This window comes from Bidens hawaiensis, unplaced genomic scaffold (assembly GCF_021521415.1).
Source record: "Bidens hawaiensis isolate Kalapana, Puna unplaced genomic scaffold, B.hawaiensis_p1.1 tig00016190_1, whole genome shotgun sequence".
NCBI classification, from domain to species: Eukaryota; Viridiplantae; Streptophyta; class Magnoliopsida; order Asterales; family Asteraceae; genus Bidens; species Bidens hawaiensis.
In genome coordinates, this window is record NW_027492474.1 from 367,860 (window position 1) to 439,948 (window position 72,089).

At 34.1% G+C, this 72,089-nt stretch overlaps 5 protein-coding genes and 1 pseudogene across 5 annotated transcripts in view; 4 read left to right on the top strand and 2 right to left on the bottom strand.

Moving 5' to 3' along the window:
- Positions 1 to 281, top strand: part of LOC143550885 (alpha-mannosidase 2-like) — a 4,675-nt gene extending 4,394 nt beyond the window's left edge. Inside the window, exon 4 of the mRNA XM_077041448.1 lies at positions 1 to 281. This exon is cut by the window's left edge and continues 2,862 nt beyond it. The gene's annotated coding sequence lies outside the window, so the exon portion shown is untranslated.
- A 986-nt stretch (positions 282 to 1,267) lies between these two features.
- Positions 1,268 to 3,856, top strand: LOC143550863 (cyclin-B1-2-like). Its single transcript, XM_077041432.1, has 4 exons — positions 1,268 to 1,425; positions 1,508 to 1,608; positions 3,520 to 3,617; positions 3,696 to 3,856. Exons 1-4 carry the CDS (start codon positions 1,294 to 1,296, stop codon positions 3,794 to 3,796), a joined length of 432 nt encoding a protein of 143 aa, XP_076897547.1. The 5' UTR covers positions 1,268 to 1,293; the 3' UTR covers positions 3,797 to 3,856.
- Positions 3,857 to 4,001: 145 nt separating this feature from the next.
- LOC143550864 (BRCA1-associated RING domain protein 1-like) lies at positions 4,002 to 6,124 on the bottom strand. Its single transcript, XM_077041433.1, has 8 exons — positions 5,903 to 6,124; positions 5,731 to 5,831; positions 5,453 to 5,636; positions 5,282 to 5,373; positions 5,108 to 5,198; positions 4,862 to 5,027; positions 4,504 to 4,622; positions 4,002 to 4,433 (listed from the first exon to the last, which is right to left on the bottom strand). Exons 1-8 carry the CDS (start codon positions 5,990 to 5,992, stop codon positions 4,074 to 4,076), a joined length of 1,203 nt encoding a protein of 400 aa, XP_076897548.1. The 5' UTR covers positions 5,993 to 6,124; the 3' UTR covers positions 4,002 to 4,073.
- Positions 6,125 to 22,412: 16,288 nt separating this feature from the next.
- On the bottom strand, positions 22,413 to 26,269 carry LOC143550865 (BRCA1-associated RING domain protein 1-like). The gene is made up of 13 exons (XM_077041434.1): positions 26,181 to 26,269; positions 26,023 to 26,076; positions 25,876 to 25,931; positions 25,339 to 25,434; positions 24,916 to 25,232; positions 24,302 to 24,577; positions 24,082 to 24,182; positions 23,792 to 23,978; positions 23,600 to 23,691; positions 23,426 to 23,516; positions 23,165 to 23,330; positions 22,960 to 23,078; positions 22,413 to 22,887 (listed from the first exon to the last, which is right to left on the bottom strand). Exons 1-13 carry the CDS (start codon positions 26,258 to 26,260, stop codon positions 22,534 to 22,536), a joined length of 1,989 nt encoding a protein of 662 aa, XP_076897549.1. The 5' UTR covers positions 26,261 to 26,269; the 3' UTR covers positions 22,413 to 22,533.
- A 2,824-nt stretch (positions 26,270 to 29,093) lies between these two features.
- LOC143550871 (SUPPRESSOR OF GAMMA RESPONSE 1-like) lies at positions 29,094 to 37,155 on the top strand (annotated as a pseudogene).
- Positions 37,156 to 60,736: 23,581 nt separating this feature from the next.
- Positions 60,737 to 63,801, top strand: LOC143550886 (protein NRT1/ PTR FAMILY 5.9-like). Its single transcript, XM_077041449.1, has 4 exons — positions 60,737 to 61,010; positions 61,095 to 61,312; positions 61,419 to 61,909; positions 62,910 to 63,801. The coding sequence occupies exons 1-4, from the start codon at positions 60,773 to 60,775 to the stop codon at positions 63,703 to 63,705; spliced, it is 1,743 nt and encodes a 580-aa protein (XP_076897564.1). The 5' UTR covers positions 60,737 to 60,772; the 3' UTR covers positions 63,706 to 63,801.
- The last annotated feature ends 8,288 nt before the right edge of the window (positions 63,802 to 72,089 follow it).

A 72,089-nucleotide genomic window follows, 5' to 3' on the forward strand; every position in this document is an offset into this window, starting at 1 on the left:
TATTGGAAGGATTGTAGCTTGAGAAATGATAGGTATGATAAACAGGTTAGTAGATTACTTTTGTAGCAATTTTGCTTTTTGTTATCTAGTCGATTTTGTTTTATGTATTACAGAAAACTATTAATGTTGTTTATGCACACTTCAAATGATAACATACCGAATGATAATCGATTGGAAGGTTAGATGGTCTTCTGGTTTACGGATATAAGTAGATTACTTTTGTAGCGTTGTAGCAGTTTTGTCATTTGTCATCCAAGGGTATTGTGTATGGCGATGTGTTGTGTTGTGTTGTGTTGTGATGGCAAAACAATCAGGAATTCACAAAGATTTTGGGTCGAACAGCTAACTAAGCTTGTCGACAAACCAAGCAACCACGGATGGGTTGGTCGGTCAGATCAGCTTGTTTTTTGATCTCTTTAATTGAAAATTAAACCGTTAAAAATTAATCACAACTTTTAGTAAAACTTGCATGATTCTTTACTTGGAATAGATAGTGTGTATTATAAAGGGAATGTCATAATTTTTTTGTTTTTTCTATAATATACTCTTGTAAAATTAGTTTATTAAAACATGTGAGGGAAGAAAATGGCCTAGGAATGTACGTACATTAATTCAAACTGGGCTTGAGCAATATATGCAAGAAATTAGTAGAGTTATCATCACATGCAATTTATTTTGAACAATCTATAATATCCATATACATGTGTGAACGAGACAAGCCGAGCTCAACTCGTTTAGCTTACATAGAGCTCGAGCCTGACTCGTTTCGATCTTTATTTTTAAAGCTCCATCTTGGCTCGTGAGTACTTTCTTAAGCTTGAGCTTGGCTCGACTCATTTACTATTTATTAATAATTATATATACCTATGATTTTACTTTATATAATTTTTCATTTATATATTTATTAAAAAAATATATTATTATACATTATAAAAATTAAATAAATGGCACGCTTGTTTAGACTCGTGAGCCAGCTCGAGCTGTATAAGCTTGGGCTCATGCTCATTTATTAAACGAGGTTACTTTTAGACTCGAGATGATGCTCAGACTCATTAAATCTTGGCTCAATCGAGCTTTTACACAAGCCGATTTCAAATAGCTGACGAGCAGCTCGGCTAGTTTGCACGTCACACACTTGTTCACCTAGTTGGGCCGTTGAGTATCAGGCGTTTAGGCCCATATCAGTACAAGGCCCAATATATTTAAACACATCAGGTGTCTTGCTTCCAAAGTTTTCTTTTACATAGCACCATTCTCTCTTGGAAGAAAGAAAACACTTTAACAATAATAAGAATGGAAGCATCATCAAAGACAACAATCGAACACGAGATCGGAGGTCTGAAGAACGATGCACTTCGCTTTGGTCTCCAAGGCGTCAAGAGTGACATCGTCGGATCTCATCCCCTCGAATCCGCCTTTCAATCGGTACCTAATTGCTTGCTTAATTTCAATAATAATAATTATTATATATGTTATGGTTAATAATAATATATTTGTGTTGGTTCAGGCGGTTGTGAGAGAAGAACAGATGAAGAGGAAAATACTTGCGAATACTTACGGATCCGCCTTTCCTTTGAAGCAGGAATTTGATCGCAAAATCCTTTCTAGGTATTCTATCTGTTTATTATATAGCTTTTGTTTTTCGATACCGAGTAGTTAGGTACACCGCACACCTAATTATGCCTTTGATAGCTGATGCATTTTCATTATTGCCAAATTGTAGAAACCTAGGGTTTTACCTCAGTACTGTGAACAATTGACTTTAAGATGTAGTTTAGTTTGTCTTACTCATCAATATACCTAGGGCTGTGTTCATGAGCTGAGCTGAGCCAAGTCAGGGCAGGCTCGGCTCGACTCGACTATAAACCCAGCCATATCAAGCGATCTCCGAGTCGCTGGCTTTTTGAAGAGGAGCCCTAAATATATCCTGGTTTGTTCCAGCTGCAACTTCTTGACAGGATGCATATCCATTTACATTAGTCTCCACCAAATTGAACTTCTGATAGGATGGATGCTTACTGTTAAGAGATTCGAGAGTGATAGGACAGTGCTGGTCCTTCTAGATAATTTACTATTATCTTTAAATTTTAAGGATTAAACACAGTTAATCTAGTTGATGACTTGATTCAATGTTGTTTTTGTGGATTATTTGATTTCTCTGCGAGAGATATCGATCTTTCTAAACATATAAGCTTTTAGATTGTTAGGAGAGGTGTAAGTCCTTCTAGATCAACTAGAGGTGGCAATTTGTATGGGTTGGGTTGGATTGAGGTGATGGGTCAGGATGGATTTGGGCAAGGTTGGGTATAGGTTAGGATGTATTTTTTTAAACAAAGGTTAGGATGGATAAAGGTCAAGATGGGCTAAGTTAATCCATCATGACCCATGTAAAAGTTAAAATACAAAGGGTTTAAAAAACCCCTCAAAATATTTATAAAAAAATTAATAAAAAAATAATAACTCAAAATATAAATAAAAAACGAAAAATATAAAACAACTAAAATGTTTCCTCCGTCATCCTGGCTCATAAAAAAAACCAAGAAATTTCGGTTTAGCTTTAAGGTTTAGCTTAGCTCTTAGGTTTCGGTCTTTTCAGTTACTTTGTTTTGTTTTGGTCGGTTTTTTCCTTTTTCATTTCAGTTCAAGTTCGGTTAATATTTTTAGTATTGATCGGTTTTTGGTTTCAGTGTTGTCTCGGTCTAGTCAGTTTTTTCGGTTTCATTTCGTTTTTTTTTTGTTTCGTTTTGATTCATTTTGTTTTGTTTTGGTCGGCTACGTTTAAGCTTTTTGGTTTCGTTTTGGTAAGCTTTTCGATTGCACTTAACTTTTTTTTTGTTTCGTTTTGGTCAGTTTTCCGGTTTCATATCTCGGTTTTTTGTATCGTTTTTCTATTTCGGTTCAGTTTCGTATTAATTTTTTTGTTTTGTTTTGGTCGGTTCGGTGTTTTTGATTCGTTTTGGTCAGCTTTTCGATTGCATTTTGCTTTTTTTTTGTTTCCTTTTGGTCATTTTTCAGTTTCACTTCGGTGTTTTTGCTTCGTATTGGTCATTTTTCTATTTTGGTTCAGTTTCGTTTCGTTTTTTTTTTTGGTTTCGTTTTGGTCAGCTTTTCGGTTTCATATCGTTTTTTTGTTTCGTTTTGGTCGTTTTTCTATTTCGGTTCAGTTTCATTTTGGTTTTTTGTTTCGTTTTGGTCGTTTTTTTGTGTTTCGGATGAGTTATGCTTCGCACGTGATAGTTTGGATATTTTGAATTAGATAAATTTTGGATAACTTGGGTATTTTGTTTTGACCCATTTTAACCTATAAATGAAACTCACCTGTATATTTTCAACCCATCCTGACTTTACCCTTAAGATCAACTCTCAAGATGTGAAAAAAAATTCAGCATTTATGTTAGTCGTTTCTTCTAAATTTACACGGTTAATGTAGTCGATCCAACAGTTCTCCATATTGTTTTTTTGTGGATGATTGGGTTTCCTTGTGAGAGATGTTAATCCTTCTAAACATTTGAGCTTCAGATTTCAAAGGCCTCCAGGGCTGATACCGTCATCCATGCTTGGATTAGAGTCATTCACAGGAGCTTTGGAAGATTTTGGTGTTGAAGATTACCTTCAAGGTACGAAAGTCAAATTATTTTCAAGTTTATTTGTGTCTTTTCTTGGTATTAATTAATGTGTTGATGATTTTGTTGCAGGTGTCCATGACACTGAAACAATGCGCGCCCCAGACTTGCATCATGGAATGGAGGTTCGTGTTGGGCTCTCAAAAGGACCGGTTCATCCTAGTTTCATGTGATCAATGTTGCAGGCATTTGTATTTTTATTTGGTCAATGAACTTGAATACCTTTTCATTCTGATAGCTACCATTTTTAGTTGTATGTTGTACATGTTTTTGTTTGTTATTTGTGACCTCCTATTACAAGTTATAACAAAGTAACAAACCAATTCCGCAGGTGTATGTGAAACCAAAAAACAATAAAAACTGGATTATGCTGAATATAAACCAAAATTCGTACGGCTTGCTAGTTATGTGCAGCAGTACTATTACATATAGTTATGGCCTTAGTATAGATTACAGAAGGTTGTAAACCAGTAAACCACAAGCAATTGACTCCAAAATCCAAATATGTGGGACAACCCGACACCTGATTTCTTGAGCCACGTCCTCTGCTGCTTCTAATCTTGAAGCTTCAACAGAGCTTTCATCCTCAAACTCAGAATTATATGTGAAGTCAGCATTGTAAACAACCAAAGTAACTTGCTTCACATTTACTTTTGTATCTGCATCATTACTTCTTGATGTTAATAACTGATCCTTGGTTTCCGTAATTGTGCCTCCACCAGTTGTAACCAAGTTTACAAGATCAGCTTTATAAGCTTGTTCATATTCGCCAATAAAGTAAAAATTCAAGTTGTTGAAAAGTTTCGGGGCCTGCACTTGCATCACATCAGGAGCTCTAAACATAAACTAATGAAGTAAACTAATTTATTATTAACCTTACTTTATTTTGAACTCTTAGCCTCCCCGCTTTAGGGCCACCACGAGAACCATGGTTATCAAGAACGACTTCGTATGGTTCTTCTTTCACAAGATGTCCGGCTTTCACACAAGCTTTTACCCCTGAAAACAACAAATATGTTTTCAATAATATCTGGGGCTAATAAGGCTTGGTGCTATTTGGTAGCCTCTGAATCGGTCAGAGGTAGAGTGTGTTTGTTCACTTAAAAGACATCTCCTAATTGTTCATGGTCTCTTAATGGTTAGAAACATGCTGACCGTTTCAGAGGCTACCTCTTAATCGGTTAGGCCTCTCAAGCCAACACAAAGTTGCAAAACAGCCCCTTAGACATAAACCTTACATTCCATCGTAAGAATCCATCTCCCATGCAAAATAGCCATTAAAACATTTAGTGTCCGTGTGCATGCCCCATTTGAATCTGTGCCAGCAATCACATGAGTGACATTATCTCTCCAGTTTTTGAACACTATTGACCCACTGCTACTTGCAAAATTTACAAGAGTAAACTGCAATTTAATGTTATTGATTAGGAAAGAGCCATGAAAACATTGATGAAAGTAAGCATAAAAACTCAAACATAACCGACCTTATCACCTGCAGAAAGACCTGAACCGCAAAACACCAAATCCTTCCCAACGTTCAACAATGGTGAGCTCAGATTCAGATGTTCAGATATGCTGCAAAAACCGATAAATCAACTGATTCAAAGCTCATAAAAGCTCATATAAACAGTGCATAAATTATAATTTACGGATGATACCTTTTCTGAGTGATTTTTTTCTCAGACTTTGCATTCTGTTCACTTGGAAACTTGTGATGTGCATGATTTGGACACAGTATCAAAAAACCATCCTAAAGTGGTACAAAATCAAAACATAATGAATATAATTAGAACAGCAGAATCTTAAAGTGCGCATAAAAAGCTGCTTACATCCCATCTGCAATCAGGGATGCCATACGCACAAGGCACATGGTAAGTTTTTTGACATGCTTTCACACAGCAGCCAAGACCAGCTCCCTTTTTACCACAACTGCTGCATTTTAGCTTGTTTGCCCTTACAATTTCTGATTCTAGGTTTTGGATCAAATCATCCTCAAAATATATCCTAGGAGACCTGTAAATATAAAATATCATCACTTCTAGTGTTCCCACACCAAAGAGTTCTACGGTAATCGATACATTTTCTCCGACAAAAGTCAAAAGCGTACCAGGCTAAACATTTTAAATGAACATGTATGACTTTAGAGAAGTCATCCACATTTCCAGTTACTTCTTTCCCTTGAGCATAGGCCACAAATGATCCAGTTCCCTACACAAAATTGATAAAACAAACACAATCTGAGATTTAAAAACTACACAAAGTTTGGTTTTAAGCCTCACCTCTGACTGCTTAGAAGAATGGCAAAAGGCACAAGGAGCCTGATCCAAAACAACAGATGATTTCCCACCAGAAGGAGCATTTATTTCCATATTTGCATCATTTAGTTCTTCAATTGTTTTCTTTTGCCTTTTTCGATCAATGGTTCGATGTTTAACACCAGGAGCATCTTGTCTCTTTGATGAATAATTAACTGAATTCTGGAAATTTTTCAGGTTTGTTGAAATATTATGAAAAGTGCACAAAAACATAAAACAAAAATAAAGTATCCAAGCAAAAGAGCATATACATGAAATATTTCAAATCAAGTTCATGTATCTAGCAAAAGAGCATATACATGAAAGATCACAACAACCATACCTAATAAAAACCCACGAATAACAAAGCTATTGGTAGGGTCTGGTGAGGGTGAGAGGTAGACAAACCATACTTCTATCCCAGAGAATAGAGAGGTTGCATCCATGGAGACCCCCGACTCCAAAAACGATATATAGACAAAAAATGTATATTTTAGAAAAATAGAGCGCATGTATCTAGCAAGAATCCGAATAGTAAAGACGATATTCGCTTGAAAAGTACTAACAATATAGCATTAGTAGGCCACCAATAACCGAAACATGGCAAGAAAAAGTATAATAGCAACAGATAAAACATTATAAGAAAACGATAAGAAGAGGAAGGTAACATGCAAAGGCCATCAGCGGTCCGAAAGAAGACAAGTCCTTAAGGAAAATTAAGACAAATTTGTACCCTCCCCTTAAAGGTCCACAACCATCCCCTAGAGATCCAAAACCCTAATCCTACGTCTCCACGAACTCCTATCATTGACCTTATCCTGAGAGAGGTGAAAATCTCTCAAATCCAGCATAATCCACACATCCCAAGCCAGTTTGGGTGAGGATTACTACAGCTCTAACCAGCGTTGTCAGTAGTCTCCTCTTCACATGCCCAGACCATCTCAACATCACAACCTCCCCTCCCTTGTCTATCTGAAATACTAGCGACGACTATTTTCCAAAAAGAGCTCATTTCTTATCTGGTCCAATCTCGTGAGCCCACACATCCACCTCATCATCCTCATCTCTGCTACCTCCATCTTACGCGCTTGTGTCTTCTTGATGGCTCAACAATTTGTTCCGTATATCATAACCGGTCGAACTACAACCCTATAAAACTAGTGAACGTGATAGCATTCAATTTTGTTTTAACAACTTTTTTTCCGAGTCTACCTATGATTTTATTTGACGCTTCAGGTCCAACTCAACAATCCGCCTTGGGTGGAAACCCCAACCGAGGCTCGAACTGGCGACCTCTAGTAGGAGAACTGCTAAAGTTAAAGCGGAAAAATACCGGATATGGTCGAGGACCGAGATATCGGTTATCACGGTGAGATATCAGTAATTTAAATATCATGCAGAATTTTTTTATTTTTTTTATAAAAATATAATGTATACCATAGAAACATTCAAACGATTTACAATGAAGTGGTAGGTAAGCGGGAAACAAGTTGCGCCGCAACCCCCCTTTTGGATAGCAAACCCAATCCTACTAAAAACAAAGTTTCGGTTCTTATGGGCCGATACGTTACTATGCACAACTTTCTGAACCCTATTCAAAAGGTCCACGGCATCCGGAGCTAAGAAACCAAAAGTGTCAAAGGCAAAGGGGATAAACACGTGTTGATTCTCCAAACAAGCTCTCTCGTGTTTAGAAACCTTGCCCGATGCCGTCTGGCCTGCTACAAACCCATTGTCCCTAAGCCCAACAAGAGGGGACACTCCTGTGAGGTCGACACAAGCGTGTTTTCCCCCTACCCACCCAAAAACAAGAATATCGGCCGGTCGTAATGTAGATCTTCCTTCTTGAGGATCTGTAAGAAAGTTTACGGGGGCTTCCTTTTTAGCTGAAATTCCGGCTCGTTTAAGAACATCGCATAGAGCATCCCTCACCAAAATTTTTATATATATATGCAGAATGTATATATATATATATAGCGCTTTAAGTCTTTAACACTAACAATTCAGTATACACTCCTGCTATTAACAAATTATCCTTTTACAACTTGCAAAACACTAACAATTGTAATTGTAGCAAGCATGACCTAATTAAGACTTAAAACACCAACATTAATCACTAAAAATTGAAAATTAAGACTTAAAACACTAATATCGGGAATATCGGTAAAATATCGGTACCGATATTTCATATGAGGACCGATAATGGAGATACTACTGAGATTGACTGCATAGAGGAGAAGTAACGGGGCATTGAATACATACCACAATTTGCTCTTCTCCAAATTAATCACTAACATGCATACAAAGTAAAATGCACTCAAATGAAACAAAATAAATCACATAAAAAGAAGGAGATTACTCAAATTGTAACATTAATTTATTAAAAAAAAAAAAAAAACTGTTAGTTGCTTACCCTAGGGTTGGTGGTGGTGCAGTTATGATTATTAGTAGCCATTGAAGAAGTATTTTATTGATTACACGAGATTGGAGGTCTAATCAACGATCGGAGGCGTCAATAAATGTTATTCGGACAACAAGCTATCAAAACTGTAACTGTAATTGTATATTACAGGCGATACGAACTACCAATAGAATTATTATTATTATTATTTCTAGGTATTTATTTGGTTGCCTTTTATACCGATCTCGTTTTCTAACACCAGTAGTAGTAGTTGTTGTAACTCGTATCTTGCTGCTTAGTTCGAACAGATGAAATAGTTTTGTTTTTTCTTTTTTATTATTTTTAAGAGGCGCTGACCCACTTAATCATCTCCATTCATCTTTAAAAAAAACTTTAGGAACCTTTGGCTCAACCTATAAGTCTCATATTTGTTACAATTAATAGAGTTAAACCTATGACTTGTCCCTTTTATGAAATGAAATGATTAGAGCATTCATATCTCATCCCCTAAATTTATGTAAGGAGAGTATGTAAATTATAGGGTGAGATTTTGAGTGGTTGTGAGTGTAAATTATAGGGTGGGGAGAAAAATGTAGTGATTTTTTGTAAATTTGGGAAAACATTTGGGGAACATTGTTTGCCCATATTTATCTTTTAATATTTCTTGGATTGGTTGTGAGTAGAGGAGAAAGAAAACTGTAATGATAAAGGTATAAAAAATATTATTTAATTGAATAGGAGAGAGAAATTTAGTGTTTTTTAGTGTAATTATAGAGATAAAGATAAGAAATATGATTAGAATGATATTGCTTTTAGATGTTTCACCTCCAACACTAAAAACAAAATTAATAATAATAATAATAATAATAATAATAATAATAATTTTGTATTCTTATTTCATTTCCTTAATTGCACTAAAGTTGATATTGTTGGAAGAAACTACATGATATTTAGAAATACCAAAAAAGAGGAAGTGAGGATAACAAAAGGTAATGCATACATTTTTATAAACAAAAATAAGATAAACATGAATTGCCCTAGTAAAGTTTGAGATTTTTCCATTTACGAAAAATAGAAAACTTTGGTTTTGCCACTAATACCAGCACTTAAAGAAAAAAGAATAGAAGACAAAAATAAATTTTGGTAAAGGGTCACATATTCACATGGCTAAAAGAGAAAAAAAAATGTATTAAAAAAAGTAAATAAAGAATTGATATGATGTAAAAACAATATTGTTGATATGAAGTCTTAATGTAAAAACAACATGGGTTGATAATTTGTCACACCCCATCTTAGGGTTAGGCGTGTAACCAATATTTAGTACCGGTTTTATAAATATATCAGAGTTTATTTTCGCGAAAGACTTTTTATTATTTAAAATTAAATGTTTTATATACTTTGAAACCGTTATGAATAAAATATTCTTTTGTTTGAAAAGCTTCTCGATTAATAAATACCCAAGTATTTTATAAATCTTTGTTATTTATTTTAATGATTTAAACAATGAGTCATCTCTACCTTGCGAACATTCACTTTATGAATGGCTCTAATTCTTGATACTGTATTTTCCTGAAATGTTAGAAAAATACGTCATCTATATACTGGTGAACACGCTGACGTGGAAATATTTTTATTTACTTAATTACCCCTCGGGATATAACTTAGGTCCGGCCCATCGTGGCTTAGGAATAATTAAGTTAAAACATAAATTATAAACTTTAAGTTCAACTCGACCCGCTCAGCAAACACTGCAGCGTTCGACATTACTTAGGTACCATAGTATACACATGGTCAGTCTCACTCGGACATACTTGGGTCCGGCCCATCGTGGCGGGGTTGTGACCAGGCATGGTGCGGTGTGCCCACTGACTTTTTACCACATATGTAAGGATCCAAACAACGTATACAACAGCCTGAGGACCAACATTTACTTATTATTTATAACGTTTTAGGGATGTAAAATCCCATGTAATCAATTTAAATCATTTGACTCGATTTATCAAGTTATAAAAGTTTTGGGCGTATTCATCTTTGTGATTTGGATCGGCTTCAATACATCGTCCGAGGGTCTTTCCCATTGCTATCTCGCACCTATAGTACGAGTATAACCTTTTTTTATTTGGATCAGCTTCAATACACTTTCCGGGGGTCTTTGTGACATTCTTCAATTTCATGTCACTTTTGTATTTGTTTTATTATGTAAACCGACCCGTTTTGTAAACCGAAGCTTATGTTATAATCAAAATGATGGATTTTATGTTACAATGTTGTTTTACACTTGTTGGGTCTTGAAAACATTCATTTCGGTCCTTAAAACGCGTAAAAATCACTTAAAACGAACTTCATGGGCCATTTATGCCAATTTTGAAACATTAAAAAAATTTGTCAGCACCCCGTCGAGCTAGGCGATGGGGAAGAGGGTTTATGGTCGCGCGGCGCGAGCTGTGTCAGATCAGCAAACTCGTTTTTGTTGTTTTGTGTTTGTTTTTTATCCTTTTTGCATGAAACTTCTTGTGTTTAACACCCATATTTGACCACCAACATTACCATATATATATACACCACCATTTCACCTCATTTTCCCCTGCTACAACTTCAATTTCTCTCTCAAACTCCATAGAAAGGTTGTTTATTATTGTGTTCTTAAATGTTTGACTTCTAAAAGTCAAACTGAGTTTAATCTTTCATTCTAATTAACTTATATAGTCTTATTAATACTTGTTTATGATGGCACGACATATGTATAATATAATACCCCTTGTTACCTTTGATAGTTGCTTCTCCGATTCCGGTCGGTGAGGTTTCGGACCTTGTAAGGCAAGGCTTCATGGAGAACTTCGTGTTCTTGATATATATATATATATATATATATATATATATATATATACACACACACATACTTATATAACTTGTTTATACATACTAACCATGCTTAAATTCTGCTCATTTTAGTTTATTTACAAGTTCCATGGTTACAGTGGTTATGGGTTTGAGGGTCTATGCTTCGGTCTAATCGTAAATAGCTCTAAACCGTAAACCGAACTTTGCTTACTAGTTTTAGCTAAATACTTGTTTTAAACATGTTTTATGTTAGATCTCAGTTTATAAAACCATTTTTATGAGTTCCATGGTTATGGGATAGTAGATTCTAAACTCGGTCTTAACTCGAAACTAGATCCGAACCGTAAACGAACTTTTGTTTAAAGACTTTATTGCTAACTTTTTTGTTGTAAAACTTAAGTATTTTCATTTGTACATTATTATACAAGATCTTGGATATATGAGCATGTGAAAACCATCCATGAACTTATTGTGAGATGGAAACCGAACCAAACCGAACTAAACCGGTTTTCACTCGCTTAAGACACACAAGTGTGTTTTTAGCTATCAAGACTTGTATATTTATTTAAAAATAGTTTACAAACTAATTTTAATCATTTTCTTAAGTACTTGGAAATGTTGGATCCAACTTGATCTCATAACAAAGTTTGGATCGACAAAACCGAACACTCGCTTAACTTACGTTGTTAGTTCTAAAACAATAGATCTACATACTTGGTTAAGTATTAATGGATTTTTATGAGTATCTCATAACATTTAATATTTTGGAAGTTGACTTTGGGTTTGACCAATCGTCAAGACCCGAACCAACAACCCGAACACTCGTTAAAACCCGTTTAGTATCTTTGTCCCAAGGGACTTGCATTCTTGCATTTTACCCACCTTATTACTTAACATAGGTTGAGTAAATATTAAGGTTAGATTATAACATCCTAAATATTCTAATAATAAATAGAGAATGTTGCGTTAAATTGTCGTGCGTTTAATGTTACTAATTAACGTCTAATGAGGAAAAGATCATGGACTTGGACTAATTAAGATGGATTAAAGGAAATGGGCCTTAGGTCCATGGGCTTTAAGGGATATAAATATCCCCTAAACCAACCTTAAACCCTAAACCATCATTCATTTCCATCTTATTCTCTAACACACTCCAAAACACACACACACCACACACCGCCATACACGGCCGCGCGAGAGAGAGAACGGGACTCGAGTCCAAAATCAAGCCAACCATTATTAGACCTTCGATATACGAGCTAGATACGAGATAACCAAGCAAACCGCGACCACACCGAACGTATAAAAGGTATGTTTTGATCCTAAAGATTTCGTTTTAATAAACGTTTAGTCTTGAAACTTAGAACGAGAGTAGATCGGGTATAAACGAAACATAAAGTTGTAAACTTGATGATAAATACGAGTGTAATGAACTCGAAAATGGAAACGGCTCGATTAATGAACCCATAAACAGATACGGTTCGTATAGGATAAACCGTAAATCTTGTATTGAACGTTTTTGAACTTAAAGGTCCAAACTTTACGTGTTTTCGGGTCAAACCTTATCCAAAAACGACCATAGGAATGATCGCGGGTTAGTCAAATACCATACCCATGGATTTCTCGGTAAAACGATGAGGATTTTGGGGATTAAAGATGAACAGCGGCGGCTGCTGACAACTTCGCCTACAAGCGAACTTCGCCTGCAAGCAAGTTCGCTTGCACGCAAGTTCGCTTGCACGCAAGTTCGCCTAGCTGATAACTTCGCCTAAGGCCAAGTTCGCCTAGCTGATAACTTCGCCTAAGGCCAAGTTCGCCTAGCTGATAACTTCGCCTAAGGCCAAGTTCGCCTAACTGATAACTTCGCTTAGTGATAAGTTCGCCCATGATAACTTCGCCTGGCATATGTTCGCCTAGGGTTAACTTCGCCGATCACTAACTTCGCAAATGCTTAAGTTCGCTTAATGTTAAGTTCTCTTATTGTTAAGTTCGCTTAATGATAAGTTCGCTGGAGTTAGCAAATTAGAAAATAAATTAAAAACCTAATGAAAAATGTGTTAAGACAGTTAATGGAAATGAAATTTTTCCAAGCTGACCTGGCAGCTCGACCCCAGCCAGGGGCTCTGCCCCTTGGACCCTGCTAGGGGCTGCCGCCCCTAGACCCCGCTGCCAGGGGCGCTGCCCCCGGACCCCCGTTCGTTGTGGGTTATATAAAGATAGAAATACAATGTGAGTAGTAGTAGTTAATTGATACGTGTAAATATTATACAGTTAGCCGTGCACAGCTCAAGAAGGGGATAACGATTAACGGAGAGCGTAACAGGATTCAGGTGAGTTTCTAGCCCCACTTCTGTGTTATGTTTTCGGGGCTGTGTGCATACTCGATATGTTTGTTAATACACTTATCCTAAGTGATAAGTGTATGCCTTATATGAATGATGTGGAATGTATGAATGAATGCTTGTAGTACGTGAACGATATTCGGATATTGCACGTACTGTCAGGTTGTAGTGTTACGTATAAGGTAAGTATAATGTATTTGCTTATACGTATGAATGCGATAGAGTTAACAAACGAAGGAAAGATATGGTTGTATGGTAACGAAGAGGGACCAGACCCTTATAATATTTGTGATGTTAGGGACCAGACCCTTATAATATCTGTGATGTTAGGGACCAGACCCTTATAATATCTGTGATGTTAGGGACCAGTCCCTTATAATATCTGTGATGTTAGGGACCAGACCCTTATATTATCTGTGAGGTTAGGGACCAGACCCTTATAATATCTGTGAGGTTATAGGGCGAAAGGCTCTTTAAAACGTATGATTATGCATGTAAAGAAAGTATGAAGGTAAGAATGAAAGTATACGCACTTATGTGTGTATAAAAGAAAGTTAAGAGATTAAGTATGAAATGTAAGAAGGTATTGTATGATTATGTGATTAACTAGAACTCACTCAGCGTAGCTGACTTTTAGTATGCACGCAGGTGAGTAAAATGAGGCAGGTAGCTTGAGGAGGACACATGGCAGAGTTAGACGAAGCTGGCATATGAAGATTTTGCTATGATGTTTTATGTTAAAAGACTATGTTTTGTTTTTAAATGACTATGAATGCTCGATAAGACAAGAATTATGGTTATGGAATGTAATGGTTTGAATGTTTTTAATGTTCCACGAATGTTTTAATTAACTCTGATATTTAGAACTGCGTTTATGAGTAAATCCAACACGAAAGTAGGGCTACCGGTAACGGGGCCTTACATAGATACTTCAACCCAGTTTAGAGCAAACTTACATCTTTAAAGGGTTATTATTATAAATTGTAAATAGTTACATAATTAAACCTTGAAACTTTAATTGTTTACAATTCTCAACATTTATCTTACTTAAAGACTTTCAAGACAACATTTCTAAATCCGAGACTTCTTTGCTTTTAGGCTTTGTTCGTTAAACCCGTCGTTCCGGCAAATCTTCAAATTATCATCTTTCAAGTTTATTACTTGAAGGTGAGTATTTTCATACCCCGTTTTCTATCTTTTGTTTTGGGGGTGATATTTCATACTTATTCAAATTAAATGCTTCATACTTGATTTTTAAACCACAACCGTTATTGTATACTTTACTTAAATAAATGCTCGATTTGGTGTTCTATGCTTATAGGTCTATATGCTTATGTGTTTTATCGCTTTTGGAAGGTTGATTCATAAATCCGTGAATTATATGGTATTCTCTTATAGCACGGTGCCGTTAATGTATTCTTATTAACGACCTCGAGAAATCCGAATCTATTTGGTATTCTCTCATAGACGGTGCCGCTAATGTATTGATGTGCTAAAAGTAGTCAAATAATTATTAACTAAAAATAAGCTAATCTAGACAATAAGTAATAATTCTAGACTCTTAACTTAACTAAAACTACTAACCGGCAAGTGTACCGGTCGTCTCTAGTACAGCTAAGTAAGTCCGGATATCGAACCCACGAGACTCTATAAATTACGTAAACTAGCTAATTAGACTCAACTACAAGACATGACTATTTAATAATAATGTTTGAAGGGGGGTTTTAAACTAATTATTAATTAACTAAACCTAACCCTAATTGATTAAAATATAATAAAACATAATCATTACTTAAACCTAATTAATTAAATATTATAAACTTAACCCAAATTAAATAAAATATAATAAACTATTAAAACACTTAGATTAACTCAGATGATGAAAATAACTACCTAGGCTAGAATCCCCAATGTCACAGCAATCAATCAAATGGAAAACTTAAGTTATGGAACTGGGATCGTAAGATAGACCCTTGACAGAAAACCCGACCAGGACCCCTGACCTTCAAGAAGACACCTATGGATTTCTAACAAGTTTTAAGACTCACCAGTTTTATGAATTAAACTTCCTTACGGTTATTTAATAATTTATGTCTAAGTATCTTTATGACGAAATCCTACCTTACAGCGCGGAAATCAAATATAGTTAAGAAGACTGAATTGACTTAATAGACTAAGCTGACAATCAAACCTAGACGGACTCCTTACGAAGAACTAAATCTAGCAATCCTGACCAACAAAGATCTATCAATAACCTATCACCTTACAGCTTTCTAGGCTAACAGCTCACTTTTATCTATTTAATTAGTTTTATTGTTTCAATGATCTTAATGCATATCAATCATAAACTAGTCAAGAACACACAGTAAATGACCTAACAAAACCATATTCTATGAAACAATCACCAAGGATAATGTGAAACAATAAATCCAAGTAAATAAAACCAAGCAATCATACACATCAATTAATTCAAACTTAACAGTTTACTTAAAACATAAAATCCATAACGAAAAGAAATCCCAAACAAAATCAAACCGAACAAAGGTTCATCACGACCTAGGTAGTTTATGAAGTTTAGCCTAGCATCATATATATAAATCAAACAAAGCAAATAGAACTGAAAACATGGTGAATGAATGAGAAACGAAAGATTAAAGGCGATAAAACCCGCAGTCTTCGATCTTGAACGTAAAGCACTTCACATTATGTTCTCGTGCCTTCCAAACCTCCACGAAACTCGAATGATAGCTCTCAAAAATTCCAAATTCGTCTGCGGGCAGCAGGTTATGTTCAGGTTTAAGTTAAAGATGTTTAAATACCAAAAACAAGGCCCAACTTAAAGCAAAAACGAATTAAAAATCCACCAGCAGCTTCCCTAGACGCCGCGCGACGGGCTTTGGCCTCCCCGGTCGCGCGGCGCGGCGTGCTCCACCAAGGGGACCGGTCAGACCGGCCCGGTCTGACCGGTTCTCTGTTCTGACCCTTCCTGACGCGTTCCGGGTCTCCGTTTCGGCTCTTTTTAGCTAGTTTTTCGTCCTTTTTTATCACGATCAACTCCCGGAAACCTACGAAACATAAAAGTGTTAGTAGTATACAAATCTCTATTAAAAACGAACAAAAACTATTAAAATATTAAATAAAATATACACGGGAAATATAAATATTTAGCATTATATCAGTATTCTTATTAGCGACCTCATATTATCCAAATTATTGATATTTATTTGTTGTTTCGTATAAAAGATTGTGGCTTTTCCTATTTTATACTTATATGCTCAAACTTATGACTTGCTCACGAACCTTTGTGTTGATAAATTTTACTTTATGAAATGTTACATGTTTGCATTTAGGTTGATTATGGAGCTTGTGGAGAAAACGTCACAAATACCTTTAGGTTATTAGCAAAATGAACGATATATGATTTGCTATGTTTTGTTGTATTTGTCTTATGAATATTATTATGTGACATTTTCGATGTTGTAAAATGAAAAGAGTTTGTTAAATATTGTCGCTTTAATTAGTGTCATGTGATTATGGGCAATCGTTACATCTCGACATGTTCCGCCGCCTTTGGTCGGGGTGTGACAGTCTTTCCCTTTTCTTTGTTATCTCGCACCTATAGTACGAGTATAACTTTTTGTTAGTCAGATATACAATCCGGCTTAAGACCTCTACTCTCTTTTGTAAAATCTTTACTTCGATTCTATTTTCTTTATGAACCTTTAGTTCAAAACATCTTTTCTTTATTTTAAACCTTTAGTTTAAAATATCATTTTTTTTTCAAGTTAAAACTCTTTCTTTTAACTTATTTACTTTTATTTTCTTTTACAAGATAAACCTCTAGTTTAACTTGTTTTCTTTTTCTTAAACCCTACGTTTCTTCTTCATTAAGAAACGTATATTTTTCTTTTACTTATTATTTAATAATATTAAACTTAAATAATATTATCAACTATAACTATTTTTTACTTTATCTTTTCCTTTCTTTTATAATATGTTTGAACCAATAGTTCAAATTATATATTCTTTATTCTCATATTCGGACCTTTAGTCCGTCATGTTTTCTTTTCTAAAATCTACGTTTCCAAAACGTATATATACATACATACATGTATATATATACACACATTATTTAGTTTACATGAATCATATAAACAATATATATATATATCTCCATTTACTCATTATTCAAAATACTTTTAAATAATATTTTTATCTTTATTTATTGATAAAGATTATTCCATTTACTTTTCTTTTATTTCTTTTCTTTTATTATTATCTAAAATCATTTAAATAATAATTTCGCTTTATCTATAACCAATATTTATATCTTTCTCTTTATATAATTTCTTTGTTTTTCTATTCTTTATTTTCGAGGTATTGACTATACCCTTGACTAAGGTCTAAGCCTTTATTATTTTATTAATATTTTATTCGGGCATTATGTCTACCTTGTTCGGCTTATTATTTTCTAAACTAATGGGCAACACTTCGACGTTGGCACGTATATCGAGGATCTTGATCAACACCTCCTTGGCACGCAAATCGAGGCACGCCTGTATTCAAGTCTCGTCGGCACGCACTTCAAGGCAGGTCATCTCGGGTTGGCACGTACTTCGAGGCCGAACGTTGGGTCGTCTCGGGTCGGCACGTACTGTAAGGCCCCGTTACCGGTAGCCCTACTTTCGTGTTGGATTTACTCATAAACACAGTTCTAAATATCAGAGTTAATTTAAAACTTTACACGAAATATAAAACTTTCATAAAACATTACATAATTCATAACCTGTCTCAAAACATCCTTTGTCTTTCAACATTAAAGCATTAAAATTAAAACATCATAAGTCTTCAGATGCCAGGCTCTTATTCTTCTGCCATGTGTCCCCACTCAAGCCAGCTGTCTCATCCTACTCACCTGCGTGCATACTAAAAGTCAGCTACGCTGAGTGAGTTCTAGTTAATCATACGTTATACAATACACAATAAATTATATTCTTTCATTCACACTTTCATACTTTCTTACTTTCATACTTTCTTACTTCCACATCTTACGTTATAAAGAGCATTACGCCCTGCATTCCTCGAGTATTATTAGGGCTCGGTACCCTCCTTCCTCGAGTATTATTAGGGCTCGGTACCCTCTTTCCTCGAATATTAGTAGGGTTCGGTTCCCTAGTTCTCGAATATTAGCAGGGTTCGATTCCCTCTTTGTTACCATACAACCATACTTTCCTTTTTTTATTAACTTTATCACATTCATACACATAAGCATACATATCATACTTACCTTATTCTTAGCGCTGCAACCTGACAGTACGTGCAATATCCGAAGATCGTTCACGTACCGTCAAGCAATCATTCATATCTATCACATATATCACATATGGCATACACTTATCACTTAGGATAAATGTATTAACAAACACATCGAGTATGCACACAGCCCCGAAAACATAACAAGGAATGGGGCTAGAAACTCACCTGAATCCTGTTACGCTCTCCGTTAATAGTTATTCCCTTCTTGAGCTGTGCACGGCTAACTGTATAATATTTACACGTATCAATTAACTACTACTACTCATGTTGTATTTCTATCTTTATATGACCCACAACGAACGGGGGTCCGGGGGCAGCGCCCCTGGTAGCGGGGTCTAGGGGCGGCAGCCCCTAGCAGGGTCCAAGGGGCAGAGCCCCTGGCTGGGGTCGAGCTTAGCTTAAGGCGAAGTTAAACCTTAGGCGAACTTAGCTTTAGGTGAAGTTAAATCTTAGGCGAACTTAGCTTTAGGCGAAGTTAAACCATAAGCGAACTTAGCTTTAGGCGAAGTTAAACCTTAGGCGAACTTAGCTTTAGGCGAAGTTAAACCTTAGGCGAACTTAGCTTTAGGCGAAGTTAAACCTTAGGCGAACTTAGCTTTAGGCGAAGTTCATCAGGCGAACTTAGCTTGCAGGCGAAGTTCATCAGGCGAACTTAGCTTGCAGGCGAAGTTGTCGTCTGTAGGTTCTGTTCGCTCTTAAATCCTTCGTTCCTTAACCAAATAACTCGATTTAGGTACCCATGGAATCGTCTGACCAGCGCCTACAAACCCCAACTATCAAATCGACCTAACATCGATGTTTAGAGGGTGCGATTTAGGCATATAGGTTACGGGTCCTTTTTATCAATCGATTAACCCATCAAATCATAACCATTTTCAGTAAGTTTAGCTTTGTTGGATTCGTTTTTACCATACAAACTCAGATCTACCATTTCTCAAATCAAACCGAACCTATACGAACGATTTCTAACCATAAACGTACCTTGAACGAGTCGAACTTACGAACACGAGCTGGTCTTGTTGCTTTGGTTCGTCACGACGATCTAGCACCAACTAACGTTTACTCTCTCTCGGATCCTGCTCGTTTATGGTGTGTGTGTTTTTGAATGTGTAGAGATTAGAATGGAAAGAGATGAGGTTTAGGGTTTTATGGTGGTTTAGGGGATATTTATATCCCTTAAAGCCCATGGACCTAAGGCCCATTCTCATTTAACCCATCTCAATTAATCTAAGTCCATGATCCGTTCTTTACACGATATTAATTAATTAATAACGCGAAATCACTAAACGTAACTTTCTTTATTTAACATTATATATTTTAGGATGTTACACGTACTTCAAGGCAGAACGTCGGTATTTTGGGGTATCTTCTGTTTAATGGGAAACGAGGTGGTCGGTACACGTTTATCGAGGTGATCTTTAGAGAGAGGGAATGTATTCTAGATAGAGAAAGGGATGTGTGAATGGTGTGTGAAAAATGAGATGCTCAAAGATGCTATTTATAGACTTTTCCCGAGACCCATCGCGATACGCGATGGTCCTTTGATCATGGCATCGCGTATTGCGATGCATGCATGATGAGTCACCTACTAGGGCTACCACGTGGTGACACGTGGCAACACATAATGCCACCAGGTGACACGTGGCAGGACACGTGTCAACCTGTCAGACCTCGTTATCGCGATACGCGATGACGTTTGGTCTATGGCCGTCGCGTATCGCGATCAGGCCTGGTGACAGATTTATCATTTTGATTTTCTTTTTAAGTTTCAAAACTTGTCATTTTTGTTCCTTTATCTTTCGAACTTGGTATTTTTGACCCGATATTTTCGTGATGTTACATAATTAACCCTTGTGTTGCCAATTTCCTTCATTATTCCGGTTAGAAAGACATAAACGGTGTCTGGTAAGAGACAAAACAGTGGCAGGTTCATCAATGTATGGCTGGAATTGGACATGGTCGGCTGAACCGTTTACTCCGATCGAATTACAAGAACTCCGGGACTGTTTGGAAGTGCTACCGGGTCGACGTCTGGAGGATAGAGCTCATAAGTGGAAATGTGGCCTCGAAGGGGATGGATGTTTCACGACTAAATCTTGATGAGAGCAATGTGCAAAGAACTCACATACTCAACCGATTTATGTTATGGATTGGAATACTTGGGTCCCTTTGAAAGTTAACCTCTTTGGGTGGATAGCGGAAATGGGTAGACTCGCCACATCGAATGCCCTTTTCCAAAGAAAGGCCATAGATGAAATAAAGTGGTGCCCGCTATGTGAGGAGGAAAGGGAGTCGGTTGATCATATCTTCTTATCTTGCTATGTTGCAACGATAATATGGCAATTTGTAAGCTCTTGGTGTGGGATCCCACCGGTTTTTTCTTTTGAATTTCGAGATCCTCTAACGATTCGTCTTACAAATGGGGTTCAAGAAAGTAAGCGAAAAGCCATTCAATCAATAGTACTCATGGCTAGTTGGTGTATTTGGAAGAAAAGAAATTTGGCAATCTTTGAAGGTAGAAGGGTATCGATTAATCAACTCAAAGAAGACATCAAAAGTCAAAAGACATAGTTTTCTTTGGGTAAAAAGTAGGGGGAATGGAGTTAGATTGGGAGAAATGGTGTTCGTTTTCTTTTTAAGAAATGTAATGTAATAGTGTAAGCGAAGTGGGTGTGTATGTTGTATCTTGTCTAGCTTCTTGCTAACCTTGTTGATTATTCGTTTAATAAAATTAGCCGTTCAAAAAAAATTAATGATACGGAGACAGAAAAAGTAGTTTTCAAAGTCCAAAACGAGCCACATTGAAGGGACTACTTGTGTTATTTAGAGGATTTAAAGTCCTTGGATAATCTTCAAAAGGAAAATAAAACGTAAGAGAGTGAAAAACCATCTTTTGGTACCTTCTCATTTTTAGAAAGTTTTTGTGCGGTTTATTGGTTTAGGTGATTTCTTAAGACCTGATATGTATGATATTCAAAAGCTTAGAAACATCCCTGTTAGGGTGGGCAGGACACTGTTACAAACCTCGTTCGTTAATCAAATGGTCCAAAGAACATAGAAAAGATCCCGATTAGAAATTTAGAAAGAACATAGACTTGATTCTTAATCATAATACTTTTATTCATGACTTTGATTGAGTACACAAAGCAAATAAATAGACTTACAAACTACTACCCCACTAACTAGATAACTACCCACTAACTAAGAAAACACATAAAAAGTGAACATGTGCGCTAATAATCTTGATACATGCAACACGGTTGGAAGGCACGTAACAGACACTCCACTTGTTACACCTGAGCTCACTCGGGTAAGGTTTTCCACATGTGATTTGTTCATATTTCCATCGTTTACGGCTTTATCTTTAGGTACTCCTAAAATCCCATTGATTCTTGGTTTTCTAGTCTTATCTAAAAATAATGTCTCCAAAATACAATACAAATAAAAACTTACATATAAAAAAAAAAGAAAAAAATAACCTCACATAGTCTCCACTTACCATTTTTAACATTTGAAAATGACAAAGTACCTACTTCGTGGTTCGTACTAGCGCTTGATGCTATGAATCGGGATTTAAATCATTGATCTTCAGCAAGTTTAGGACTTGATTTTAACAAACGTCACGTCTATACATACACAATAAAGGGAGCAAAAAAACACACCCCAAAACAGGCGTTTAAGTTTAAACTTAAGGACCTCAAAACTAAATGAAACATTCAGTCCTTTAATGTAAAAGGCAATAAGTTGCATGCAGCAACTGAGTCTAAAATCCAAGTATGCGCAATGGCCCGAGACCCGCATTCTCGAGCTACATCCTCTGCTGCACCCAATCTTTGAAATTTAACCAAAGCTACATCCTCCAGCTCAGCACAGTTTGACAAGTCAGCATTGTATATAACCAAACTTACACCGTATACTTTCACGTCTGCAAAACGATTTGATGATAGCTGATCCTTGGTCTCAATAACTGTGCCCCCGCCAGTCTTTACCAAATTTATGAGATCAGTCTTTAAAGCTTCAACAAAATCACCAACGAAATAAAACTTCATGTTGCTGAACAGTTTTGGAGCCTGCAAAAAACACAATTTATATGACCATAAATATGCCCAATTTTCCACTCGGAATACAAAAATTAGTCTTACGTTATTTAAGGCTCTCAGTCGTCCAGATTTGGGCCCACCAGAACAACCGTGAGTATCTCGTTGAACTTCATAAGGTTCTTCATTCACCACATGTCCAGCTTTAACACAAGCTTTTATCCCTGAAAATTTAAAACAAACATCGCATTTTGTTTAATAAAGCTCCAAGATCAAATCAACGGCTAGGATCAAAAGTTCAAAGCCTTACATTCCATTGTAACAATCCATTTCCCATTCAAAATGGCCATGAAAAATTTCATTGATCTTGTGCATGCACCATTTGAATCAGTACCAACAATCACATGTGTGACATTATCTTTCCAGTGTTGTGTCACTAACGCCCCGTTACGTGTTGCAAAATCAACCATAATAAACTGCATTATCAAATTCATGTATTTAGTATAAGGATCCTCGAAAAGATGTGCACTTATAGAAATTTCACTTATCATAAATAGGTTTGTATGCTAACCTTTTGTTCTACAGAAAGAGCAGAACCACATAATACTAAACTCTTTCCATCTCTCTGCAATGTTGTGCAAGGATTCAGATTTGTAGATATTCTGCAATCAGAATGACGTGTCACAAATAATAATTGTAACTTTTTCATTTATTTAGTAAATTTAAGATATTTGACAAATGATACCCTTTTTCAATTGCTTGTTTCTTAGCTTTTGACTTTTGCTCTCTTGGAAACTTTTGAGAAGCATGATTTGGGCAGAGCACCAAATAGTCAACCTACGAAATACATTATGCATACAATGATATAATTAAAGAGCCTAGAACATAACTATAACAGCAGAATCCATGTGTGCATAATACATAAATAGTTGCTTACACAGTCCCATCTGCAATCAAAGATGTAATACGCACATGGCACATGGTAAGTTAGTAGGCACGATTTCGCATAGCATCCAAGAACAGCTCCCATTTCACCACAACTGCTGCATTTTAGCTTCTTTGCCCTTGCAATTTCTGCTTTTAGATTCTTGATTAATCCATCCTTAAAATATATCCGAGGAGCCCTGCAAATATCACTTTTTAGACTGTTATAATTGCACAGCACATATTCATCAATTAAAACATTTTTGGTGACTGACTGGTAGTATTAAGTAGTCAAATGCATACCATTGGATGCATTTTTCATGAACAAAGGTGAGCTTCGAGAAGTTAGTTGCATTTGCAACCACTTGCTTCCCTTGGGCATATGACACCAGTGCTCCACTTCCCTACATAATTCGTAAAATTAATAGTATCAAGATTTATAATTATCTATTTTCCATAAGTTTTTTTAACAAACTCAAATAAAACAGTTGTTTAAGAATACACGATCGGGTTTAGAACGCACATCTGTTATCTTTGAATGATGGCAAAAGGCACAAGGACGTGTTTTGGGATCCGGTTGATCTGACTGCCTACCAGAAATTGGTTCTTCAGGCTTCGTCTCTGAATTACAACCTGCAGTAGCTACATTACCAGAAGCCAAATCATTGGTCTGAATATGGCAATTTACTAAATCATCGGATCCATTTTTTGGTTTCTTTTGTTTTTTGGATTTTGACTCCGCGCGTTTCCTGTATGCATCATTTTCAGCTGCTCTCTTTGATGAATATCTTGCTAAATTCTGAAAATTATTTATATACATTACACGGTGATTCACTAAAAACATGAATTATTACAAGCAAAAGTACACAAGCATGGAATATATTCAAATAATGTAAAAGATAGAACTAAATAGTAACTAGAAAATAACCAAATAACACAAGATAAACAAATAATGTAGGAAACTATGCAGCAAGTACACAAATATATTTTGGTACACATCACAAGATCACGGGAAAAAACTGTATATATGAGTGTGGCAGAATGCTAATCTTAATCCTAAAACCAACATAATTGATATTACTAAAATGTACTGACATAAACCAATAAAAACTGCAGCAATGTAGACTCTTTCCTTACCTTATGGCTGATGTTAGGATCACTGCAATTAACATCATTTTTTTGGCAATCACTGGATGATGAAGGACTCGGTGGTTTCATCTTCATAAATACAGCTCCATTAACACCAGTCTCCCTGCGCTTATCATGCGCCGCCTGTACCTTAGACCTTGAATGACTAGGTTTATCACAACCACTCATCTTAAACTCTTGGTTTTTAACACTTTCTGGTGTGACCAATTTTCCCTCTTTCACTCTATCATTATTTTCCTTTCTCAAATTAGTATTGGCATCCGTCTTTAACGAAGCAGGACACTGTGCTGATGCATTACCAACATCTGCAGGGAAAAAAAAGTTTTCAGATGAATAAAGATTAAACAACTTTAATCCTACTAATGAAAAACGAAATCACTATAAACTATAAACAATGGGGATTTTTCTTACCAGAACACAGAGGATGAATAACGTTCGCCTTGAAGATAGCTTCAAGATTTCTATAGATGGCCACAATGTTTTCCATAAAAGATACACGTTTAACCTCTGAAATATAATCAAACAGCAATCCAATCACAGACCACACCGAAAAAAACACTAAACCTTCCCTAAATGCAGTGTTAAAAAATCGGCATTAAATGCTGATTATACGATAATTAATTAAACAGCTACCGATTTGATTTGACCAGTCAAAATCAACGAAAATCAGATAGCTTTGGACAGAAACTGGTCAAAATCTTGTAAGTATTCGAATAATTATACTTTATTTGAAAAATTATATGGATTAATGTCGACTAGCGCCTATCGAGTTTTACAACACAGCCTAAATTAACATTGAAATTAATGCCTTTTCAGCCAACAAACAGATGCACAATCCTTCAAATACATATCTAGGGTTTAAAATTAAGAACAAACAAAAATCATAAAGCTAAAATTAAAGCTAAAACCCTAACTGCTTATTATTATTATTATTATTCAGATGCATACCTTGATCGATATAGGCATGTTTACAAGCTGGACACTCCGGGCCGGATTGACACAAACTGTTTCCAAAACAGCAAAAAATAACGTAAATTAAATAGAGTAGTAATAAATAGTGAAGAAAGTAAATACTAATAAATAAAAGTAACTAACTTGCAGAAAATGTGATTGCAGGGAAGCAAAACCGGATGCTTAAACAACTGGAGGCTGTAATAAAGTTAAAAAAAACAGCAACAAAATGAGTGAGATAAGATGTCATTATTAACCCTAACAAGGTCAATTAAAACGGAAATAGTGGAAATGAAAGTAACCAAAGGGGGCATTTGAGCTCGAGAGCGAGTTTTTGGAGGTGAAGCGTCCATGGATTCATCGACCGAACAGATTCTTCCATTAACAATATTATTATTATTATTATTATTATTATTATTATTATTATTATTATTATTATGATGATTATGACTGTAGTAGTAAAATAGCGGGATGTCTGACCTCTCAATTGGGAATGTTTTTGTACTTTTATAATAATTCAAATACTAACTGTCGACAAAGGTTGGGACACGTGTCCCTACAATTTGCTACAGTGTTCTCCTTTTTCTTTGGTGGTTTTACAAATCTTCCTGAGGAAGCTATTCGGAGAATCTTTCCGTGGAAGCTTGTTTTTGTGTAGGGAATTTTAAACGAACTAAATGCAAAAAAACACTATATAAATAAGCGAATGTTTATGAACGTAAATGAAATGGGAACGGAAATGCATTTCGTTTATTAAAAACAAACATAAACGATGTTTGGTTCGTTTACATACCTACTTTTGAGCAACTTCACAATGATTGTTTTTATTCTTTTAAACAACTAACTTTTTTCAACCTTATTTTATCCTAATGTCTCAAGTGAGATCGGAACTCACAACCATTTGATTAAAGTCATATACATTTGTCATTAGACCATACCAGTATTAGAGATAATACCGTGACCCACCAAAATATACAAACACATTCAAGTTAATCATTGCAAATATGCATAGAATCAATTATATATTTGTTTCCTAGTTTGTTACAGTTAGTTCCTAAGTTGTAGGCTTTTCTCTTTGTATATATTTTGATCTAGTAAATGAGAACAATGCATCGGTTAATTAATTCATATGGTATCAACCAGGTTTTACTAAACCCTAAATCTCCACTGCCGCCAACCCTCTTCCCCACTCAAACTTCTTCCCTATCATTTGTCTAATCGGGATGACGATCTCAGCAAATACCTCCTCCCCCATCCAAACCATTCCTCTATCAACACCCTCCTTGGTCACTTCCACCAATGCTTCTGGTCTTCTACCCACACCACAACTAACAATCACCTCTCGCCCCTTCCTAGGAAAATGTCAAGTGTGCTTCACCAAAGGTCACACAATTGCCTCCTGTAATGTTTTCAAGAAGTTATATCCTCAAGTGATTCTACCAACCTATCAAAGAATAGGACTAAATAGTCAACCACAATCACACTTCATGGCTGGAAATAATGCAAACACATCTAACCGGACTTGGCTTTTCGATAGCGGTGCATCTCACCACATTACCAACGATCTCAATGCCCTATCACTCCACACAACATACGATGGCACCGATGAGCTTGTCATCGGTGATGGTTCGTCTCTTACCATTACTCATGTAGGCTCCATTACTCTTAAATTCTCTAATACTTCTTTTGTCTTACACAATGTCCTTTGTGTTCCCTCTATCTCTCGCAACATTATTTCTATCTCTCGTTTGTGCATTGACAATAATGTACTAGTTCAATTTTTTCCTTGGAATTTTGTTATCAAGGATTACCATACCCACAAATCTCTTTTCCACGGAACAAGTAATCATGGCATCTATGAACTTCGTCCGGCATCGCCACCTTAAGCGTTTCTTTTGCACTCTACAAAGGCTTCGCTTTGGCACCACCGTCTCGGCCATCCTCATTTTAAAGTTTTGCAACATTTGTCTTCGTTTGTTTCTTCCATTACAACTTTTAATGATTCTTGTAATTCATGTTGCATCAACAAAAGTCACAAACTCCCCTTTCATTCTTCTACTATAACGTCTAATGCTCCTTTAGATTTACTATTTTCCGATGTATGGTCTTCACCCGTCACTTCCATTGATGGATTTAAATATTATATTATATTTGTAGACCACTTCACTAAATACACTTGGATATATCCACTAAAACACAAATCGGATTCTCTCACCACCTTTATTCATTTTCAAAAGTTAATGGAAAACTACTTTCAAACCAAAATTAAGCAATTATTCTCCGATAATGGCGGAGAATATATTAAACTCACATCTCATCTCACTTCATGTGGTATCACTCATCTCACTTCCCCACCCCATACACCCGAGCATAATGGTTATGCCGAACGGCGTCACTGCCATATCGTTGAAACGGTCCTTACGCTTCTCTCTCATGCCAAAATGCCATTACAATTTTGGCCTTTTGCCTTCACTACCGCCACTTATCTCATTAACCGACTACCTACAACCACACTCGAAAATGACTCTCCTTTTTCCCGTCTTTTCCAAGCAACCCCTAATTACAATAAACTCCGCAGTTTTGAATGTTTAGCCTATCCATGGTTTTGTCCTTACACCTCCCACAAACTCCAATCTCAGTCGAAACCGTGCGTCTTTGTGGGATACTCCTCTTCACAAAGTGCATACTACCTACTTGAACCCTTGACTAATAAAGTTTATACATCTCGGCATGTTCGATTCATTGAACATGAATTTCCTTATGAAACTTTAACCAACACATCCACTCAATCTCCCCCTCAGCCAGACACTTGGTTACCATTAATTGTCCAACACATTCCCATTAAAACCACCATTCCTTCACCAAATAATGATACCAACACTTCCTCACCTTTGGTTAATACTTATCCAAACATTCCCACCCCACCAATTATCACCCACCCACGTGACTATACTCAACCTCTTACATCATATCCAAATCAACCATCCTCACTTCTTGGATCATCCCAAAACATTTCAACATCCACCACATCTGACTTAACAACTCCTGTTACCAAACCTGTTACCCAAACCAATCCTCATGGTGCCCGTCAATCACGTAAACCAAACCCAAAATACCACAATTCCAACTTTGTCCTTTATAATACCACCATTCAACCCTTCCCCGAACCTTCGACTATCACCCAAGCCTTAAAACAACCCTCATGGCGCAAAGCTATGCAAGACGAGTATGATGCCCTCATTCGTAATCAAACTTGGACTCTTGTTCCGCCCGATTCTGTTCCCAATATTGTTGGGTGCAAATGGGTTTATCGAACTAAATACAATGCTGACGGGCCGGTCGATCGCCTTAAAGCACGGCTTGTTGCTAAAGGATTTCTCCAACGACCTGGTTTAGACTATTATGAAACTTTCAATCACGTAGTCAAACCAGCCTCCCTACGTCTCATTCTCGCTTTAGCCGCCTCCCACAATTGGTGTCTTCGCCAACTCGACATCAATAATGCCTTTCTTCAAGGCACTCTCACCGAAACAGTCTACATGTCTCAACTGCCCGGTTTCACCGATTCTTCTTTCCCCAATCATGTTTGCAAACTTAACAAAGCCATTTATGGCCTTGGTCAAGCATCCCGAGCTTGGTACAACGAACTAAAATCATATCTTCTCTTGGTTCATTTTAAACCGACAGTATTTGAACCATCTCTTTTTGTCAATCGTCTCACCAAATCTCTCATATATATTCTAGTTTATGTTGATGATATAATCATCACCGGTCCAAATCCTTCCATTATTAGTGTTTTCATACAAACTCTTGCCAATCGTTTCTCTCTTAAAGATCTCGATGATTTATCATACTTTCTCGGTGTCGAGGTCTTACCTCATTCTAAAGGTCTTTTTCTTTCTCAGGCTAAATATATCCTTGATATCCTTACAAGAGCCAACATGAATGATTGTAAACCATCATCCACTCCAATGTCCTCATCGGTACCACTGACCAAGTTTGATGGTACACCTTTACCATCCCCGACTGAATATCGAACATTCGTAGGGGCTCTACAATACTTATCTTTAACCCGACCGGATGTCGCCTTTTCAGTTAACAAACTTTCTCAATTCATGCACTCACCAACCGAACATCATTGGGCTGCCCTAAAACGGTTGCTACGATACCTACACGATACTATTCATCATGGCCTTCTTATTAGGCGAGACTCACCGTTACTGCTCCATGCATTTACTGATGCGGATTAGGCAGGTGATAAACAAACATATCACAGCACTACCGGATCCATTGTTTATCTGGGATCCAATCCGAAATCTTGGAAACGCCAACCCACTTTGGCCCGCTCCTCCACCGAAGTAGAATTCCGGGCTGTTGCCTCAACAACCACCGAAATACAATGGTTAACTTCACTTATGTCTGAACTTGGCTTTCGATCGAACGTCACCCTACCATTTATTGTGACAACTTAAGTGCCACTCACTATTCAGTCAATCCGGTTTTCCACTCAAGAATGAAGCATCTTGCATTGGATTTTCACTTCGTACGTGAAAAGGTTCAAGCGGGTTCCTTACGGGTTCACTCATATTGCCGGTGATGACCAACTAGCTGATGCTCTCACCAAACCGTTGCTCAAACACCGCCATCAACTTCTTCTATCCAAGATTGGACTTATTTCTCGGTCGTCCATCTTGCGGGGTATATTAGAGAATACCGCGACCCACCAAATATTCAAACACATTCAAGTTAATCATTGCAAATATGCATAGAATCAATTATATATTTGTTTCCTAGTTTGTTACAGTTAGTTCCTAAGTTGTAGGCTTTTCTCTTTGAATATATTTTGATCTAGTAAATGAGAACAATGCATCGGTTGATTATTTCATAACCAGTGGTTGTAAGCATACCAATGAATTTGGTTATAATGTTAGCAAATGACAAGTTAATTTGATGATGAATGATTTGGTCAGTTTAGTAATATTTGTTTTCTGTTCAATGGTTATTAAGTGTTAAATAAGATTACACCAATTTATTAATCATTTTGAAGCCGTGCTTGAAGGTATCAATTGGGTGGCATTTGACATGTTTCTTTCCTGACTAAATTTCTTCATCTTTCCCCAAATCACACGTTGGATATAAAACATAGAAAAGTTAATCTGTTCATAAGTAAACCGATCGAAAGTGTAACATATTTTAAAATTTTGTTATAGCTTAGCTACTTGTCAATTGTCATGTTTATTTAAAATTTTGAAAGTTCATGATAATCTTTCAATTAAATTTGTGGTCTCTTATGTTTACAGGTCAAAGGGGAACCAATTATATACTATTTATGTTCTCGGTACTACCGATCTCCCAAACTCATATTTGATGCAACTGAGTACAAAATTGCAATCGATATCATTTACCAGGATTCCATGGCAAATCCACTGACCATGTGTATAAATATTCATGGTTTATAATTCTTACATAAATTAACATTTCTTTAATTTTTTGTGACCGGTGGGTTATTTTGCATGTAGATTAAATTGATTGCATCTTTTACAAGTGATTTATAATTGTAACTTGTAAAGTCCTATAGATTTTTGAGATTGTTAGTAGACTGCATTGTGTGCGCCAGTGGGATTTAAGAACTGTTAATGGCATTAGTTAAACTGTAAGGTAGTGTTTGGTATGCATAAATGATAGGGGGAATGAAAAAAGTGATGTTTGGTTGCTTAATGGAATGAAATCATCCATTACAGATGTAATCTTATTTCATCAAAATCATTCCTTCTCAACCCCTTCTTTTTTTTTCATTTCATGCATCCTTCAGCCTAATTTCTCAACAACACCACCTAACAACAACCACCATCACTACCATCGCCACCACCACCAAGTTTCATTTAGGGGGGGGGGAAACCAAATTGAGAAAAAATAGCAGGTTTTAAAGCACGGATGTTTTCTTTCCAATTTGAAAAGAATATAATGGAAATGAAAGGAAAAGAATTGAATTAATTAAAACAAATAAAAAAGAAAGGAAAGTTTCATTTTCTTTCTTTTTTTTGTTTAAATTAACTCAAGAACGCAACGTTCATTCCCATTTTATTTATATCTATATTACATATAAAACATATTAGAAGGATAAAATGGTCATTAGTCACTTTTTTTTGTCTTCTTCTTAAGACGCCGCTAAATTGAATGCTCCGGCTTTGTCTTTAACTTTCCGGTAACTTCTACTTCAATCGTCCCTCTCAGGCGACCTTCCAACTCCGAGTCTCTGGCGACTTCAATTACAATCAATATCAGTTGATTCATCTATTAATCTATTATCGTGCAATCAATGGGCATCAATATTGATTTAATTCATTATGGTGCAATCAATCATGGGCCGATTGAATCTCTCTGTTTAAACCCTAACGCACGATTCAGGTTATAATATTGAGTATTCACAATCCAACAATTGTTCCGGTCACTGATTTAATTAGCCGACTTCTGATTTTCTACTTTACTGTACAGTCCAAGACTCACCAATTGAAGGCAACACCTTCAAGAATTTTGTCATTTCAGGTACAATTCGACAAACCATTACCCCTAGGCCCTCACATGTCATATTTAAACCTATGCCCGTTTAACATTTTAAATCACTATTGGGGTTATGATAATTTGTTTGTTATACAGGAATTGGGTTTTGTTGTGTATAATGTATACATGTTTATAGTAATAAAATATGTTATATCTACTGCAACTGATCTATCTGATTTAAAATGTAATAAAATATGTTATCACAATATTATTTGATAGTATACATAAGTTAAAGGAAGCAGCTAATTATTATCATCTAAATGCTCTAATGGTATCCTGTGTTTTCAGATGTCAAATGGTTAAAGTGTTCCCTTATCTGTGGTGGGTATTTGGCGTCTTTTGTCTTATGTCTTCTTACACTACTCCCGGCAATGCTACATTTCTACTCTGGTATGTCTTGAACCAGTAAATAGCTTTATGATCTTTCATAAACAGTCTAGAAAACACTTTGGTGTCTTTTAAATTTTTTTTCCTTTTTCATACTTTATTTTTATACGGTGGCAGTTTGACTCTGGCGTTTTTCTCCATGGATGTGTTTTTTGCTGTCCTTCGTTTACTTTTTGTATCTTTACTGGGGGTTGCTTCCTGTTTATGCTTGCCTTGCGCTATTAACTTCTTGTATTACAAGAGTAGCCAAGTGAAATGGAACAAAGCCAATTTTGGGTCTGTTTTAATTTGTTTGCTGCTGAATTTTACAAACATGTTAAATACACAGTGAAGCGCATCAGAGGCTGAAATCAACAATCTTATCAAATACAGATTTGAAGTGCCCAATGCTGATGTGGAGTAGCCTTGTAACATCCGGCCCCTCACACCACCAATATTGTCCGCTCTGCCCACGAAGAGCTCACGGATTTGTTTTTGGTTTCCCAAAACGCGTTGGTGATTGAAGAGGCAGGACATTTACTTATGAACCAATGATCTCTCTTGTCCACGGCCGATGTGGGATAGCCTAAGAGTGGGACGATGTTGTGTTTGTCAAGGGTGTTACAAGCCTGATGTTAGAACATGCAACATAATTCGGAATTAATAATTCCTATGACAACTAATGGCTAAGACTTCTCGAACATGTTCTTCAAGCCGAGGATACGGTATGTTTATTTTCCCACTTATGAAATGAGTGCTTACTAATCGTCAAGCTTCTAATTACTTTTGTAAGTGATGTAGATGTTTTTATAGCACATGACTACTTAATATATAGTTGTTTACTAATTACGTTACGTGACTTATAATCGAATAGGTTGCATGAAGTAGGTGGCATATATAAGTTTCAACTCGTTTACTTTTAAATGTGATAAAATGAGTTTTGTTTCATCTCAAATGGGTCAAACGAAAAATAGCTAACAAGAGAACCGTTCACATGGGTCAAAGTGCTCAGATGGGTGAGAGCCATTCAAGGCCTATTTAAACAAATTCTATATCGTCTTATTCAAAGTTTTATACTGTTGTTGTAATAATAATGTTGGTTTTTTAAGCATTAATTATGGATTATCGATCTGGTTTTTTAAATAAAAAAGACATAAATGTTTATTATTTTGAAATTAAAGGAATGCATATGCCCAATTGACCATCGAACAGGTAATGATCAGAAGCTTGCATTTTTTACTTTACTTTCTCTTGATTAATATATATGCCCAATTGACCATCATCAGTTTGGAGGTTACGGAACGGGTGATTCACCCAGGTTGTGTAACGGGTAATTCTCTAATTTAGATCACTTGGTGGACCTGAAACATTTTTCTCAATATTCTATTTATTTTTTTTAATAAATAGTAAAAAAAATTTATCCTCGCTTCTTTCCAGCTTACTTGATTTATTTGATTTTGGCAATGCTACTTTTGGGTTCAAATTGAATATTAATTATCACATTTATGTGTTTTCAGGAGTGTTGCATATGCCTTTGTGACTTTGAAGATGGGGGACAGCTTCTTCTACTTCCTTACAACCATCCATTTCATTCTACATGCATTGTGAAATGGTTAAGGTTAAAGGCCAGTTGTCCTGTTTGCAAATTGCTTGTCACGGCAATTGAACAGGTTTAAAGAGTATATAATCTTGACTAACTCAACTAAAACCACAATAATGGCAACAACGTATGAATGAACTATTACTTGTTACATACTATACTTACTTTTGTGAATCATGGTTTCATAATTGCTTGAGTCTATGCTTAGTTACCTTGTTTTTTACTATATTGGTACTTCGTTGGATCAACCAAGGCTGTTTAGAGCTAAAATTTTAGACTTTTAATATTTTGTGATAGATGCCTTGTGGAAACAAATGTTGGGTTATTTACAAGGATATTAAAACTGCAATATCTGGAATTTTTGTGCTAAAATAGTTGATTTTTGGTTGGACCGATCTTTTCAAGATAATAAAAGCCACATTAGAACCGTGATTGCAGAAAAATTGTAAGTACATTAATTTTCTATTTTAAAGTTCTAAATTAGCAGCTAATATTTTTAATCTTTTTGTGACCCCAACAAAAGATTTATGGCTAAAGAGTACCTATCTCATGCTCTTTTTCAATGTGGTCTTTGCAACTAATCATCCCCAAGTTGTTAACCATGTGTCAGCAGGTATTATCAAATGTTCCAACCATTACTTTCTTTTGTTTGTTCACATTTTTGTTACTATTATCTTTAATATAGATGCCTGAAACATTTTTTGGATTTTTATGATTACCATAATCTTTATTTGCTGTATCTTAGTTGCATATGTTTTTTAAACGTTTATGCAAGTCTATGAGCATATAGTTTATGACAATGAACCGAATATGAGCCTTGCGTCTCTACCAGGAATGCAAAAGACTGAAAAGAGGACCACCATAACGCCTTCCTTGTTCAAGACTAACAAGTCCACTTCAATTTTCAAACCTACTAAATGACTCGTTTGACTCGTGAGCTGACCCATTAACCCGCTTATCTTGCAGCCTTTGTTAATTACTTATTTATTGTGTAACAGGCTAATATCTAGTACAATTCGATAATTTTATATTTCATTTGCAATATTGCTTCCTGCTAGATTTTAATAAGCGTTTGTGCACTGTTTTGTTTTTTTTTTCTTTTAATTTATTCAGTAATTTAATATGCTTTCATTTGTATCATATAAAATTACCATTAAATAAAAAACACTTGATGAGTGCTTTCTCAATATTTATAAACATCGATGGTGGCATATGGGCTATTTTTTGAAAGAATGCTTCATTTTATTGATATTACAATCCAAATAGACATGTTTGCCTCTTGACATCATAAAAGACATTGAGACGTTTGGCTTTTAGTTACAAGAATCCTTTTCACTGTCCAATTTATCTAATTATGTTGAATATCTTTCACTTTTGAATTTAATTAATTATGGGATCCTTTTTTACATATAAGTTTTTATATAAGAATATTTCATGTTGAAAAAATGCAGGCCATCATGGTTGGTGGATACCAACAGAGTTACAACAAAGATTAGAAGTGCTTCCGGTGCATGTGACCCAAAAACATCAAACGGAATAACAATTCCACAAAATCATGCCCAAACTGCCACCATGTGTATAGTCAGTCTATAACAGTGATGTAAATATCTCTATTATATATTCTTAAATTATTATAAAATTCTTTGTCGCCATTTTATAATTTTGGGACCTAACATTTAGGTTCATTAAGGATGACCGGGGTTGCCAGAGGAGTTAGCTTTGACCAGTCGAAACAGGAAATCACGGGGCATTTACTTGCCACAAGTGGTGCAAGTGGCTTCCAACCACACCCATTTGTTGATTAACGGTTGAACAAAGTGATGTAATCTGTTACACTTATCCTTAAAAGCTTCCAAGTACTTTTCATTTAGTTTTTTTCTATATGATAATATACATTTTGTGTAACATGAGTCTTTTTTATCTTGTTTAGGGGTCTATTAAAATGGAAGTGTGTCTCACTTCTTTAATATACAAATTAAAGCTTACAATACTGGAACCTGGAAACACATGATTATTTTAAGGATTTTTATTGGCATAAAATAGGCTAAATAAAAATAGTTGTGTTAGACGGGGTCCAGCAAGGGTGCAAAAAAAATTATGGTTTTGTATGTAAGCCCGGTAAAAGGCAGCAAAACTATTAAAACAAATTGGGTTATGCACCAAGATCATTTGGGAACAGGAGAAGATGAGAAGGAGGGCGAGCACGTGATTTCAAAAATCATTTATCAACAACAATAGTCAAAACCAAATGGAAATGATGAAGAGATTGTTGTTGCAGACTTTGACTTTCCAATTGTTAAAGTTGACCATCACCCCTAAGTCTGTGATATTGATTATTGAACTGCCTCGTGCTGAGCGACGGGTTCCTGATTTGGCGGGCCTTAAACAACAGCCTACTGAGCTTCTTGCAGGTATTTTATCTTGTAGATGATTGATTTAGCAAGAATTGAAGAGGTACAACATTAACACATTCTTATTACTATTTTTAATGTAGAATGAGATGTGGCCCTTGTACGAGGCTGAGGTTGAAATTTCTAGCAGGAAACTTGGTGATCATGACAATGATATGATTAATGAAAAACATGTTTTTAGGGGACCGATAGCTAATAATGATAGTCAAGTTGGAGAAGAATAAAATTGGTGGTATAGCGAGTCACAATATATATTAAATTCACAGCAATTCACAACATGTCGACGGGCTTTCTTTGTGTGATGAATTTTTTCAGAGTCAAATCTGCTCAAAGTTCTAACAGAAGACCGTAAACGAAACGGGCTACTCAACAGCTAAGTAGTTTTGCACAACATAAACGATAGGGTTCGTAAATTAGTTTTAAACTTACATAGTATAGCGAATGCGTACTATGCCTATATATGACATAGTACACACCCGTAAGCAACCAACTTTCGTTAACTTAAAAATAAAAAAGAAAAGAGAAACTAAAATTTCTTTTTATTTTTGTGTGATAAGTTATACTGACTATAAATTTTTTACATCACCAATGTTGGTACTATAACGAGTTGAACCCCTACCGATTTAATCGACATTGTGTCCCCGCTGCAACGTGCGGGCTCTTTGCTAGTATTTTATTACCTCCAACCAAACATACCTTGTTATTTATGTGGCTTAAATATATTGTTTTAATGGTTAATTTTGATGGTGTTGAACTGTTGATTATGGTTTCACAGTATTGAAGATATATTTGCTACTTTACAATTGTTTAACTTTATTCACACATGTCACAAATTGTATTATTCTTAGATACTTAGTAGTATTATAAGCATGTCTCTATATATATTGGTATTGTTATTAAAAGAAAACAAGTTTGTTGTTGGTGCCAACAAGCATATGGATAGTATGTAACATCTTTCATTAACTTTAATAGTTGTCGGATCTAATAAATAAAGTTCCAAAAAGTTCTATATTAATTTTCTTTTGGCGATATTTATAGGCATTGTTTAAGCTTTTAAACCATATACTATTTTTATGATCATATACTATGATATTCGTTGTTTAGTTTGATCGTTTTTATAGAAATTTGGGACAAACTGATAATTATGATACTTATAGAAGCTGAGTTGAAATGACAGAGTTGGTTAGATTATTGGCGTCAGATAAACAATTATCTTTTGATGGATCGTCGTTTTAGGCTAGCTTTTTGATTAATGTGGATTATCGTTTGATCTTCAAAATCTTTACATTAAAGTATTAGATGGTTTTCCAAAATCTTTACATTAAAGCCTAAATTGGGCTTTGGCTGTTTAAAAATTTAGACCGGCCTTGAGAAACTATTAACTAATAAGTAATTAAGTATTAACCATGTAATGTTAAAATACAAAGTATAATATTAATGAGAAGTGCGAAAAATGAATCTAATGCAATAATCTTAAATTTGGATGGTAGAGATTAGTTTAAGAATAAAAAATTGATGAGAAAGACATGAAGGTAATAACTCACTTATTATGACTTTCTCTCGGCACATGTCAATTCCTCCATCATTTAAAACGTCTATAAATTTTCATACGACATTTCTTTTAGAAATTTATTTTACCATAATAAGAAGCGTTTTTTATCTTTAAAGAGGTAGTGGGTTTTTTATATTGTGTTATTTGGTTATCCAATGTGTTTTTTAATTGAGTTTTTCTATCCACTGTGTTATAGATTTTGATTATTGTGTTTTTCAGTTGTTATTCATTTAAAGATAAAAATTAAAACAAAAATTACATCATTGTGTTTTTTGTTCGTCATTGTGTATTTATGCTCAGTATTTGTCTTTTGACTTGTCATTTTGTTTTAGTCATTATGCTCAACATTGAGAAAAATAGTATTATGTCCATCGTGTATTACGTTCAAGTCATCGTATAATATGTGGATTCCATTGTGTTTTACGTTTCAGATCATTGTATTATATGTATTTACCATTGTGTCTTACGTTTCAAACCATTGTGTTATATGTATTAATTATTGTGTAATATGTATTTATCATTGTGTTTTATGTATTTAATAATTTGTTGGTATTTACACAACGGCGTTATTATTATTTAAAAAAACACAATGATCAGTTGAAAGACACAGTGGTGAAAAAACACATTGACAAACTAAAAGATACAATAACGAAAAAAGACACAATGGTAAACAAAAAAGACACAATGACGTAAATTTTTCTAATTTTATATAACAAAATCACATTCATATTAAAAATAAAAAACGCTTGTTATTATAGTGATTTTTTTTTTAAATATCATATGAATATGAAAAAGTTATAGACTTTAAAATGATTGAAGAATTAACATGTAATTTGAATGTGAAGAGAGAAAATATAGACTATTACTATTATACATTTTTTCCTGTGCTCCATATTTAACACATACAAAGTATTTATGATTTCTCACACTTCTCAATAATTTTTTACTTTTGTAAAATAACTTAACCCTTAAAAGTCACTAAGCAGCCAACATTATATTGGGCCTAAATTGGTCTTATAAGATGTGATCCCAGCCCACATTTAAAACCCGAGATGTGAAGATGATGTGATGCAGATGCTTAATATAAAAGGGGCATTTTAAATAGAGATTTTAAATAGGGGTAAATGAGTAACTTAATTTAAAAAGAGGAAATATGTAATTCATGTTTTAATGTTAGGGAAATACTCATTCCGTCCCATTTTAAATGTCCATTTTTTCATTTTTTGTTGTCCCAATTTAAATGTTATTTCTATACATATAAATTCAATATCTAATTGTGGCCTTACTATTACATATACTAGATGTTTTATTTTACAAAAATGGTTTTTAGCCATAATAACTTAAAAGACATTATTGTCATTTTACAGCTCATAAAATAAAATGATCAAACATTTCTTAACTAGATTTAGTTTTTCATAATACAATAATTAATTGATCTTTAAAATAAAGTCTTAATTAATATTCAATAACATATTAAGTTTCATTCAAGTGTAATTGACATATAGTTGATTCCTAATATATATCATTCATGAAATATGAAAACGCTTTCTCATTCAATTCTTTATAACTATTTTGTAGATAAATTGTGTTAAATAATCATTGAATACGTATAATAATAATATATTGTTTTAATAGAGCGTGCTCTTTAGCTTTATGTTTCTTTCAATATGTACTCATTTAACTCGTTTCCTTTGTAACTATATTTTTTTACCCATTTAGAGATAATGTAATTTGAAATGGTTGATAACTATGAATGAAATTTAAAATGAATGATAACTGTGTATTGTAATTAGACTTGCTTGGTTGCTGCAAATTTAAATTATTTCTAACAAATGTCAGACTGTAAAGAAAATATATGTATATAGTTAGTAAATTTTCATCTTAAAAAAATCCACTTTTGAATTAAATAACCTAGTGAGTGACCCGTGTAATACATGAGCGGGAATTATAGAAAACGTAATATATATATATGTGTGTGTGTGTGTGTGTGTTTTGAATTTAAATGAATTGTAAATGTTATATTTATAAGAACGAATTATTTTAGATGAATTATAAGGTATTACATCATGAATATTAATTAAACGGTAAGTGCATCATTTGAAATTAAATTATTATTAATTATTATTATTAAAATTATAATAACGTACACATTTATCAAAATTAGAGTCAAGTCATATTAATAAAAATATTCAAGTTGTTAACCTGTTAAAATTCGGTTTTTGAAAGTATGGTCAAAGTCTAACTGTATAACCTATTTTTGTAAATTTAATATAAGTGGTAAAAAAATTCGTATTTCAAAATGGTTTAAATAATAATTTTTATTACTGGAAAATATAATTTAAATAGAATTGATAAATAAATTTGTAAATAAAACATATTATAATATAAATAGAAATCATGTCGGGTTTTAGTCAAAAATAACTATTATTATGTAAATTTAAGTTGACATAATAAAATCAATATGGTTTTTAATATACGTTTTTTAAGTAATTTTTGATATATTATTATTATCTAAATTTACGATAAAAATTTTCAAATTAACTTATACCAAAAATAAATATAAGAATAATAGCTTTTAAATTATTTTAGTCAACATATACCAAAAATATATGGTTACTTATTTTTCTAATTAAATTTAATAATTTCAAACAACTTATCATAATTAGTCCAATTATTTACATATTTACTTATTTTCAAACGACTTATATAAATTTACTTATTTACTTTACTAATGACGTTTTTGTTGGAATACCGTATGCCCGAGACACATAATTAAGTTAATGTGGCTAGCCGTGTTTGATCCAAGTCGGGTCATACCCAATAACGAGTTAGACACACACCAATTATGTATTTGTTAAGATAAGATCTATATGACAAATACAGAACACGACACATTCAGAAAATCGGGTTTCTGAATACTTACTTGAAAGTGTTAAATAAATTAATTGGTTAATTTATTTATTCAAATAATTATTATTGGAATGATTATTTAACTATATGTTCTTTTATAAAATGGTTTATAAAAGATGGGGTGTTTATATATTTTATAATGTATAAAATAAATAAAATAAAATAAAAAAAAAAAATAATAATAATAATAATAATATTGGGGCCGGTTTTGGGTGGGCCCCACACCCCAATGTATTGGTCAAATCTTGTCATGTATTTGGTATAGATTGAGTATAATTTACTTAACCTAATACCTAACATCATGGATGATGGATATGATGATAAAAAGGATAATGATCAAGAATATAAGAAACTTTCAAGTAACCAAAAATAAAGACCACCACTCTTTCTTTTTCTTTTCTTGTAATCGGCCAAAAAGGAAGAGGCTCGGGTCTCGGGTTTTTCGTGTTCAAGCTTCCTAACCTAGCTCGGTGTGTGTTGGAGGCTCGGGGTATATTCCATTTGAGGATTTTCCTTTGAAAGTCTAGCATCAACATCATCATCTTCTTCAACATCAACTACAATCTTAAAGGGTTAAGAGTGTAAGTGTTTATAGCTTTGATAGTTTAGCTTTTCCGTATCATTTGATCCTTGCTTCGGGTTTCTAATAAATAGATTATTGGTAATCTTAATACTTGAATGAACAAGGTTGTTCATGAACATATCTTATATAAACTTGTAAGATATACATATATAAACATATGGATAGATATGTTTAGTTTGTAAATATCACGCTTCCGCCTTAATTGTGACTAGTTAAATGGTTAACTAAGTGTTAATTATCCATAGAAACCCAACAAATGGCATCAAGAGCCGGGATACGGGAAACTAAGCTTCGGGTTTTCGGTTTTATATTTTCCCCTTGAAAGATTTTATACAAAAAAAATTAACATGCATAATTTTTTTTTTGTATTTAATCTTGTTATATTTTTGGCTTTTTTCAAAAAAAAAAAAAAAAAAATATAAAACCGATTATATGGGCCAAAGCCCAAATCGGGTGATTTTGGGCCGAAGCCCACTTGGATATGGTTATTGGGCTAACCGGAAATAAAAGGGAAAAAGCTTTATGGGCCGAAGCCCATTTTTGGTTAAATGGGCCGAAGCCCGTGGTTTTTTTAATTGGGCCGAAGCCCATGTGTTTTGCACATGTGGGCCGAAGCCCATAATCATGTTATTGGGTCAAGCCCAAATTGGGTTGGGCTAGGCCCGATAAAGTCAAGGGGTTTTTGGAACGGGTTCCTAAAACATAACGGGTTATGTTTGTTAAAACTAGACCGAGCCGTAGACCAAATGGATGTTTGTTTGTGGTTGATGTTGTGATTGTAGTTAATTATTCAAGTTTCGGTTTGTAATAATTAATTAGGGGCAATTTTGTAATTTTGTAATTATTTATTCATATGGGTATGTAATAAATAGGTTATTTGTAATATCTTTATTTTATAGAAAAAATGTATTAGGACATTTGATTTTGTAAAATTAAAGAAGATTGCAAAATTGGAAGTTTGGGCCTAATTGGGCCGGGTATGGTGATAATGGGTCTCACAAGCCCATTAAAGGGATTCAAGCCCAAAAGGACCTAAGCCCACCAATTGAGCCCAAATGGAAGCTTATGGAAGCTAAGGCCCAAGTTCAAGCCCAATCGATCACAACGGGGTTGAAGAAGATGCTCGAAGCATTTGGATGCGGGATCGAGTGGGAGCTACAACATCCATGTGTCATGTGTCCCTTAGGATTGGACCTAAGACACACACTTGTTTCGGCTAACAAGTGTGGTCTAAATTAGTGGCTCGTGTCTAGTATAATTATGTATGCTTGTTAATTGATTGTTTGATTGTGTGGTTGTTAGATATTAGGATATCAACTTCGTCACTTAGAATTAATTAACAAAGCATAAAACGGGTTCTAATAATTATCGGTAATTACGTGACACATAGTTTAATAAAATGGATTTATTAACTAGCCGTCTCACGCCCATAATAAAATGGTTTTATTATAAATTAGAATTTTGAAAAATGGTTTCAAAATAATCATGTTACTAAATGCATGTTAGAACATGATTTAAAGTTTTATAACTAGAATTATTAAAACTAAAAATCCCTTTTTGAAATTAAGGATAACAAGTTAAACACCATCCTTTTGTATTAACGCTTAACATATTAGTAAGCTCTTAGTGGGAAAAAGGTCACCTAACCGCGTAGAGTAAACTAATATGTTGAGGTAATATTAGCATATAAATGGGAAAAAGGTCACCTAACCGTTTGTATGTTAATATTACAAGTTGATACAAGTAGGACAACTTAAATTAGAACCATGTGAAGAGGGTCACCCAAGCATGGGGTCTAATAGGTGTTGATGGGATAAACATGCCGACACGAAATATGATTTCGAACCGGTCCCATAAACTCTAGAAGTTGCAAAAGGGTTTGCAATTGTTATGAATAACTACCTTGATAAACCGACAATGGGAAAAAGGTCACCTAACCGGAGTCGGGTTTATCGTTGGATTCTAGATTTTAATTATTAATTATATTTGGTATATATATAAAAGGGTATTAATAATTAAAATATGTAAAACACTAAAATGAACTTAATTAAAATTCTGCAGATGGCCGCACACGTCGACGACAACATAATCCCTAACGTCCAAAACGTATCTCTCCGATCTATTCTCGCTAAAGACCGTCTTAACCACAATAACTTTTCGGATTGGTTCCGAAATTTAAGGATTGTTCTAAAACAAGAAAAATTATATCATGTTTTGGAAACACCTATCCCCAACGAACTGGAAGAGGGAAGTGAGGTCGAATACATGAATTGGGTCAAACACACGGAAGATTCCATTCAAGTGTCATGCCTCATGTTGGCGACTATGGTTCCCGAAATCCAAAAGGATTTCGAAAACCATAATGCGTACGACATGATTACTCAACTTAAGGAAATGTTCCTTAAGCAATCGAGGGTTGAAAGGTTCGAAACGGTTCGAGCCTTGCATGCATGTAGAATGGATGATAATCAACCAGTTTCAACTTATGTACTTAAGATGAAAAGTTACATTGATCGTCTCGCCAAGCTCAATTGTCCCATCTCAAAAGAGTTAGCAACGGATTTGATCCTTAACTCCCTGTCGAAAAGGTTCGACACTTTCGTGTTAAATTATAACATGAATGGGTGGGACAAAAACATTGGAGAACTTAACTCAATGCTTAAAACAGCCGAGGCGAGCATGGGTAAAAGAATTTTACCCGTGTTTGCGATCAATGAAGGTAAATCCAAGAATCGATCTCAACCCAATTCTAAGGCTAAGGTAGCAAAAAGAAAGGGTCCTCCTGTGCATCTTAAGGGTAAGGGCAAATCACCGGTTATGGCAAAGAAACAAAAGGTTGTGGAACCGAGGGGTCATAAGGATGATCCTTGTTTTGGTTGTGGGGAGACCGGACATTGGAAACGCAATTGCCCGGTCTACCTAAAAGAGCTAAGAGACAAGAGGAATGCGGGGCATGCCTCGGGTAATGTCTTTATGATTAATATTGAGCTAAATCTTATTTCTTCTAACACATGGGTATTGGATACCGGATGTGGAACTCATATTTGCAATTGGTTGCAGGGGTTCAAAAGGAATGAAGACTTAAAGAAGGGCGAAGTGAGTCTTTTCATGGGCAACTGTGCAAGGGTGCACGTGGTCGCTAGAGGAGACTTCACTTTATCGCTTCCAAGTGGTTTGGAAGTTGTTTTGAGAAATGTTTTGTATGCTCCTAGTTTGACTAGGAACATTATTTCTGTGCACCTTTTTAGACAATGTAACTTTGACTTTAAATTTGTAAAATCAGAAATGCATGTATCATCTAATGGTATCTTTTATTTTAAAGTGTACCAAACAACGGTATTTATGAATTGGTTCATGACAATACCTCAAATAGCTCATTATATCAAACTTCCACTAAAAGACTCAAAAAGGATTTGAGTGATTCCTACATTTGGCATTGTCGTCTTGGACACATAAACAAGAATCGTGTAAATACTCTCCAAAAGAATGGTCTTTTGAAAACAAATGAGTTAGGTTCGTTTGATGAGTGTGAATCTTGTATTCAAGGCAAGATGACCAAAGAGCCTTTCAAAGGTACAAATGAAAGGGCTAAGGACTTGTTGGGTATCATACATACGGATGTATGCGGACCCTTCAAGCCAACTAGTAGGAATAGTGAAAGGTACTTCATTACCTTTACCGACGATTTTAGTCGATATGGGTATGTGTATTTAATGAAACACAAACATGAAGCCTTTGAAATGTTCAAGGAATTTCAAAATGAAGTACAAAATCAGCTCGACCGAACAATCAAGGTACTCCGCTCCGATAGAGGAGGCGAATACCTAAGTGATGTTTTTCAAAGTCATCTTAGAGATTGTGGAATTATTTCACAGCTTACTCCTCCTGGTACTCCTCAACATAACGGAGTATCCGAGAGGAGGAATCGAACACTGTTGGACATGGTTCGATCAATGATGGCACGAAGCTCACTACCGCCATCATTTTGGGGATATGCGCTACTTACAGCGGCTCGTATTTTGAATATGGCCCCGACCAAAAAGGTGGATCGAATACCCTATGAAGTGTGGCATGGAAAGGTTCCATCCTTTTCATATTTAAGGGTATGGGGATGCATAGTTTATGTTAAACGTGACACCCCAAATAAGCTTGAGGCTCGATCCATCAGGTGTATCTTCATAGGATACCCAAAGGATGATATAGGATATATATTCTATGATCCTAGTGAACAAAAGGTGTTTGTTTCACGCAAAGGATACTTCTTAGAAACTAAGTTCCTTATGGAATGACCTAGTGAAAAGAGAGTGGAACTTGAAGAGGTTCAAGAATCACTGGATGATACACAGTTGGTCGATACTAGTTTTCAACACGAGGATGTTGAAGGTGATCAAATGGTTGATCATACACACGTTGCTCGCAGATCTAGTAGGATTAGTCGACCTCCCAAGAAATATGGATTTCTTGTGGATGATTGTTACTTGGTCGATTCGGATGAACCGATCTCCTACAAAGATGCTATGTCACAACCTGATTGTGACAAGTGGCTTGAAGCCATGAGCGCCGAGATGCAATCCATGCACGATAACCAAGTTTGGGAATTGGTTGATCGTCCACTTAACTCCAAACTGGTTGGATGTAAGTGGGTCTTCAAAAGGAAGACCGACATGCATGGAAATTTAGAAACTTACAAAGCACGACTTGTAGCAAAAGGTTTCACGCAAACTCAAGGGATTGATTATGATGAAACCTTCTCGCCGGTCGCGATGCTTAAGTCGATCAGGATATTATTTGCCATTGCAGCTCATTTTGATTATGAGATATGGCAAATGGATGTCAAGACCGCTTTTCTTAATGGATATCTTGAGGAAGATGTCCATATGGTTCAGCCTGAAGGTTTTGTCGATCCATCTAATCCTGATAAAGTTTGTAAGTTAAGGAAATCAATCTACGGGTTGAAACAAGCATCACGGATGTGGAATCATCGTTTTAATGAAGAAATCAAAGCGTTTGGTTTCGTCCAAAACGGTGATGAGGCGTGTGTGTATAAATGGGCTAGTGGGAGTATAATCATTTTCCTTATTTTGTATGTCGATGATATACTTTTATTTGGAAATGATATACCAAGTATGGAAAACGTTAAAGCGTGGTTAAGTAGTCGTTTCTCAATTAAGGATCTTGGAGAAGCGACATATATCTTGGGAATAAAGGTCTATAGGGATAGACAAAGGAAATTGATCGGACTCAATCAAAGTGCGTACATTGATAAAATCCTGAAAAGGTTCAGGATGGAAAACTCTAAGAAAGGTTTGGTACCTATTCCTAGAGGAACCGTGTTAAGCTCATCCCAAAGTCCTAGCTCTAAGGAAGAGCAGGATAGGATGAAGCATGTTCCTTATGCTTCGGCAATAGGATCTATTATGTATGCAATGATGTGCACTAGACCGGACGTCTCGTATGCTTTAAGCATAACGAGTAGATACCAGCACAACCCAGGTGACAGTCATTGGATGGCTGTCAAGAATATATTAAAATACCTTAGAAGGACTAAGGATATGTTTTTAATATATGGGTCTGGTGAGGAGGAACTCGTCGTAAAGGGTTACGTGGATGCGAGTTTCCAAACTGATCGAGATGATTCTCGGTCACAGTCGGGATATGTCTTCATTTTGAATGGAGGCGCTATCTCTTGGAAGAGTTCGAAGCAGGATGTTGTCGCGTTATCCACTACAGAATCTGAGTACATCGCCGCTTCAATGGCAGCCCAAGAGGCTGCATGGATGAAAAAGTTCATCATGGATCTAGGGATTATCTCTACCATTCAGGAGCCCCTAGAGATATTCTGTGACAATAAAGGTGCTATTGCACAGATCAAGGAGCCTCGTGCTCATCAGAAAACGAGGCACATTGAGCGCAGATTCAACTACATAAGGGATGAAGTTGAAAAGAGAAAGATATGTATTCATAAAGTTCATACCGATCAAAATATTGCGGACCCACTCACGAAGCTCCTCGATAGGCCAAAGCATGAGGGTCATGTTTGTGCATTAGGACTTCGGTATTCTAGTGAGTGGATTTAATCTGTGTTTAGTGTTTGTATAAGAACGAATATAATGGGTATCTCATGAAAATTAATTATGTTTAATTATTCAATGAGTTATGTTCTATATTTGCATGTTTAATCCATGAATGACTTATGTTGTTCTAAACGTCCGTAGTCGATCATGCTTGTGGGAACAGGCATGAAGGTAAGACTATTATGAACTGGGATTGGTTGATATTCATGTGATGAATATAGGGCATAGGTTTGCCACCAAGGTTTATAAATATTTGTGGGATACAAATATTGGACATGATCCGCTCTCAAGGATCACTGCATAGAGTTAGTGCAACTGATCATAAGTAATCCTTGAGTAAAGGCGAGTATTATTGTGTCCTTTGACCTGAGATGCATATTGGATCTGGTTTTTCATCAAGTCTGATAACTTGACTCTCTTCTTTGTTTTTCGGTAACACGATGACGTAAAAGAAAGAGCTCAGATATCATACAAGATGTCAACAAGGATGTATGCAGTCAAGATGGGATTTGTTCCTCTTATGTGTTGAGAGTTTAGATGTCTAAGGCCTGTTAAGTTAAATCGTTGAGAGAATGATCACTCTGTGTCTCTTCGATTTGACAGGACATCTAGTAACAAAGGGATGTAATGATAAGACTTACCTATATCATATCAAGTATGGACTTGAAGGGGATGATGTTATTGAATGGCACTTAGTCAAACACACTAGGGATGGTGACCTGTTGTTAGGCGGTATTCACCATTAGCATTAACTTCTTATGAGTCACGTGCAAGTGGGAGATTGTTGGAATACCGTATGCCCGAGACACATAATTAAGTTAATGTGGCTAGCCGTGTTTGATCCAAGTCGGGTCATACCCAATAACGAGTTAGACACACACCAATTATGTATTTGTTAAGATAAGATCTATATGACAAATACAGAACACGACACATTCAGAAAATCGGGTTTCTGAATACTTACTTGAAAGTGTTAAATAAATTAATTGGTTAATTTATTTATTCAAATAATTATTATTGGAATGATTATTTAACTATATGTTCTTTTATAAAATGGTTTATAAAAGATGGGGTGTTTATATATTTTATAATGTATAAAATAAATAAAATAAAATAAAAAAAAAAAATAATAATAATAATAATAATATTGGGGCCGGTTTTGGGTGGGCCCCACACCCCAATGTATTGGTCAAATCTTGTCATGTATTTGGTATAGATTGAGTATAATTTACTTAACCTAATACCTAACATCATGGATGATGGATATGATGATAAAAAGGATAATGATCAAGAATATAAGAAACTTTCAAGTAACCAAAAATAAAGACCACCACTCTTTCTTTTTCTTTTCTTGTAATCGGCCAAAAAGGAAGAGGCTCGGGTCTCGGGTTTTTCGTGTTCAAGCTTCCTAACCTAGCTCGGTGTGTGTTGGAGGCTCGGGGTATATTCCATTTGAGGATTTTCCTTTGAAAGTCTAGCATCAACATCATCATCTTCTTCAACATCAACTACAATCTTAAAGGGTTAAGAGTGTAAGTGTTTATAGCTTTGATAGTTTAGCTTTTCCGTATCATTTGATCCTTGCTTCGGGTTTCTAATAAATAGATTATTGGTAATCTTAATACTTGAATGAACAAGGTTGTTCATGAACATATCTTATATAAACTTGTAAGATATACATATATAAACATATGGATAGATATGTTTAGTTTGTAAATATCACGCTTCCGCCTTAATTGTGACTAGTTAAATGGTTAACTAAGTGTTAATTATCCATAGAAACCCAACAGTTTTAAGTTTAATATTTGAAGTAACGGTATAACATTTGTACCAAAAAATTTGTAACTTGTAATTTGTACCACGAAGTATGATTATATACCAAAATATTTATTGTTATTATAAAAACATTTAATTAATATTCACGTTAACTATAAATTAATATCATACGATTATATACTATAAATTATTTACTTATTTATGTAAAGATAATATAAATAGAAATGATTTGCAATTATTGTAAATTATAATATGGAAATTGGTTAAAATAATTGTAAATAAATCGTTGCTTTGGGAAATCATGTCGGTTTTTAGTCAAAAATATAATTTAAATAGAATTGATAAATAAATTTGTAAATAAACATATTATAATAAACATAGAAATCATGTCGGTATTTAGTAAAAAAATAACTATTATTATGTAAATTTAAGTTGACATAATAAAATCAATATGGTTTTTAATATACTTTTTTAAGTAATTTTTGATATATTATTATTATTATTATCTAAATTTATGATAAAAATTTTCAAATTAACTTATACTAAAAATAAATATAAGAATAATAGTTTTTAAATTATTTTAGTCAACATATACCAAAAATATACGGTTACTTATTTTTCTAATTAAATTTAATAATTTCAAACAACTTATCATAATTAGTCCAATTATTTACATATTTACTTATTTTCAAACGACTTATATAAATTTACTTATTTACTTTACTAATAACGTTTTAAGTTTAATATTTGAAGTAACGGTATAACATTTGTACCAAAAAATTTGTAATTTGTAATTTGTACCACGAAGTATGATCATATACCAAAAAATGTATTGTTATTATAAAAATATTTAATTAATATTCACGTTAACTATAAATTAATATCATACGATTATATACTATAAATTATTTACTTATTTATGTAAAGATAATATAAATAGAAATGATTTGCAATTATTGTAAATTATAATATGGAAATTGGTTAAAAATAATTGTAAATAAATCATTGCTTTGGGAAATCATGTCGGTTTTTAGTCAAAAGTATAATTTAAACAGAATTGATAAATAGATTTGTAAATAAAACATATTATAATAAACATAGAAATCATGTCGGTTTTTAGTCAAAAATAACTTTTATTATGTAAATTTATTAGTTGACATAATAAAATCAATATGGTTTTTAATATACGTTTTTAAGTAATTTTTATATATTATTATTATTATCTAAATTTATGAAAAAAATTTCAAATTAACTTATACCAAAAATAAATATAAGAATATTAGTTTTTAAATTATTTTAGTCAACATATACCAAAAATATTGGTTACTTATTTTTCGAATTAAAATTAATATTTTCAAACAACTTACGATAACTAGTGCAATTATTTACATATTTACTTATTTTCAAATGACTTATATAAATTACTTATTTACTTTACTAATAACGTTTTAAGTTTAATATTTGAAGTAACAGTATAACATTTGTAACAAAAAATTTGTAACTTGTAATTTGTACTACGAAGTATGATTATATACCAAAAAATTTGTTGTTATTATAAAAATATTTAATTAATATTCACGTTAACTATAAATTAATATCATACGATTATATACTATAAATTATTTACTTATTTATGTAAAGATAATATAAATAGAAATGATTTGCAATTATTGTAAATTATTTGAACTAACAATATAACATTTTAATTAATTTATTGTTATTACAAAAATAATTAATTAATATTAACGTTGACTATAAAATAACTAATTTCAAATAATTCAAATTAACTTTAAAATCGGTTTGTTTATAAATTAAGGAAAGTCAAAGAATATAAAATATTTTAATTGGATAATTAAATTACAATATTTATGTTAATGAAGTTATTTAAAACAATAAGGAAAGTCAAACAAAATAAATTGTATTAATGAGATAATTCATATTGAATAGATTAAAACACGCCGGAAAATAATATAGATCAAACTTGTCTCAGATTTCCGATATACAATCGTATTTTATTTTTTATAAACACAGGAAGATGAATATACATGAATATTAACAAATTAACAAAATAAAATATACATCAACATTAAAATTAAAATCTATACATATTATAAACTCATAATCATTCCGTGAAATTAAATTATATGAGTCGGCAATTACCTTAAATAATAAAAAAGAATATTAATATTGATATTATGGATTATTTTAATTATAACTAACAACATGAAAATAGATGTTACCGGAAATAAGATTGTATAAGCCGTGACACTCACCGGAAAATGTTAACTAAAATAATAAAAAAGAATATTAATATTGATATACGGAAAATATTACCGAAAAAACTTACCGGAAATACTTACCGGAAAACGTAACAATGGAATATAAGATTTTGATTAACAAACTAAAATGAAATCTTCAGCAAATTAAACGGGTAAATAACCTGAAATAATGTAAAGCAACCATTGTTATAGATATAAAACATAGCCGGAAAAAATTTAAAATTGAGTCTTACCGGAAAAACGTAAAACGTCCAAATACCACCTTCATGCCCGTTTATGATTTACAACCTAAACTGATTTTAATAAAATCAGTTAACAATGAGAATAAACATAAAAAGGTTAGAAGAAAAATAGCCGAAAAAAATCATAAGGTTGCCGGAAATAAATAGATAAACAACCAGAAGTTTATTATAAAATACAAACTTACCGGAAAATTGATAAATATCTTGAATGATATTCGCCGGAATTTATTAATAGGTGAAAGAGAGAAAAAGTTGATTAGGGTAAAAAATTAAGATATGTTATGGTTTAAATATAGGTTAGTGGATGAGTTGGCTTGATTAAGAAAGGTAATGGGTGACATGGCCTTGAGGTGATATTGATGTGGAGGCCCTAGAAGCTTAACAAGTGGAAAATGCATATTGCTTTAATAGTATGTATATATTTGCGTGTTTTAGGTCCCATGACATTTAAAATAAGACAAGAGGAGTATGTAATTAAGGGTGGTTAATAAGAGGAAATATGTAAAAATCCCTTATATTGACATTACTTTGAGAAAGTGAAAAAAAATAGTTTTAATATCCTTTTTTTTGAACATACAGGATTTAAATAGGTTATTTTATTAGAGAATACTTCAAGTCAATTAAATGCCACTTTTTACGAAGTTTTCATATCTTTTGAATGCATGGACATGCTTGTTTAAATGATGAATTAGAGTGTCGTGAACGCATGCTTCTTATATTCGGCTAGTGCTGCCACTAACATGTAAATATGAACACGTTATATCATAATAATTAAAGTTTTGATGTATTGATAATGTGTTGTCGTATTTGAATCACAATGTTATCGCTCTTCTTTGATCATGAATAAAAAAGATACTAAAATTGAAAGGCTAAAAAGAAACGTCTAAATATTTAAAATAATCAAAACTTTACTTTTTCTTATTGAAAAGCTTGCAAGACTTATTTTAAATAAATAAAATACGTGACTAATGAGTAATGATGGCATAAGTGGATTTATGAAGGCCGGGCAACCCGGCCCTCAAATTTCTTGACGATTTGCAAAAATATATATAAAACAAGAAATAGAAAAATAAAAAATTGTTCCTTTTATGTATCATATAACTTCGAGCAAAATATTAGGATACCCTTAGGTCTAAATTTGGTTTGAGATGTCCATGAATTTTTCTTGTAGGCCCTCTACCGAATGACGAAACCCGTACTAACCGGTATGAGGGTTACCATAAAGTTCACTTCATACAACTAGAAGATTCGGTGTATGATAAGTTCCTCAACAAAAAAATGACGTCTTATACATATATTAAAAAATAATTTTTTTTTTGTGAATGGGACAACGAACCTGATTGTTTAGCCTCTTAAGTATATCTTGTAAGTATTAACTATCGACTCATAAGTCTCATTCATAGTCGATCAATTCATATTGTGTTCAACTTAATAGGGTAAACAATTTTGTTGATTATTGGCAAATGATGTTGAATAAACAAACTATTAGTTTTTACATAAAACGTGGCTTAAGTATATATGTTTTTGTTTGTGCTATACGCTCACATCAAACGCAGTTAAGTTTCTAAATACGGATGACTTCTTATGTTTAAATAACAAACACGCCATTTTAATACTTTATTAACATCACAAAGCATATATGTACCCCAAACGTACTGTGTTTGATGTGAAAGTATGATGACTTAGAAGATATAGAAATTTAACCTTGTTTGTTTTATGTGAAAGTATATATACGTGAAATTATCTTTATGAAATATATAATTATGATTTTTAATTAAAATAATTAATTATTTTTTAAATGTTTGTAGACTAGTGTTACCAATAAGGTGTGACGAAAATTACTCACCTCATGAGATTCAATGTTCAAGTTTTATAGTGGACAAATTTATAGATATATTATATAATTAGTGGATGTATGAATATAACCGAACTTTTGATTAACCGGAGAATGATAGCCAATCGGTTTCAATTAAGTCGTTTATGGTTACTAACTTACGGTTCAATTTGGGTCAGTTAACTATGAACTAGGTTTGGTCTTTGAAGAGGTAGGTCCCAGCAAAGCCATGTTGGACCCGCAAGACTCACCTTGAAGAGGGACGTTTGCGCAAATACCAACTGGATCCGCAGGACCCACCATGCTCAGAGAGATGAAGACCTTACACGCAGTAAGCCAGCTGTTCCCGCTAGAAAGTCTCCCTTGGTAAAGTACCCTGCCTGTTCCCGCAGCTGCAGATACAAGCCAAGAAGGAAGGCTACCCGCACTAACAGTAAGGCTACACGCATAAGTCACTAACTCTTATACTTCAGTAATGTCACCTGAAGAAGGAATGAGCAGGGCGGGAATATTCCCGCCCGAAAGAGCCAGTCCGTACGCTTCTAGAAGATCTTTTGTACTATACCTACCAAGGTATGGACAAATAGACAAGATCTGGCAAAAGCAACCCATGAACCAATCACAGGGTGACATCTCACCGACAATAGTACGAGGAGCAGCACGCTCCAGTACAAAATGTCACTATCAGCCGCTGCCTACCCACCAACTCCCATCGTGACACGAACATAGCCCGTAGTTGGTGGAAAAGGAATATTATACAGCTGGCCGTACCTGCTTGGAAACCTACCTTCGGCTATAAATACTCCAACACCTTGGAACGGTATCATCATCTTCTCTCTAGCTATTTCTCTCGATATACACTTATATTCAGAGCAATCTAGTCTGATTCTCACGCCGGAGGGTGGTCACAAGGAGGAACCCCCCCCCCCCCCCATTCTCAGTGACGAGCTCACGGTGTCTGTTTTGCAGGTCGAGAAGAATAACCATCTTTGCTGGACTTAACCCTCGTGGGAAACATCTACTTAACTCTAAGATTATCCTTAATCTGCTGGGGTCATCTAGTGTTTCTTCAGTCTTGAAATGTTTGAGTCTGACTGAAATAACCAAAATAATGTAGTTGGATTTGAAAGTTTGAGCCTGAAATTATTTTAACCACTAAATCAACTATTATACAATCAGGCTTGTATAATTTTAGTTTTACCATTTGACATTCGTATCATTCGGTACGTAATACGTATTGGGTCCAGGTCGGTTTTGTCGGTTATAAAACGTCAATAACCAAAACCGACCCATCGGTTTTTTATTAGATTCACTTGCATGTATCGGTTTGTTTCATTGATTAGTTCGGTTATGGATGGTTTCAAATATGACATAAATTGATTGCGTTGTTGCTTCAAATATGAAATATATTTTTTACCAAAAAAATGAAAAAGAAGAAGTATACAATCAATCAATCAATCAATCAATCAATCATGCCCAGTACAATCTCACCGACAGCAAAGCTATAAGTAGGGTCTGGGGAGGGTGGGATGTAGGCACACCGTACCTCTATCCAAAGGAATAAAGAGGTGGCTTCCAGAGAGATCCTCGGCTCTAAGTACATGTGTATGAAGCAAAATAAAGGAAATCAAAGTTTAACAGTTATATAAAAACTACTACTAATTATAATAATATTAATAATAATAAGAAGTATACAAGGAACATATATATGGCAACGTGTAGTGTTTGCTGATGAGTGATGAATAAAAGACAAATGAACGTTTAGTAGAAAATAAAATATGAAATAAAAACATAGGTTGAATGAGAAAGGTCTAAATCATGATATTGATGGGCATACATGCATATTCATGTAACCATTATTATTAATAATATAAAGGGTGGCATCCAAATTAAGTGAACTCCAAATCAGAAAAGCACCAGCATTGCTAGCTTTGGGGAGCAACTGAACACCATATATTACTAGTGGCACCTTTCTTCTCTTTCATCCCAAATATGTTCTCTTTATATCCTTTCAAAAGCATGTCGCCATCCCTACTCTCTTCCTTTTCTCTTTTAAGAGTAAGATAATCGACGGTATTAGTTAAATCGTACTCGTTTATAATGGTTGGTGACGACACAGTCTTTGGATCGCGCTCAACATATGAGCTAATGAGCTCGGATAGATTTGACATGATGGGTCTAAAACGTCTCTAATCCAACCTATATCCTCTCATTTTATGAAGTCATGTTTCCAGCTTATAACAGGAGCATTACATATAGCTAGATTCATCTAACTCGATATTCGATTATATAGCATTATATAGCCATCCATAATGGAGGGTTGGGTCATAAATGATGTGCGTGAGTCTAGGGTTGTTAAACGTGTCGTGTTTAAGGGTTGGCGGATCAAACTCATGAACCTGTTAGAATAACACGAACAAGTCTATTAAGCTAAATGTGTTTACAGGTTTGACCCAAAAATGACCGCAACTCCTTTAGACTAAACTCTCAATTTCATATAATATATAATAAATGTATCATCTCTCTCTCTCTCTCTCTCTCTCTCACACACACACACACACACATATATATATATATATATATATATACACACCCCTAAAGGTGACAATGTTGCCATCTTCCATGAGTTCCTTTGTGGGTTTATATATGCCCAAGGATGAATTGATGGCCCCAAAGTTATATAATAACTTAATAAGCATCAACTTCATGATATTTTTAAAATGTTTTATAATGTTAAGTGACTCGACAACAACAAATTTGACCAACCCCACATTGACCAATTGATACAAACATGATCTTCAGTAAATATGCCCGCTTTGACTGGGCGACACCATTTAGTAATTTATACTTTTATTTGGTGTTTTTGTATTAGTCATGTCAACTCACTCGATAATTTGCTGATACGTGTCTTACTAAATCTAGAACCACAATAGAACATGTTTCTTTTAATTAAATTACATAGGACATCCTATTTGTTTAACTATTATACTGTTTGTTTATAGAATACTTGTTGTATGTACGTATCTGTTGATTATAGTTACAACAAGTTGAAGCGAATTCGGTTATAACCTTACCCATAAAGAGAATGGTTCAAATGAAAAACAATTGTTTTGTTAGAAGTGTGAGAATACATTAAAATTAAGCACACCACTAAAAAAGAACACGCACAATACAGTTTTCATAAAACTACTAATCTCGGTCATTAGATCTATTCTTATGTTTCTTACAAAACTATTGTTTTTTTACCCTAACCATACCTTTTAATCTTTTATATATGATATATTAAAAAATAAACTACTATCATTAATATGTAGAGGTAAAAATGTTTTGATAAATAGGTTCAGAAGCTTATATATTACTGAAGTAATGCCTATACTCTTGTGCCACTTATAACTGCGTTCTAAAGTTAGCATTGAAAGTAAATTTAATTACTACGCGATTAATACAAAATAACACTTCAATTTCTGATTCTTTTATATATAACACAAACCGAACTACATCTGGATAATGGGTAAGCGAGCAACAAGCTGCGCCGCTATCCCCTTTTGAATTGCAAAGCCTATTCTACTAAATATAAATCATTGGTTCCTCGGGCTCTGCGAGTCACTGTGGACCACCTTCTACACTTGATTAGTTGATTTTATATATATATATATATATATATATATTGCTGTTTATTAAAGTTATTTAGAAAAGTTTCTCTCTTTTTTTTATCCTTTTTACTTTTTAGAGCAAAATAAGTGAAGCTTTGCAATTTTGCATTATCAAACTTTAAGAGCTATTAAAAGCAAAGAGAACTTAAACACGTAACCTGTGAAATATTATTAGTTGTAATTTGCTTAGTTCGAACATTTATGAAATAAACAACTTGAGATTTTGAAAGAAAGAGAGTTATTTTTTACTAGTTTAGAAAACCAAATAGGAAATATGAGTAACAAAGACAAAAGGATCTGGATAAGCGGATAGCGTTTTTACGTGCTCATGTTAGACCATCCGGCATCCAAAATAACACGACACAACGTAATATATGTGGTCTTACTTAGAGTCGACATGGAAAACGAGATAGCCACGACGATTGCGATTTCCCAACGCAAAAGTTTGTCCATGTCATACCGTGCGTGTAGTAAGGGAGAATGTTCTTTGATAGATTAGCTAGGTCGTCCGTGAAGTCCGGTTTCTATACTTGTTTCCTTGTCTGACGTGATGATCTTGTCGATATTCATCGATTGTCTAATATGCTCTTATTATGCATGTCATTTAAATGTAACAAGTATATTATTTTAACATCACACTTTATAGTTTATACCAATATTCCTACACTTTAAATATACCTTATTTATCCAACAAAATAGTATATATTAACCCTTATATAGAGTAACTTGATTTTATTTTTAACACCATAATAATATAAACGATGACTAGTAAAAACTAGGGGTGTTCAACGAATCGAATATTTGAATATTCGAATCTACTCGAAACGAATTACTCGAATCTTGAATTTTTGAGACCGGATTCGAATTCGAAATAGATTCGATAAATTCGATTCGAATTCTGAAAAGCTAATTCGAAATTCGATTCGAGAATGAAATTCGAATCGATTCGTATACAGTTAAAAAAATCTATTTCAGTTTCAAAACCATCACAAATTTAAGTTTTTAAACAACAAAAAGTACAAGCACATAAAATAAATAAATCGTTTAAAGTTATCACATCCTAAATATTCAAAATGATAGTGTCTAATTACATTAATTATTGACCAAAATGATGAACTTTCAATTTTTAATCTCTATAACTCAAAAGATTTATGTAGTTTATCTTTCCATGTGTATGTATATATATAACAAAAATAAAATGCATAATTTGAATTCGAATTTTGAATCGTATCGAATTTAAAATCATAAATTCGTATTCGATTCGAAATTCGATTTCTAAAATCAAATTCGAATGCGAGTCTAACCGAATTTCGAGTTATTCGATTCTGATTGAAATATTGGACACCCCTAGTAAAAACTACTAAAAAATGTTTATTATTAATAATTTATTCTTACGATTTAGTGTTTGTATTGTTGATACGACCGAATTCACGTTAGTCCGTCGCTGTAATGCATGACTTTTTTTGTTTTTAAATTAATATGTATTTTAGCATTGACGTGCTTATTTTTTCTCGTTATTAATTTTAATGTCATAACCTGATGCCGACCGTATTTATAAATTATAAGATAGATATCATACAATAGACCCGTACAGGTAAGCTTGGGTAAAACTACATCCCCACTTTTGAAATACAGGATTTACACACTAATAACAATGAAATCCTTGAATCCAAGTGGATTTAGTCTAAAAGGTGGCACAGAAACTAGTAGTGGACACGTGATGGACTTGGGTATATGCGTGGAAGCACATCGACCGTTCCACTCTCCACGTGGAAATTGCATGCTTATGCAACGTCTCCTTCTATTTTACCAATTCCATGCACTCGAAACATATAAGTTGTTATATATTAAGAAAAAAAGTATCCTTTATATGTGGAATTACTTAAATAAGATCATGATTTAGACAAACAACAAATGAAAAACGTACAAGGCACATAATACACTTATATATATATATATATATTCAATCAATACATAATTATTTTTATGTATACACGAAACAGAATAAATAAAATTAGTGTGTTTCTAATATGATAATATATTAGTAGACAAACTCGTCTTATCCAATTTCCGTTAAGCTCAAAAACTCAACATAAATAAAACAATTACATAACCATGTGTTTATACTAAACTTTAAAGTTTAAACTAATCCTATTCTAATTCAAACTTAATTAAATAAGCAAATGAAATACTAATGGATAAACCAAAACATATAATTCAAACAAACAATTGAATTTAGACATTAATCTTCATATTTAAATCTTTATCATCTATTTTTTATCATTTAATTTTATCTTTTCGTCCATTTATTCGAAACAAATTATTCCAATAATCATTATATTATTTATTCGTTCTACTTCATACACTTCAAGCGACTTTAATATTTCGTATTTAATCAGATGATAAATGCATAGAATAAGATACTATAATTAAACAGATTGTTTCATACAGAAGCATAAAGTATCTTATACTTATACTCTAGCTAATTTAATTCTTCTACAAAGGAGTCAAGCTTTATGTCAACATTTGCCACTTATTAACCTTCTTTTAAATGCTTTAACAACTAATTAATCTTATTTCATAAACCCCTTATTTCTTGTCTTTATCCAAAATCATCCGTAATCATGCTTTTTAACTCGTCATCACGAAACATATGTTTCGGTTGTTGTAGTTATTAAAACTATTAATGTCTTTAATAATAAAACTTTGGAAAAAAGATATTTACACAAGTAAAAACAACTTTATTTATAGAAAAACAAACAAGTAATTCAGTCCAATGATTTTATAAAACAAACAACTTTATTTATAGAAAAAGGAAATTTACACAAGTAATAACAAAACTTTGGAAACACGTTATAATTTATAACATATTATTGGTTTTGTTTTTAAACTAATATCCGCAATCTATATATATTCGGTCTAGTATTATAAAGTAAAATCATTCGTGAAACCAAACCGATAACCAATGTAAACAGAATTAGTGTTTTACCGTAAACAAAGGTTCTGGATTCTGAACCAAATCTATCAGACTTACTTTGACATGTTCCTGTCATATGAGCATCGTGACGAAAGATTCAACTGAAACGCTTAGCTTCTTTTTGCCTTTAAGTCTGCTAGTGTATTATCGAGTGTTCCATTACATTAACTTTTTTGCTTCCAAATTACATTATATTTCAAACATTCGTGCCTTGTCTGTCTCTCCAATCACCTCCCATTACAACTTCTTCATTTCATCAATGGCAGGAGATAAACGATTTCGGACACTCAACAAACCATGTGTTCTTCTTATAGGTATTAATCAATTTCTTTCATCATTTGATTAATATTTGTATTAACTTTTTTTATTTACGTTTGTATATATATATATTTTGACAGTTATAGCTGGTATTGAAAGGTTCGTGTTTAAAGGTGTGGGTTCAAATCTCGTGATTTACCTTACCGAAGTGATGCATATGAGCAGCTCATCCGCTGCCCAAACCGTCAACAGCTGGACCGGGTTCACATCAATGGTGCCGTTACTCGTGGCCCCACTCGTCGACTCGTATTGGAATCGATATTCCACCATTTTAGCCTCCTCATTCATTTATCTCATTGTACGGATCAAAACATTCTATATTTACAGTAATAAAGTAGTAGTAACATTTGTCGTTTATAAAAATATTTTTAACTAATTAATTTACATTTGTTAATTTCATTTAGGGGCTATTGGCGCTAACCTCTACCGCGCTAAACAAATCAAAAGCGTCGACATCCTCTTCGTCAATGTTTGTTTCCCTATACCTGATTTCGTTAGGTATAGGCGGGTACAACCCCTCGTTGCAAGCTTTTGGTGCCGATCAAATCGACACCGAAGACGAGCTACCAACTACAAATACCAATACCAGTCCTGACAAAAAAGGGGCATTTTTCCAATGGTGGTATTTCGGTATTTGTAGTGGTAGTCTTTTGGGTGTTTCGATAATGCCCAACATACAGGACTCAGTGGGTTGGGGCCTGGGGTTTGCCGTGCCCGCGATGGCTATGGCAGTGTCGATGGTCGTATTCTCCTGTGGGAGCGGGTTTTATTCGTTCGAAAATGATCGGAGCAATGACGTTAAAGCGATGGAGAAAGTGGTTCAAGCAGTTAAAGGTTGTTTGTCTAAGTTTATTCATTCGAAAGCTGACGAGAAACCCAACCTTGTGGAGCTAGAGTAAGTGCTTTGTGATTCATGTTTCAACTTAAATGTTCGGTTTTTGTTTGTACCTTATGGTTTAATGGCAATACACTATGTTTGCAACTTAAAAGTCTCTTTTTCACAAAATAAAAATATTGTACAACATAAAATTAAATACATGGATTGCATACAGAGTTACTTTTTATTTATTGCATGCCAATCATGAAGAGTTTATAACATAGAATTGAAGTTGCAATAATTAGTGGATGGGCCACTATCTTAAAAAGATAATGTTTTTTTTTCTTAAGGTTTTATTTAACAAAGACTACAAATTTCAGTTTATGGTTCAACATTCTTTTTTCTCTTTCTTTCCAAATAATTTTGTTTTTAACATATGTTATAATGAAATTAATACTCTCACTTTTATTAAATATGTTCATATTTTTTTTTCTCATTACAAATGTTTGTTTTTAAAACTTAGTCAAATCTAAATTTTACCTTTAAACACACACAACTAACAATAATAAAAAGTATTGATGGAGCAAATTTCTAAGGCATTATTGTCATTTGATAAGAAAAAAAAAATCATTCAAGCTAGCTTAAATTTTATGTTTTTCAAACCTTGACACTTTTAATGGGACGAATGAAGTATATATTTTCCCGGTTTCTAAAATATAATGTAGACCAGGTTGTTTTATATTGATTCAAAATTTCTTCATAATCATATTTTCCATCCATGGATTTTTTTTATTAAACTCGGGTTCTGTTTTCAACCTTTTTTTTTACGTTGTCTCGTCATATTTGTGAGAAAGTTTCACACTTTTAACACCGATTTGATGGCTCTCAAGGTTCAGAACATATAAAGATTTGTCTACGTGTTTACTTTATTTTGACACATGGTCACCAAAATAAATCCGTTGTTTGAAACCGTCACACATTCATTTTACTATCTTTTTACAAACTATTACTATTATTATTATTATTATTATTATTATTATTTATAGTAAAAATGTCATGTCTATTGTTTCTTTTCCAGGCTGGAAGACAAACCACTATGTGTCAAACAAGAAAAGCAAACAGAATCTCAAGCTGACCAAAAGTCAACCAACAGTAACCACCTGGTCAAAATAGCCCAAGTCGTCATGGGACTCTTACCAATCTGGACAACACTCCTGATGTTCGCAGTCATTTTCCAACAACCCAACACTTTCTTCATTAAACAAGGCATGTCTATGAAACGTAACATAGGACACACCTACAAGATCCCACCAGCCACACTCCAATGCGCAATCACTATCTCCATTGTCCTCCTTATGCCATTCTACGACACCGTTTTCATCCCCTTCGCTCGCTTCATTTTACGCAACGAAAATGGGATCAACACCATGCAAAGAATCGCGGTCGGCATGTTCCTTTCCGTTATCGCAATGATATTCGCTGCCACGGTTGAAATGAAAAGGTTACAATATTATTCGGAGCTAGAGACATTAAGTATTTTTTGGTTGTTACCACAATACATATTGTTAGGGATTTCGGATATTTTTACGGTTGTGGGAATGCAAGAGTTTTTTTATAGTGCGGTGCCCGAAGGGATGCGGACTATGGGTATCGCTCTTTACACTAGCGTGTTTGGCGTTGGGAGCTTTTTAAGCGCGTTTTTGGTGTTTTTAGTCGAATATTTTACGAGCACCGAAGACGGGAAAGGGAACTGGTTTTCGGATGATATGACCGAAGCAAGATTGGATAAGTATTATTGGTTGTTAGCGGGTACAAGTAGTTTAAGTTTGGTAGTTTTTGTTGTGCTTTGTAGATTCCAAAAGACAACACAATGATGAATGAATTATGAATGAATGAATGAACATTTGGTTGTAGGTTTAAGTTTTGGGTTTGTTAGATTTGGATGTTAGCAAAGAAAGTTATTTAGTGGTTTGGTTCTTTGGTTTCAGATGTCGTTTACTTATATGAAGATACGTAAAGATGTTTGTTTTGGTTTTTGATGATAAGAGTTTTTTCTTATTAATTTGGACTTTAGGTTTTGAATTGTTTAGTTGAAACTTGGTAGTTATGTTTTATAGGCATACATAACTAAATCATTTATTCACTAAATATATATAAATAAAATGAAAAAAAGTTATAAAAAATATATTTAAAGTTGCTATAAAAGTTCGTAAAAATGTATAAATGGTTAATGTTTTCAAAATTTGTTTTAAAGGGTTATTTAAATATAAGAATATGTTAGTGTTTGAGTTAATTATATTATTTACTTTATATAGTCAAATGTAATAGGTTGATATATTGAAATTGATAAGCCAATCTCGTAAGTATTTGTGTCAAGTATCTTAACCATTATAAGCGTATTTTAAACCACGTAAGACTAAAACAAAGCGTATAACATTCTTTTTATCTAAACAGTTGATTGACAAGTTGTAAACAAGTTTACAATAAATAGAAAATGAGTTGATGAGTTAAACTTGTAAATCACATACCTTTTTTAGTTTCCTTATTCTATTATTTTATTAGGTTATCCATTTAAATTTAGCATGACTCATATACGAATTGTTTATTAAACGGGTTAAACAACCCGGCCAATTAATTGATACTAAACGAGATAAATATATCCGCCAACCTAAAACGAAATTGTTTCGTGTCGTGTTTTAGTTTATACTAGGAGTTACCATTCCAAATATTGTAGTACAACTTTTTAAAGATTTTATAAAGTCTTTCAAACGTTTTTTTTTTTTTTTTGTAATTTTAAACAACTTTTTATTTATTTATTTAAGGCATAACTGAAAATAAATTGTGGTAGGGGAGGGTGTGATATACGTTTTTCTCATCACCCCGTGAATGTTTCTTTCACTCAAAATCACTTGGTTTCTAAAAATATACATTAATTAAAATGATAAAATTGATAAATTAAAATTTTAAAGTTGCTACAAAAGTTTTTTAAGAAAAAAGTTAAAGTGGCTAAATTAATAAAGTTTTTACTTTTTGTTAAAAGATGATAACATTTAAAACTTTCCTACAACTACAATTATTTTCAATATAAAACTATATTAGTTACATAGGTTTGGAATGGGAAGTCTTTGGTTTAATTCCCACATATCACAAGGATAAAAAAAATTGATGTTAAAAAAAAGTTTATTTTCATAACTTTCCTACAGCTAAATTTTATTTATACAAGTCTGGAAATTTTGTTGGGTTTACAGTTTAAGTCGCACTTAGTTGTTATGTTTTATATACAAATTGTTAAAAACATATAACTATTACTTTTATAAAAAAGAAAATTCATGTGGCAATTTCAACTCAAGTGGATAGTGAAACCACGCTCCATGTCGCATGTTATGTTAAGTATGTAACAGTTTCTACACACGTAGAAAGAGGAATCGTACCCGTAATCAAATATGGTCTTTTTCAAAGCTAAGCACCCACAAAAGAATATCTTTGAATTTTGAAGTACCGATTTAGGTCATCATGGAGTATAAGAATTGTACAATACTTATTCTGACACTGGGTTGAGTCAACCCAAATTAAACAACACGAAATGAAACCTATTATAAAATTTATTAACTTAAAATAAATCCTTATTAAATCCAAATGAGGTAAAGACCATTATCTGTCTCCACGGTTGGCACATCCAAATCTCCAATGTCGTCACAACTGGCATCATTGCTGACACTTCCAATTAATGATGTTAAATTATAACACGGACACTGTTAACACGAAACGACACGAGTTTTAATAGGTTTGGGTTTAAGCTTAAAAAGGTCGACATGTTTAAGACATGTTAAAATTCGTGTCCTGACACGTTAAAGACATGTTAACATGTTAGTAACCTGTGTAGACTTTTAATTTAAAAAAATACAAATAAATATATACTCTTAAAGTCATACTTATATATGACATTTCACTCATGTCCGTCAAAACCCGTTATAATATTTCTAATGGATGTTATATGGTTTTTTATTTCAAGTATGTAATGGATTTGTGGTTTTTTTGTTTCATATAGGTTAAGGATTGTGGCTTTTTGTTTCAAATAGGTTATGCATTATGTATTAAATAAGACTTCTATGATTCTTTGGAAAAAAATTGTTTCATTACACGTGCATTAATCATTGTATAATTAAACAGGTCCCTTAACAGGTTAACCTGTTACTAGACAGGTTCGTGTTCTTGTTTGGAAAAAAAATGACACGATTAGTTATCGTGCCGTGTTCGTGTTTAATACCACAGGTCATCGTGTCTTATCGTGTCGTGTTCGACATGTTATGACAGCTCTACCTCCAATGTTGTCACATACTCTCGTGATCACCACCCACCGACACATGGTTGCCACAAACCACCTTAAAAAATAGGGGCATGCCTATTTTGATGTTTTTTCTTCGTCGTCTCATTTAGTCTCGACTTTGTTCAGATTATAAATTGTTTTGTCTCAAATCGAAATGTTGCTTTTAAAACAACTCTTAAAATTTTTTATTATGATTTATTAATACTATGCAAAAGGTATTGTGTTTTGAATAGAATAATTTGACACTTTAACATGTCAAGAGAATAATATAGCCCGCGTTAAATCATTATAAGTAAATAACCTGTGACCATCACATTGTTTATACTAAAACTTCTAGGAGTTTTAACTTTTCTTTTCCTTATTTACAAATATTAGGTGTGTAAACGTGATTACGAACTTGCCTCCCAACATGTAACAAAAGTTTTTCCGCAGGAAATTAACATGTGTTTTTTTCGTTTAATACATAAGCTATCTAATTATGACAAACAAAAATTGGTATTTTCCGATTGTTTGTCATTAAAGTGAATGATAGTCCGTATAACTTGAAGATGGAAAATTGTTGTCTCGTTGCCTGCCTCGTTGTTACATGACAACCCGGTATTCAAGCTATAAGTTTTATAAATAGAAGAATACTTACGAGAAGAAGAGTATAACACTATAACCCAATTCAATTCATCGATATCTTCAATTCATCGATCTCTCTCTCATGGCAGAGACATAATTCTCAATTTCTCATTATGGGCAATGGGTTTTTCTTTTTTAGTATTGGGCCTGTCAAGAAAATGATGCCCAGGCCCAGGGTAATCTATTTTCATCCTGGGCTTCATCATGTGGATTTGGGTTGACTATTGGGCTGCGATTGTCTTGTCTTTCATTTTCATTTGTGTTACAGAATACACACGATGGTGTACAAAAAAAACCGGTTTGGGACCGGTTTCAGACAAACCAAACCGTACCTGTTTGTTTTTAAAGTCGGTTTCACGCAAACCGGTTCCCAAACCGACCCAAACCGCAAGTTTCAGGACCGGTTCCTCATAAGATCTACCAAACCGGTTTGAGACAAACCGCTTTAAAACCGGTTTATAAACCGGACCGAATCGACGTGACTAGGCCGGCCTATCTTGCTTCTAAACCGTTTTATAAACCGAACCGGTTTTGACCAGTCGTTGACCAAACCGGTTCGTTTTGGGTTTAAAACCGATTTTGTACCTCTACCTACAACATTGTTTTTTTTTCCTAAAATTGATTCTCTTTGAATTGGCAGGTTACCGGTCAGATTGACCGAACCATAGAACGAGTGTTAGACCATATTACAAAAACATATTTTATTTGTTCTTTTTTTTTCCTTTACAAATCATATAATACCGATTCATTTACAACTTCATGTTTCATATTTTTGTAGATATCGGTTTTATTAACACTTAAATCCGTATCTAATCAAAAATTAAAATAATTTTGTATCGTATTTTAAATTGGTTACATATATGCACACACTTTATTATTATTCCGGTTGGATTTGATTACTATGTATATAATTAAGATAAAGTCTTGATGCATTTTAATACTCATTGTTGGAAGAAATTTTGGAATGAAGATGCAAAACAACGGATTAAGTGGTAGTGGCTAGTGGGGTCAAGCCACGCATGCTTGTGCAACCTTTGGGCGAAAATGATTACCATACTATTTCAATTATTTAAATAGTATGGGTGGATTGGTGGATTGGTATATTCAATTTTTTGAGAACCTTTTATGTTATGAAAACAATTTACAATTTTGTTTCTATTAATATTTGAATAAAAAAAATTGAGCGAGACTAAATGTACTCTACAAACTGAACGTATTTCACAGGGTCCAACAGGGACACACCCTTATACGTCCCATATAGAACTGTACGGTGACGTATAGGGCACACTAAAACTATACGGGGGCCTATACAGGAGAGATACCCCCCCTCCCTCCGGGTATAGCCTATAGGAGGGCGTTTGGTGCCCCTAGAAAACTCCTTTTACTGTAACTAAAACTAAAAATCAAACATGACCGATTTAGTTAGAGGGGGTACTTTTAGATAAACATAGAATGGTACATTTAACACGACCTATATTTTATACATAATAACCGACAAATTTTTAATTAGCTAATTAATCAAACTACTTCCCCTTAAACTAAACTATCAACAAATATTTTATTTACAATAGAACAAATTTGTTGAAATAAAGCAATGAAAGTATCATGTAAACTAAGACTACCCGCAACCAATGTTGTAAAAGTAGGATTACAAGGTCGAGTACTCTCTGAGTACTTGCTATAAGGTATGTTACCGAGGCGAGTTTCTGTAAATCCGCCTAGTTACTAAGAATCGGTCAAATGTGGTTAACCTCAGCCAGAATCACATCTTATCGGTGAACTTGGGCCGATTTTGACTCGAAAAAATAAAACATAATTGTTATTTCAATAATATTAAAGAACAAATATCATTTTTTTAATTAATGATTAGTAATTTTTAGAATATTTTATATTTAAAAATGTATTTTTTTTTATTTATATTAATATTCACCTATTTTGTTATAAATATCAGTAAACTTATGATATTTGACACATATATAATAACCAAATATTAATTTTCTTTATATTTACCAAAATAAATCACATAAATAAACACGTTTAAACAAATAATAAATTAAAACAAAAAATAAGTAAATAATAATTAATATTTTAAGTTTTCAAATGTAACTAATAATTTATTTTTTAATTTAAGTTTTATCTCATGTAATATTTATATATCTACAATTTCAGGGGTCGGTGACGCATTGAGGTAGTACATCACGCAGTAAAAATTGTACTGTGTAACAACTGCCTTGGTTACGTTACGTGTCTCCACCACCACAATTGCTTCCTCTCTCTCTCTACACATTTCCACTTTCTTCGTTATCTCATCTCAGACTCTCTCGGTGTTGCCGTATTTGTTTGTGTTGTTGCCGGGTTCCATTTATGAACCCTAGGCGACGACGCACGACGATCGCCGTGTTGGTTGTCTTGGCTTTTTCTTTGTTTATAGCGGTGAATTTGTGTGTTGTTGCCAGGCTCCATTTAGGAACCCACGGCGGCGGCGCATGACTGTGGTGATGGTGATTTTTATGACTCGGAGCTACATGTGTTGTTGCCGGGTTCCAATCCGGAACCCTAGGCGACGGCGCGTGACGGTGGCGATGCTGATTGTTTATCACGGTGCCGGATTTGTCTATGTTACCCAATTTAAAATGTTATTCACTGAAAACCCATTCAAAACTAAACAGACAGATAGGTAGGTGCCACATAAGTATTTCTTCTTGCTCACATCCACCGTCTATTTGCAGGATATCAGTGCGGTATGTGACGAAAGGGTTAACAAACATGTGACTGGTGTTTCATGTAAGGGTGGTTTTACCTATTGTTATTGTTTGATTTGGTTTTCTTTTGAAATTATCTTATCGGACCTCTGTATTGTTTGGGTGTTCAAGAGGTTGAAGATTGTCTTCAATACGTCAAATTGGGGTGTTTGACCAGGGTACAGCATATAAAAAACGGGTCTATGATTGGACAACTGCAGAACAACACTAAAACGATCATCTCCATTTAATGAATTGTGGCTGAGAAATTAATAGAGGGATGTCTAGAAATAAGAAGACTCAAAAGGCTGAAATAAAGTCTGACTCTGAAAACTAGCTGTTGTTGAATTCTCATATCATCAAGAAGCTTCATACTCAGGTTTGTTCCCAAAATATTTTCTTTTTTCTTAATAATAAATTTACAGTCTGGTGATCTTTGATGTGGTGATGTTTAATGTTATAGGTATGAATTATTTACCGGAAAAGAAGAGCTAAAGTCCGGAGGAATCAAGCAAACTTGGTAAAGAATATGTTTGATAAAAGTTGATGTACATTATGACTAACTACTACTAACATCTGCTTAACATTTTTTACATTTTGTAAATCGTTTGTGGTTAAGTTGAACGCAGTGACCAATTGATGCTATTTTGAGTATGGTGTAAAACAAATTATTCACTACTAACTTCCATTGTGTTCTACTCTGGTTTGTCTCATGCCTTGATTTCCTTTTTTTTCGTCCTTTCTTATTATCTTATTCGACATCGTGTTTTCATTTCACAAGTGATGGAAGTCGGATATAGGGCCGTGGTCTGAGTCTGTCATTGCTAGGTATGTTTGTTGTCTCTTATACTTCGTCTTTTAATTGATGGCCTGATTTGTGACATACGGATTTTGACTCAGAACTATGGTGAACATATTGAGTAACATTTTGGCCTTTTTTGTCGTTTTTTGTTAATTGTCCAACGAAAAATCTTACATGGGTGGTGAAGATGAAATTCTCTCCAAAACTCTAGTGATTGTCAGTTGGCCCGAGGGCCATTATGTTTGTTTGTTGTGTTGCACTCCAATTATTCGACAAAATGCGTATGGTTTTTGGACTTCGTTTTTGCGTTTGGTTACTTTTAGCATGGTCATATTTGTTTCTTATTTGGTGTTTTTTATGTTTATGTACTGAAATACCTTTTTCTTTCATGTAATCTGTTTTCGTAAACCAAGCAAAAATTGAGTTGTGTTGTAGGTGTCGTTTTTAGTCAAAACCAAGTTGGGTTGTGGGTTCGGTTTTCAGCCAAAATCGAGTTGGGTCGTAGGTTCAGTTTTCGGTTGAAACCGAGTTAAGCGAGTTCGGTTCCATGCTCGGGTTTTAGTTGAAATCGAACTGGATTCTAGGGTCGCCTTAGGATCTATGACTAAATTGGGTTCAGCTAGAAGTTATTATCCCTATAATATATTAATATACATAGTGAATATTAGTTAGAATTCCACGAAAAATTATTCATTTTTTTAAAATGGGATATACAGTTTGTTGAATGCTCATAGATGTTAGCATTCAATGGTAGTGTGGAAACTCTACTAAGAGTGCCTCTATTGTGGCCCATTATTTTACCTAAAAGACCACTTGCATCATTAATTAAAATGAACCAAATTCAGTTCGGTTCTCAGTTTGGTTTTGGCCATTCCATGTAGGGGTGTTCATATTCGGTTTAAAACCGGTTCAACTGAAAACCAAACTGCACCAGATTCATTTAAAACCAAACCAAATTTCAATTTGTGTGTGATGTATTGCAATGTGCCCGCTTTAAACTTAACTTCACAGTGACAAATGCCATTACCCAACTTATTATTTTAGTAAGTTATTAGTTCATTATATTACATTTTCATTTTTTGTTACAGGTGAGGTGAGGTGATGTTGGATGCAATTGGATGTCTGGTCTGACATTGGTTTGGTAAGTTCTCTATTGTATGTGTTATTATTTTAACATATCCATGGCATGGTGCACATGTTTTTTATTTTGTTTTAGGTATTAACTTTTGTTATACTTCCAGAATAACATAGCACATATCTGGGAGAAAATAAGCAAAAGACACAATGAACAAATGGGGGCATAAACACTTTTGGTAATGATACAACTGAAGACATAAGTCGCAAGTATGAATCACATAACATCTATTTTGCGCCTGAAGAGGTAGGTCCCAGCAGAGCCCAGTTGGACCCGCAAGACTCACCTTCAACAGGGACGTCTGCGCAAAGGCTAAACTCGCAACCCCTAGAAGAGGGACGTCTGCGCAGAAACCAACTGGGCCCGCAGGACCCACCATGCTCAGAGACGTGACGTCCTTACGCGCAGTACGCAAGCTGTTCCCGCAGGAAAAGCCTCCCAATGGTGAAGTACTCCGCCTGTTCCCCGCAGCTGCGGATACAAGCCATCAGGGAAGGCTACCTGCGCAGCAAGGCTACACGCACAAGGCACTTAACTCTTAAATAATTCAGTAATGTCACCTGAAGAGGAGATAAGCAAGCCGGGAACACTCCCGCACAAATGAGCCAGTCCGTACGATACTGGAGGAT

What these genes read in the sequence shown, in the direction of transcription:
- LOC143550863 (XM_077041432.1), top strand. Translation starts at nt 1,294, where the DNA reads ATGGAAGCATCATCAAAGACAACAATCGAACACGAGATCGGAGGTCTG. An exon ending in TCGAATCCGCCTTTCAATCG is followed by an intron (nt 1,426 to 1,507) that starts GTACCTAATTGC and finishes GTGTTGGTTCAG; the next exon opens with GCGGTTGTGAGAGAAGAACA. An exon ending in TGTTGAAGATTACCTTCAAG is followed by an intron (nt 3,618 to 3,695) that starts GTACGAAAGTCA and finishes ATTTTGTTGCAG; the next exon opens with GTGTCCATGACACTGAAACA.
- LOC143550886 (XM_077041449.1), top strand. Translation starts at nt 60,773, where the DNA reads ATGAGCATCGTGACGAAAGATTCAACTGAAACGCTTAGCTTCTTTTTG. An exon ending in ACCATGTGTTCTTCTTATAG is followed by an intron (nt 61,011 to 61,094) that starts GTATTAATCAAT and finishes ATATTTTGACAG; the next exon opens with TTATAGCTGGTATTGAAAGG. An exon ending in CCTCATTCATTTATCTCATT is followed by an intron (nt 61,313 to 61,418) that starts GTACGGATCAAA and finishes AATTTCATTTAG; the next exon opens with GGGCTATTGGCGCTAACCTC.
- LOC143550865 (XM_077041434.1), bottom strand. Translation starts at nt 26,260, where the DNA reads ATGGAAGAATCTGTTCGGTCGATGAATCCATGGACGCTTCACCTCCAA. An exon ending in GAGCTCAAATGCCCCCTTTG is followed by an intron (nt 26,077 to 26,180) that starts GTTACTTTCATT and finishes ACTTTATTACAG; the next exon opens with CCTCCAGTTGTTTAAGCATC. An exon ending in CTCTTTCTGTAGAACAAAAG is followed by an intron (nt 23,331 to 23,425) that starts GTTAGCATACAA and finishes TTGATAATGCAG; the next exon opens with TTTATTATGGTTGATTTTGC.
- LOC143550864 (XM_077041433.1), bottom strand. Translation starts at nt 5,992, where the DNA reads ATGGAAATAAATGCTCCTTCTGGTGGGAAATCATCTGTTGTTTTGGAT. An exon ending in ATTCTTCTAAGCAGTCAGAG is followed by an intron (nt 5,832 to 5,902) that starts GTGAGGCTTAAA and finishes AATTTTGTGTAG; the next exon opens with GGAACTGGATCATTTGTGGC. An exon ending in GTCTTTCTGCAGGTGATAAG is followed by an intron (nt 5,028 to 5,107) that starts GTCGGTTATGTT and finishes ATTAAATTGCAG; the next exon opens with TTTACTCTTGTAAATTTTGC.